The sequence below is a fragment of the Rhineura floridana genome, chromosome 9 (assembly GCF_030035675.1).
Source record: "Rhineura floridana isolate rRhiFlo1 chromosome 9, rRhiFlo1.hap2, whole genome shotgun sequence".
NCBI lineage: Eukaryota > Metazoa > Chordata > Lepidosauria > Squamata > Rhineuridae > Rhineura > Rhineura floridana.
The window spans coordinates 19,033,458-19,105,546 of record NC_084488.1 but is presented as its reverse complement, the minus strand read 5'-3'; positions in this window follow the sequence as shown (position 1 = coordinate 19,105,546).

Sequence of the window (72,089 nt, the reverse complement as noted above, 5' to 3'; positions counted from 1 at the left end):
TTTTGAGTTAAGACCTGTCTGGCAGCTACCATGAAAAGGTTAATAATTCTTTAAACAATAAGTCCTTTAACTCTTCAGTAAACAATGTTAGCCTGGGATCACAAGGAACCATCTGACCTATAATAAGACTTACTTCATCTGTTATTAAGCTCCAGAATGGTTGAACCTTCTCACAGGTCCACCACATGTGAAAGTATCTGGGCATTCTGAAGGTGGGAGAGGGTTGGACTGAGCCAGTCTCAGGATCTATTGGATCCTGAGGCAGACTCAGCGCTGTCAGGCAATGGCTTCAGGCCCAATCACTGCACCAGCCACTTCACTCCCAGCTGCCATGCACAGCAGTGTTGCAGATATGGTGGCAGCTCTGCCACCCTGTACAGACTCACTGGCAGGCAGGTGGGAAGGTTTGAATTGTGCCCTACACTACTTGCACCCTAGGGCTAGAGATGAGTGAGAATTTCAGTTGTTTGCTCTTCAAGCCAAATCTATTCAATTTACACTTTCCAAAACAATATGAGAGCTGAAACGCAGCCAGCCCTCAAAATTCACACTTATTTGAATTTTGTGATGCAAGTTGCCACCCAAACAATGTTTACAAAAATGAATATATTTTGGAAAGTGTGCATAAAAATGAAGATGAGTGAAATCAAAATGGAAAAGTTCAGTGTGTGATGTGAAATGGCTTGCAAAAATGTGTACGTTAGTCAAAATTATCTACAAAAAGATTTATTAGGAGAAATTCGCATTAAAATGCTGGAGAATTTTCATGAGGATTTTTTTTTAAAAAAAATCACAAATAGCTGCAGAATTGTGGAGAATTGAATTTAAGACTAGAAAAATGAGAAACTGACAGAACTGAAATTGACAGATCTTTCCATTCCTACTCAGGACCCTAACTAAATGTTTTGAGACATGTGTGGCCGCTATCAACATGGTTACCTGGTAATGACTCAAGTACTAAAATAAGACATAATGTGACATGTTCAGTGCTTCTCCATCCTCTACATGTAGCAGCCAATGAATTAGTGTAACCCTGGGTAACCTGTTAACCAATCATGTTACATCATATGATTCCTTTTACTAGATGTTTCTGTAGGAGACAAATGGCAACCCATGGTTGTGGGTCAATAGCAGCCACACGCTCCTGGAGTCCCCATGCTTTGACTAATAATCTGCGAAGTGGCGAGTGGTTTAAAGCAGTAGTACATAACTGGAAAATGCTGGATATAATACTTGCATATTATTATGTGTTGGTATTTAAATAAGTTGATTGGCTAACAGGTCACTTGGTAGGGTGTGCGGAAAAGGCAATACAGAGGAGGAATAGGTAAGGACTCTTGGGCACTTTTCAAGGTGAATTGTAACTCCTGAGACTTGTGCTCATTGCTTTGGGACTCATGGGCAGCGTATGAATCACAGTTGGGCTTAACCTGTATTGCCAAGCTGGGCAACCACAGGTCCAGAGGCCAAATGCAGCCCTCCAGGCCTCTCTAACTGCCCCTCAGAACTCTCCCCAAGTCACACCCCACCACAACCACACCCCTTCCCTCCAGGCCACATCCCTCACCAGCCCTCCTTGAGTGTTCTTGTCTGGCTGGAATGTCTCCCTGAAATCTGAAAATGTTTCTTGCTTGCTTGGATGGAAGATAGAGAGGATGTGGGCATAAGCTAGCCTATTGTATAAAAGTAAATTTCACATTAATGACTCTGCAGTTTCGTCTCTGACCACACCCACCACTAGCATGTGGTCCCCAGAGGGTTGCCCAGAATTTAATGTGGCCCTTGGGCTGAAAATGATTCCCCATCTCTGATGTATCACTTTGAGTTATGGGGCACAGAGGGAATATCATATAAATCATGAAGGCCTCCCTCATCAGCTGACCACCGTCCACCCTGCTGCCCAACAGCTTCCCTAACTGAGCTGACAGAGGTAGTCTCGGAGGTACTGTTGAAGTCCCCCAGACTATTGGTACTGGGAGACTTTAACATCCATGCCGAGGCTGCCTTATCTGGGGTGGCTCAGGACTTCATGGCCTCCATGGCAACCATGGGGCTGTCTCAATTTGCCATTGGCCCAACGCATGTGTTGGGGCATACTCTTGATTTGATCTTCACCACCGGACATGGAGATGGTGATCTGGAGGTGGGGAGTTTTTCATCGACTCCATTGTCATGGACAGATCACCGCTTGCTGAAGTTTAGGCTAACAGCGACCCTTTCCCTCCGCAAGGGTGGGGGACCTATTAAGTTGGTCCAACCTCGGAGGCTAATGGATCCGCAAGGTTTTCAAAGGGCTCTGGGGGATTTTCCCGCTGATAAGACTGGCGTTCCTGTCGAAGCCCTGGCCGAAGTGTGGAACACGGAAATGACCCGGGCCGTAGACACGATCGCTCCTGCGCGCCTTCTCCTATGCAGAGCTCATGCAGCTCTGTGGTATACCCCGGAGTTGAGAACGATGAAGCAAGAGAGGAGGAGGCTTGAGTGCAGATGGATGCATACTCCTGATGGATGCAACTATGCCTTGGTAAGTGCCTCTACTAAATTGTATACAGAAGCGGTGAGGGCAGCGAAAAAATGATATTTCGCTGCCACTATTAGATCATCTCTCAACCATCCAGCGGAGCTCTTTAAAATTGTCCGAGGGCTTCTACATTCTAGCCCTCAGGATATTAAAGATTCATCGGTAACCCGCTGTAATGAGTTCGCTGGGCACTTCCAAGAGAAAATTTTATGCATCCGCCGGGACTTAGACTCCAATGTTATGGCAGTTGAACCTAATGAGGTATCCGGAGCACAGTCTTGTCCTCATTTACTGGATGAATTTCAGTTGGTACAGCTTGAGGATGTTGACAAGGTACTTGGACTAGTGTCCACAACCACTTCTGCACTAGATCCTTGCCCCTCTTGGCTTGTGAAAGCTGCCAGGGATGGAACAGCCGGCTGGGCCAGGGAGGTTATAAATGCCTCCTTGAGAGAGAGAGTGGTCCCTAGGTGCTTAAAAGAGGCGGTAGTGAGACCAGTCCTGAAGAAACCCTCCATGGACCCAGATGATTTGAACAACTACAGACCGGTTGCGAACGTTCCATTTTTGGGCAAGGTCTTGGAACGGGTGGTTGCCAGCCAGCTCCAGGTGCTCTTGGATGAAACAGATTATCTTGATCCGTTTCAATCCGGTTTCAGGCCCGGTTTCGGCACCGAAACAGCCTTGGTCGCCCTGTATGATGACCTATGTTGGGAGAGGGACAGGGGGAGTGTAACTCTGTTGATCCTCCTTGATCTCTCAGCTGCTTTTGATACCATCGACCATGGTATTCTTCTGGGAAGACTCGCGGAGTTGGGAGTTGGAGGTACTGCTTGGCAGTGGCTCCGCTCCTACTTGGCGGGTCGTCTCCAGAAGGTAGGCCTTGGGGAGCATTACTCGATACCCTGGACTCTCCATTGTGGAGTCCCACAGGGATCGGTTTTGTCCCCCATGCTTTTTAACATCTATATGAAGCCGCTGGGCACGATCATCAGGAGTTTTGGAGTGCGTTGTCACCAGTATGCTGATGACACGCAACTCTATTTCTCCTTTTCATCTTCTTCAGGTGAGGCTGTTGATGTGCTGAACCATTGCCTGGCCGCGATAATGGACTGGATGAGAGCTAACAAACTTAGGCTCAATCCTGACAAGACTGAGACGCTGTTGGTGAGTACCTTCTCGGCCCAGATGATGGATGTTCAGCCTGTTCTGGATGGGGTTACACTCCCCCTGAAGGAACAGGTCCATAGCTTGGGGGTTCTTTTCGATCCGTTCCTGTCTCTTGAGGCTCAGGTAGCCTTGGTGGCATGGAATGCATTCTACCATCTTCGGTTGGTAGCCCAGCTACGCCCATATCTGGATGGCAACGACCTCGCCTCAGTTGTGCATGCTCTGGTAACCTCTAGACTAGATTACTGCAATGCGCTGTATGTGGGGCTGCCTTTGAAGACAGTCCAGAAACTTCAGCTAGTGCAAAACGCTGCAGCCAGACTGCTGACGAAGACCAGGCGGTCCGCACATATTACACCTGTTCTGGCACGTTTGCACTGGCTGCCTATTTGTTTCCGGGCTAGATTCAAAGTGCTAGTTTTGACTTATAAAGCCTTACATGGTGCGGGACCACAGTACCTGGCGGAACGCCTCTCCCGATACGAACCTACCCGCTCACTACGTTCAACATCAAAGGCCCTCCTCCGAGTTCCGACCCACAGAGAGGATCGGAGGGTTGCAACGAGATCTAGGGCCTTTTCAGTGGTGGTCCCCGAATTATGGAACAGTGTCCCCAACAAGGTGCACCTGGCGCCCACTCTTTTATCTTTCCGGCGCCAGGTCAAAACTTTTTTATTCTCCCAGGCATTTTAATATTCTTAATATTTTTAATACTTGAACTTATTTTAACATATTTCACTTGTAGCTAATAATGTTTTAGGATGTTGAATATTTGAAATGTATGTTTTGATGTTTTTATTGTGATTTTATTGTACTTTATAGTTGTAATAATTTTATGCTGTGCACCGCCCAGAGAGCCTTCGGGCTTTGGGCGGTATAAAAATTGAACAAAATAAATAAAATAAGAGGCGTGGCTTAGGGAAGGTTTGGCAAGTCTACATCATCTTCAACAAACAGACTGACTCACCAATAAGATCAGTCTTAGCAGCCTGTTAGAAGATATTAGATTTTCACACATTCCATGCAGATCTGATTTGTTATTTATAACATGGACCTAGTTTATTCCACTTTCTGTGGTCTGGTCTCTATTTCTCCACCTCCACTTGCAATAGTCAATAAATAAATACCATTTCTCAGTAAACTCACTGTGTTAAATTATTTCTGTGTTTCACTTAGCTCCAGTCCTTAATAATACATTTTTTTAAAAAAAAATAGGGCAATCAACCATTTTTTTCAAAGTGTGCATATGTGATACACAAGTTATAATATTATAGACATGCCCACGATTCTAAAAAATCAATCTGAATGAGAAGCAATACTTTTTTCTCCAATAAGGTGTTATCAAAAATTTTATTTTGACATCTGTTTTATATATATAACAGTTTACAATTGTTTGTTTATTTTGTCATTTGGTGTTAGTTTAGGTTCAACGGCACAATTAGCACTATTTTATCAAGCTATCACAGAGATTAATTAAAACTAGAATTTAAGACCCATGAGAGGACTAAATTCCATTTCTCAGAGCTGCAGGCATAGCATTCAGTGGTCATATACAATGCTTGTATACAGACACTTTCACAATCCTTGACAAGTATTTCTTGTCAGGTGGACCTTGGTTTCTAGAGGGATCTTGATTGCCACAGCAATATTCAGTAATAATATATACTGAGAGAAAGGTCTATAAAATTCAGTGAAATTATTGAAAACAAAGAACCATCTGAAATAGTGTTTTTAACATATATAGTTATTGGTTTTAAGTGTGGAAATGGTAGAAGTCATAAATATACTGGCGTTTATGCACTGGGTGAGTTTTAGTGGCCTCAAATGGAATATAATAAGGAAGCAATAAAAATCTCAGACTGTTCATACATTATGGAATAAATTTTCCTTACTGAGCCTATGTGAGCAATTTCTTTTGTGTACTCAGATCCATGTGGTTAGCATTCCTCTTTGCTCACCTGTTCTATGCTAGGACCTCTTTGCTCAGGTTGCCTTGCCCACCTGTTCTGTGCTAGGACAACAGGAATCCATGACCACAGCATGGCACCATACATGTTAAAGCTCATCTATGGTGTGCTAGCCAGCTGTGTTGAATGCTGTTAGTATAAGTGGAATCACAGATTGGGAGAACACTTTCCATGGGCATCTAGCTGGCTACTGGGAGAATGGAGTCCTGGAATAGATGGATCCTTGGCCTGAACCAGCAGCGCTCTTCTTATGTCAACATATTTGAATTCTTTCAATAAGTTTCAATTAGTCTTCCAATACTTCAGAAACAATGAGAAGCTTTAAAAAAAGAACAAAGTAATTCCCAGTCATCAATAAGAAGAGACTGAATCATATATACAGTATGTAAGTCAAAATATGTTCAGCATAACAGAATTATGTTCTAAAAGAAATGTAGACATTCTCTTTCTGAAACTAACAGGCATGTATGTGTGTTCATACATTCAATTAAGATGCAATAAAACTACAAAGAGGCAGAGACCACAGATGAAAAACAACCTTTAAATAAAACATGACCTGTTGCATCTGTACTATGATGCTCAACTAGGCCACATTGAAATTTCTGGATGTAGTCTTTCATATGGAATTGGAATGTGCAACTGCATCTGCGGCTAGTAGTTGTTGCAGGCTTCTACACTAGAACTGTAGGCAGGGTCATCTGACAGCAGAGAGCACTGCACTACAGTAATACCTCAGTTAACAAAGTAGATGTGTTCCTGAACATTACTTCTTTAAAGGAAATTTTGGTACCAGATATAGGAATAGGTTCCAGCCCCCACTCATATATGGTGTGGGCAGCTTCAACAGGGGCTTTAAAGGATGCCTACCCAGCACCCACCCCCTCCCCTCAATCATATTGGATCCTTCTCTCCCCAGCCCTGGGATAAAGCAAGAGATCTCTTTAATACAAAGCAAACACATAGGCTTGTCAGTTTCACCCTAGCAAAGCAAAGGCACAGGCTTATGAGTTTATTGAGAGCAAAGCAAAGACAGTAATTGTTCAGTTTCACCTTAAAGTAAAGGCACAGGCTTGAAAGTTTATCTATAGCAAAGCAGACACAGGCTAGACAGTTTCACCTTAAAGCAAAGGCATAGGTTTTTCAGTTTATTCATAGCAAAGCAAAGACACAGGCTGGTCAGTTTCACCTCAAAGCAAAGGCACAGGCTTGAAAGGTTATCCATAACAAAGCAAAGCTTGTCAGTTTTGCCTTTTAAAAAGGCTTGGTTTAAAGGAACTTTGTTCCTGGAGGATTCCTTAACCGAGGTATTACTGTATAATGAAAATGAATTCCCTTTGACACTGGAGCCTGGATTGCTTCCATGCTAACCCATAGAGACCTGACCCTAAAAAGTAAGGATAGAATTTGTGTCTGAAGCTTTACAGCTAGATTCATGTGTGTGTGTTTCCTCTTTGGAAGATGAGCATTATTAGATATCCCCCTTTTTTCTGAATAAAAGCCTTTAATAAGTACACATTTTGAAAGTGTTTGAATGCAGTTCCGGCGAAAAGAACTTCATTGCTCTGACCTAACTCATCAATATTTCCTCCATTCTCCAAAGGGCTCTGACCTCTGGATGATGGCACCCAGATGACCTCCTCTCCCATAGGTCACAGCACAGCCTCACAAAGTTTACTGAGCAGTTTGCCAACTCTGTGTTCCTAGAAAAATCCCCTGTGATTATTTTACTTGTCTACTGGGGATTCTGTGGTGTTAATTAGCCTCCAGTTCAATTTTTCTAGCCACTCCATGAAGGGGAAGAATCATTTGCTACCACTGAGACAAGATGATTAATCCATATTCATAATTAGATATTTTTGTGCTTCAGTGAATATCTGAATTCATATTATATGTCCACTCTTGTCATGTTATATGAAATCTGTTGTTTTTCAAACTGGAGAATCCAGGGATTCCTCAAGAGAGAAGATTGGTAACGGAAGTAAAGCTTTCCTTACACTGTAAGGCCTCTCACCACAACTAACAACCTTCTCCTGCAATGAGCAAGGATGTGTATGTCGAAAGGGTATGCATTCATCTTGCAATAACAAACAAAAGTCTGCCGACAAAATACTCCAAATCTCTAGATGACCCCACTCAGTGTTTTCATGTAGATGTTAAATAGCATGGGGGATAAAATCAAACCATGTGGAACCCCACACTGAAGGCTCCACAGGGCCAAACAATGCTGATGACACACAACTTTATCTCTCCTTTTCACCTCCAGGTGTGACAGTGGAAGTGCTAGACCAATATCTTACCTCAGTAATGGACTGGATGAGAGCCAATAAACTAAAGCTCAATCCAGACAAGACCGAGGCACTGTTAGTGGGTGGTTCCCTAGATCAGATGGAGGGGATGTGGCCTGCTCTTGATGGGGTTATGCTCCTTCTGAAGGAGAAAGTGCATAGCTTGGGGGTACTTCTGGATCCATTACTGTTGCTTGAGGCTCAAGCAAATCATACTAATTAATGACTTTTTTACATTGTTTTGACATTTCCTTTACATTGAAATGAATGAAAGTTACATAAGTTACATAGATAGTTAATTAACTTATGTTAAATAGTGGACAGTAAGATGAATGATATAGTGTTTTGCAGAAACCAAACTAGAGTGGAATTGGAAACAGCACTGATTGTAATGAATTGGAATGAAAATCACTGCCTTCCTATATCTCTAATTGGAACATATGGGACCACCAGAATGTGTGAATCAGGTCAGTTCATCAAATCGGAATTCACGAAGATTAAATTTCTTAAATATCCCTACATCAAACGAGATTGCACCACCGTATACCACCAGTAAACATGCTTAGAAGAAGCATAATTCTGACTTGTGTTTGGTAAAGAACCAAGAAAATGCTATATGTAAAATGTGGAAACAGAGAATACTGTTGCACGCCTCCCCAGTCTCCGAGCGGTGAGATTTCCGGGGTCTCTGCGCTCATCCAGGGTTTGGTTTCCTTTGGGAAGAAGGTCAGCGGAGACTACAGTGTCTTTATGAAATATGGTTTATTTATTTACACACATTCTAACCTGAGCTTAGGATGGAGGGGGTTCAAGGCATCAGCAGTCCAATATCCAGCTTTTCCGTCTGTATTACAGGAGGCACCCGAAATGCCATGGTGCAGAGAGCCAATCTCTCTGCCTGCCTCCAGTCACCAACCTTTCTTTGGACACAACTAAAAACACAAACCTCTTCTAGGCTCCAGGAGGGGGGGAAGGCTCTCCTGAGGAGTTTCAATGACAAAAGGATCTTCCTGGCTCATTCATCAGTTGCTGGGCACCTAATAGGCCCATTAACTACCTGGCCACTCTATTTGTTAACAAAATAAATTCATCTGGTTAGCAGAGCCAGCCCCAAGACACACGATTCCAAATCAGAGGCTGGAAAGGGAACTCACAGGGATCATCCATTCCAACCCCCCTCCCAAAGTCAGAACAATACTATCTTGTATTGGGCAGTTTGATTCCAGTTTAATGGAAAATATTCTTTATAGCTCAGCCATGTGACACACACATAAGGAGTATTTACACATTACTCTGCACCCCAATACAAGCCCTCAGTACCTGGGTTCAGCTGCCCTTGAGAAAGAGTCTCCATGTGACAATTTGAGAAATCACCACATGTACCGGTGCCCTGAAGAAAGAGGTATTTCGTTCACGTGTTGACTCTCCCTGCATGCTATCCATGTGCAATTAGTTTTCCTCCCTGGGAAGAGCTTGAAGTTTTGTTCTAGCAACAGTAGCCGTTGCCAATCAGAAATGAGCTCAAAAAACATAAACTGCTGGAGCCACAGAGTGGGAAAGAAGAATAAGGCTAAAATGGAGGCAAGGACAAGAAAGAGGGAAAGGAGATCAGCTGAAGCAGAGCTTCTGTTTGCTGGCAATGAATCTTATTTATTATTATTTATTTATTAATTGCATTTTTAAACCGCCCTATAGCAACAAGCTCTCAGGGCGGTGTACATAAGATAAAACCAAAATTAAAATATGAACAAGTGTGGATTATAGAACATATTTAAGAACAAAATTAAATATAAATTAAAATAAAAATTGCAATACAATTAAGTTTAAAATTAAAATTAAATTAAGCTTAAAATGCCTGGGCAAAGAGGTATGTTTTTACCTGGCACCGAAAAGATAACAAAGAAGGCGCTAGGCGTATCTCATCTGGGAGGGCATTCCATAATTCGGGGGCCACCACTGAAAATGCCCTAGATCTAGTTGCTGTTCTCTGGGCCTCCCTATGAGTTGGGACCCAGAGAAGGGCCTTAGACATCGAGCGCAGTGAACGGGTAGGTACATAGCGAGAGAGGCGTTCCAACAGATATTGCGGTCTGATGCCGTTAAGGGCTTTATAGGTAAGAACCAACACTTTGAATCTGGCCCGGAAACATATCGGTAGCCAGTGCAGTTGGGCCAGAATAGGTGTTATATGGTCGAACTTCTTCGTCCCAGTAAGAACTCTGGCCGCAGCATTCTGCACTAGCTGAAGTTTCCGAATCGTCTTCAAAGGTAACCCTATGTAGAGTGCATTACAGTAATCCAGTCTGGAGGTTACCAGAGCGTGAATAACTGAGGCGAGGTTTTCTCTGTCCAGATAGGGTCGTAGTTGGGCTACCACCCGAAGCTGGTAGAACGCATTCCGTGCCACCGAGGCTACCTGAGCCTAAAGTGACAGGAGCGGATCTAATAAGACCCCCAAACTACGGACCTGCTCCTTTAGGGGGAGTGTAACCCCATCCAGGGCAGGTCTGACATCAACCATCTGGGCAGAGTGCCCCCCCCCACCAACAGCATCTCAGTCTTGTCAGGATTGAGTTTCAGTTTATTAGCTCTCATCCAGTCCATTATCACGGCCAGGCAGCGGTTCAGTACAGTGACAGCCTCACCTGAGGAAGATGAAAAGGAGAAATAGAGTTGCATATCATCAGCATATTGCTGAAAACGCACTCCAAAACTCCTGATGACCTCACCCAGCGGCTTCATATAGATATTAAAGAGCATGGGGGACAGAACTGAACCCTGCGGGACCCCATATTGGAGTACTCAGGGACTCGAGTAGTGCTCCCCAACCATCACCTTCTGGAGACGACTCCCGAGATAGGACCACAGCCACTGCCAAGCAGTGCCTCCAATTCCTAAATCCGTGAGTTGCTCCAGAAGGATACCATGGTCGATGGTATCAAAAGCCGCCGAGAGATCAAGGAGAACCAACAGAGTTACACTCCCTCTGTCTTTCTCCCGACAGAGGTCCTCATACAGGGCGACCAAGGCTGTTTCTGTACCAAACCCTGGCCGAAAGCCCGATTGAAATGGATCCAGATAATCAGTTTCATCCAAGAGGGCCTGGAGTTGGTGAGCGACCACGCGCTCTAGAACCTTGCCCAGAAATGGAACATTTGCTACCGGTCTATAGTTGTTGAAATTATCGGGGTCCAAGGATGGTTTTTTTAGGAGTGGTCTCACCACCGCCTGTTTCAGGCAGAGTGGGACCATTCCCTCTCGTAAAGAGGCATTAATCACCTCCTTGGCCCAACCGGCTGTTCCATTCCTGCTAGCTTTTATTAGCCATGAGGGGCAAGGATCCAGAGCAGAAGTGGTTGCCCGCACCTGTCCAAGTACCTTGTCCACATCCTCGAGCTGTACCAACTGAAACTCATCCAATAAAACCGGACACTGTGTTCTGGACACCTCATTAGGTTCATCTGCTACAATATTGGAGTCAAGGTCCCGGTGGATGTTAGTGATCTTATCTTGGAAGTGCCTCGCGAACTCATTACAGCGGGCTATTGATGGTTGTATTGCATCCGGAGGACCAGAGTGTAAAAGTCCCCAGACAACTTGAGGGAATCTTGAGGGAAGAAGGCAAAAAATGTGGACAGGGAGCTTTGGAGCACTCACACTACAATTTTTAAAAAGTCTGCTCAGATGTAAGTCCCACTGAGTGGAGTTTAGGAGTACCTAAAATGTGAGAGATTCTGTCAGGGAAGCTAGAGCAAGAAATGGACTGTCTAAATGGTTAATTCTAAAAAATTAAGTTTGTTTTACCAACTTAAATGGAGATCAAGCCTCTTGTGGTCTCAGACATGGGAAATTTGCTGTTCTGAGAGAAGGCAAAAGGAGGCAAGGAAGCACAAACCTGGAGGAGGGGGGACTTCTTCTGAGGGCTCACATTGTAATTGTAAAAATGTCTACTCAGAAGTAAGTCCCCCTTCCTTCAATGGGAAAGGTAAGTGAAGTTAAGATTGCCTAAAAAAAGAGTGATCCCTATCAGGGAAGTTAGAGTTACACATGGATTGTCTAAAATGTTTGTTGTTGTTTTAATTTTTTTTTGTTTACATTCACAATGCAACCCTAACCATGCCTACTCTAAAGTAAATCCCATTCTGTTCAATGGGACTTACTCTCAGGTTAGGACAGCCCCACAGAAGAAACAGTTTGGGAGGGCAGAGAAAGAGAGGGGAGTTTGTCTAGGTGTCTGCTCACAGTACAATCCTAGCCATGTTTACTCAGAAGTAAGTTCCACTGAGCTCAATGTGACTTACTCCCAGGCAAGTGGGATTGGGATAGGATTGCAGCATCACTTTGAGGTGAATGTAGGAAGAGGTGAATGGACAGCAGAGAGGTAATGAAGAGAGAAAAGCCGGGAGGAGGGACCCTAAGACTCTGAAGCAGACCTTATGTGGTCATTGCGGGATCAGACAAGTGGAAATGGTTATCCTGAGAGAAGGTGGATGTACCAGTAATCTAGTAAAGGGAATGGGGAGAAAGACTAGGAATCTGAAGTCATAGTGTATTCCTAACCATGTCTACTAAGAAGCAAGTTTCACTGAGTTTAATGGGGCATACTCCTGAAGTGAAAGTGAACATAGAATTACAGCCTTTAACATCTAAATTCATTTTTTCCCTTTAAATACTAGATGATTTATCAATAAATATTAGAATATTTATATAATGTCTGTTCAATGTTCATTGTGTTATCATGTGAGTCTTGTGTGTTACAGAGTAGCACAGCTACTCTTCAGGATTGTGCCACAAATAGATTTCAAAAAGTCTACTTTAAACTTGATCCAAACCCCTGTGGCATGTGATAAATAATAGCTGCAGTCACAACTGCCATAATAAAATAACAATGTCTACATTGCTCAGAAATGATAATTATCAATAAATAAGAGAAACTTGGGTAATAGTTATCCCTTGAGTCTTAACAACATAATTCCAAGCAGGTTTACTTAAAAGTAACTTTCACTGTTCAGTGATGCTTATTCTCAAGTAAATGTGCATAGGATTGCAGCCTTAATTTTATTTAATGCCTTATTTCCTTTATATCTCAACTTTCTGCAAAGAGCTCAATGTGGCATACATGGTCCTGCACCTCCCCAATATATCCTCAGAATAATCCTATGAAGTAGTTCAGGCTGAGAAGGTGACTAGCCCAAAAGTCACCCAGTGAGTTTCATGGCTGAATGAGGATTTGAACCCAGGTCTCCCAGGCCTTAGCACAACAGTTATCACTGCACCACACTGGCTTTTGCAGAACCTGCACACTAAAGTACATCTATAAATCACAATATAAATTACCCCACTATAGTTTTCTTCTGGGTCTTTTAAAACCTATTGAAAACAATAGTAATGTAAGTTCTGTTGTGTGCTTTATATTTCCTCCTAAAGGTCAAGAGAGAATATAGCTAGTACTCTTCCAATAATTTGATGGCATAGGTCAGCAGTGACACATGGGGGGGCAGAATGGCAGTGGCACCAAGATGGTAAGGTTGGGAGTACTTTGGTGGAAAGGCAGCAGCAGCCTGCAGGCATGTGGCCATGTGCTGAAGGATGGTGGTGCCACCAACCCTGAACTTGCAGGCACCCTGTCCCATCCCCTTTCAGTGACAGGCAGTGCTGACATCACTGGGAGAGCACTGCTGTTGCAGAGTCTTGAATCTACCCTGTTTTCTGCTAGCACCCCAAGAGCCACCAACTACAGGCTGCTGCAAAAGACATACGTCTAATATCAAAGAACATGGTGTCTCTGAGACGCTGCTGAGCACAGGGTTATCAGAGCTCACAGTCTTTCCACACATAGATCTTTCATAGTTTCCACAAGCACTCTTAACTTCAGTTGTCAAGTTGCCATATAGATATATGTTCTTTTGGTGCTCTTGTTAAACAACTGGAAGCCAGAAGCTCTTGCCAATTGACTACAAATCTCCCAGGAATCTACCAATAGATTACAATCTACCTTCTAGCAACCTCTGCACTAAATTATTTGTATGGACACAGGCCTACCTTACAGGGCTGTTGTAGCATATTTCAAAGGAGTGCTTGCAAGAATATAACTACATTGGCAGAGGTAAGAATCTTCAAAACATTGCCAAAGAAGCCATACTCAAAAAACAAAACAAAAAAACAATGTCACCTTTCTACTGTGTACCCAGACATTGAGAAGAAAACAATTGTGGATTTGTTAATCTCTGTGCAGCTCTTGCCTTCTGCATCAAGTGTCGTGCATCAAAATTAAACACACCTGATGGTCAAACACATGATAATGGCTGCCCCCATTAGAAACTGCTACTAGAAGCAGCTGCATCATATGGTTTTATGGTAACACAAACCTGCCTTGTAGGGTTGTAATACTCTGGAACAGGATGGTTAGACTTCAGATTTTTGGTATTATTATTATTATTATTATTATTATTATTATTATTATTATTATTATTATTACAAAAACCCAAGATCAACCAACCAGAGCAAGCCACAAAATATATACACTTAGAATTAAATAATTCTTAGCCCAGGGATTTGTTTTGAGTTCCAGAATTTATATGAGCTCACAATATTTCCACACAAAAATCCACTCCTGAATACCAACCAGCTTCCTTCTTTTCAGCAGTATAATTGGGGGGGGGGGTCATTTTCTTGTTTTCATTGTGAAAGAGTAGGAGTCTGAAATACTCACTAATCTTCTGCAAGTCACCCTGAAATAAGCCAATACATTTCAATCTACTTTCTGCTCACTCTGCATTTAAAGCAGCTGGTGCAAAATGTGGCAGCGAAACTGCTCTCTGGGGCATGGTATTGCTAACATTTCACCCCGCTGCTGAAATAATTGCACTGGCTATCTATTAGCTACCAGGCTAAGTTCAAGGTTCTGGTTTTGGTGTACAAAGCCCTATACAGCTCGGGACCAGGATACCTGAAAGACAGTCTTATCCCTTATATACCCAGTTAAACACTGTGCTCAGCAGGTGAGGGTCTCCTGCAGATACCATCTTATCAGGAGGATTGTTCCACACAGTTTAGAAAACAGACCTTTAGTGCAGTGGCACCTACCCTTTGGAATTCCCTCCCCTTAAAGATTAGACAGGCGCCATCCCTGTTATCTTTTCGGCGCCTATTGAAGACCTTCCTCTTTCAACAAGCCTTTTAAATTGAGACCTTATCCCATTCTGCGCCTGTGTTGGAATTGCTTTTTAATATATTTTAACTTTTCTTTCTTTCTTTTTAAAAGATGTTTTAAAATCTTTTTTAAAAAATGTCTTTTTAAAGATGTTTTCTTTTAATATATATTAAAGTCTGTTTTTATGATGTTTTAAAGTGTTTTTAGTGCTTTTGTTTGACGCCCTAGGCTTCTCCTGGGAAGAAGGGTGGGATATAAATCAAAATAATAAACAAACAAACAGACAAATAAATAAATAAAGTGCTATCCGAAAGCTAAACATTATACGATCATAAAAAGAGATAGATGATCATTTTTTGATAATGAGCGGCAAACATTTCCACTGAAAAACCATAAAACCACAGCCCAGAGCTTTCCTATTTCCCAAATACCAGGAAAGGCTTTCCAGGGGACAGAGTATGTTACAGTGGGAGCAGCAGGGTGGAAAGACCAATTGATAAATAAATAATCTTCCCCACATTTATAATTTGAGTGTAGTTCTGTGTCGTATGATAGCCTCAAGAAAAAATGTGTACTATGTTGGTTGGAAGAATCATTTCAGTTCATACTCTTAAGCACCTTGTTTTTGTTGCATGCTCCACCTCCTCAAAATAATTTCCTATACAAACATTCACTATAATTAGGTCTGCACTTACAGATATTTATCTATGAGTAAGTCCTATTGAACTGTATAGGACTTACATCTCAGTAGACATGTATAGGATTGTTCTATGAATGCCTGCATTAAAGAAAACAATACATACTTTAAGAATAACAGGCAATGAAAAATGCACTGTTTTAATAGGTATAATTCTGATAGTTTCAGAAGTTGGTATGTTCTTTTTAAAAGCTGGTGTTTTAATTTTAAAACTGAAGAATCTGCAGGAAAAATGAAATTAGTAAAACTACATTCCTCTTTCTGCCAAAACTCTTTCTATTGAATGTATGCCTTGACAGGAAACAGTTTCAGGAAACCCAGCATGCCTTGCCTTGTTGCCAGTAAAAGGGAATTACTTCAATGGCACATTTAATAATTATCGTTGAAGCCATTTTCTTTTCCTGGCAGTAAATGTGTATATAATGGAGACTGTACACTCATTGAATGTTACATGTGAATAACTGTATGAGTGTACAGTAGGGCCCCACTCATACAGCGGGTTATGTTCTGGACCCCCGCTGTAAAGCGAAAACCGCTGTAAAGCGGATCCCATTGACTTACATTGACCCAAAATGGCGCCCGGTGGCAAAAAACCACCGTAAAAGCGGAACAAGCGCTGTAAAGCAGGGCCTTTCTACAATTCACAACTGCTGTATTAACGGAACGCTGTAAAGCGAAGTGCTGTAAAGCGGGGCCCTACTGTACAGCTCAACTAATTGTGCACCCAGGTACACAGACTGTAGACTTGTTAAATGTAACATGTGAACAGGCCATAGTTTCAGGATAATGCATTTTGTTAAAATTGTTGTTTTCTAAATGTAAGGTGATCTGTATAGTTTGACTCTATACGGTAATATTACTGCTTGATGCAGTTACTATAAAAATCTTACAAAGCAATAATCTTCCATAATCTTGCCACCACTGAGTATTTCCCTTACAAGGTTAATAGAATTTCATTATGATATGACATTGAACTCACCATGTCCTACAGATGTATCTTTCCACCCCAAATAGCTGAGGCTCCAAAACAGCAGGGTGTTTATTGAAATATGGGACATGCTGTCTCCCTGTTCTGTGAATAACCATTAAAATCAGTTAGTGCCTTTATTTCCATAGAGTCTCCTGTAATCATTTGCTCAAAGAGCTTCTCTAAGATTAATAATGCAGGTTTTTCAAGTCACTCACAACTAATCATTATTATTACTTAACAAATAATCACTAATATTTTCATCATATTACATTAAATACTTTATCATCCATCAACAGGTTGAAAATGCAAGCAGCTCTATAACATCACACATCATTACGGCCATAAGATTTCATTCCTCTACTACATTGGAGGCACCTTGTGAAGAAAGCCTTACAATTGACACAAGCAATTTCCTGTACAGAGTGCATTTTTCATATTCTCCATTACCAGAATTATGTGCCTTAGTTGCAATGAAGTCAAGGGAAGTGCTGAACATTGCTTGACAGATTTTGGCCTCCTTAATATATATGTTTTTGTTAAAATCCACAAATTTCCTCAAAATCCACAAATTTCACCCAAAAAAGTGAATGTCAACACAACAGGTCCTTTCAGTTATATAGTTTTTGTACCAAACCTTTTTGGAGAGAAATTGTAGCAGACCATCCACATCACCAATCATGTGTTGCTATTTTTTGGAGGGTGATTGCCTTTTTTCCTGTCCATACCAATGCTGGGATATGTTCAGCTTTAGTTCTGTGGCTAAAGTCACTCACCCTCCATTGCCATTTTCCTCCAACCAGTATATGTTGGAGTTATGAGAATGCACATTTATACCCCACCACTCAACTATTCAGTGCCATGTCATATAGAAGCATATATAAAACAAAAATGTATAATAAAACCCATACTTTCCTGGAACTTCAGACAATTATATTTTCCCTCAGATTTAAAAAAGAAATAAGATTTGCTAAGCAACCCTATGGTCCTTCTACATTGATTGGAGAGCCTAAAGATCATGGCTAGGGCTGCAGTCCTACCCACATCTTCTCAGAAGTAGGTATGGAAGAATCTGTCAATTTCAGTTCTCTTAGTTTCTCATTTTACCAATTGTAAATTCAGTTCTCCACACTTTTGGAGCAATTTGCATTTTTTTAAAATTGTCATGAAAATTCTTCAACATTTTAGTGCAAATTTATCCTAATAAACACATTTCTGTAGAGTTTTGACCAATGTACACATTTTTTCAAGCAATTTCTTCTAATATATTTGTGTATGCTATTTTCACTAATATATTCATGCACACTTCCCTTAATACATGCATTTTTCTAAATACTCATTGGTTGGAGAGTTGTATCATGTGACAGGCATCCTAGCATGCAATGTATTCCTGCCTTTCAGGTGTGTGCCAATTTTTTTGCCTAATGAAAATTGTACCGGTATTCCAGCATAGGCATGGGCAGCAACATTCCCTTCCTCCTTTTCCTACACACACACACCAGTGCCCAGACACTGACTCAAGCAGTGTATTATGGGGGAACTATGGAGTGCATGTGTGTAATAAGTGAGGGATCAAAACAAGGCACTATTTGTTGCAGCAGTGTCAAAGACAGTTGCGCAAATGACGGTATATCAGCCAAAAAGTCATGGTTCCTTAATGCAACAGGTACTGCAGTGTGAAAGGAATTTTAGAAATTGCTACCATTTTAATCTGTTAAACTAACACAATAATAGTGCAGCCTAAGTCCTCTTCACCAGTTGATCTACAAGATGTGCCTCCTGGAGCTTTTATTTAAAAGATTTACATACCACCCTTTAGTGAAGCTTCCAGGGCAGTTTACTAATGCAAGATAACATACCCAAATGAGATATAACCAGAAAAACCTCCAAAGATGACCTCAATACATGGGCAGGGTGATGTGTATTTTCCTCATTTCCAGTGCTATGCAGATCAGAAGTGAAGCCTACAACATGGCCTCCTATAACAGCAATGACCACCCTGTGTACAGCTGTTTCCCATTGTGCCAAGAGTTATGCAGAGGCGCTGCTATGGCCAACATGGGGATGGAGCAGCAGGGAATGTCACACACACAATTCTGTTCTCTCTCACTGGTGGAGCCAATCCAGAGCTCCTGCCATAAGTTTGTACTGCACGGACCTCCCCATTGGCTCAGCCCTCATGGTAAGCAACAGCAGCACACCTTCCAGGAAGCTAGAGTAGCTGCTCCTCTCCAACTTGGCTACTTTCAAAAGCACAGGAGCCCTGCTATAACTGGAACAGTGGCAACCTCATTACTGATGCTGTTCTGTAAAAAGTCTTTCCATTTTCAGCCAAGCCCCCATGTGATTATATGGGCTAACAAAAATAGGGTTTGCCCCCACACAAGGAAGACTCGTGACACCAGACTGGTATAATGTTATATTTATTAAAATATAACATCGTAAATCAAATGCAATACAGCCAATTATTCAAATATCCAACTCTTCGGGCAGGTGAGGCTAAACCTAACAACGAGGGATTACACCCTCACCTTCTAAAGGCATCCATTCACGTCATTATGTAACCCAAGAGTCAAGGACGTGTGTGAATTCCTCCCTCCTTGCTCTTGGAGCCAGCTGTGTGGTTCCCACCTCCACACCATGGCCCCGCCGTACAGGCGTTCACCCTGATGCGCAAGCAGGTCCCACAAGGACACAACCCAGATCGCCACCAGACACCAAGCCCTGATGGTTCCCTGTGGAGTGCCCCTTTTTCATGATGCCTTAACCGCCTAATTTTAACCCCCATATACCTCACCTGCCCGAATTCTATGCCACAAGAGGGGATCAGCTTAAGCTTGGTCCCCTCCACCCAATGAAGATAACAAACCCCTTAATCCCCCCATAAGATCCTCCAAAAAAATGTCACACCCTTGCTCAGAAAGATGACCACCGTCATCACAAAACAGATGTGGGGCATGGAACTTAATCCTTTCATGAGGAATAACTGCCCCACCCAAAAACAAAACTACCTCCCTTACCTTCCTATTAACCCATTTCCTAGATCTATCTATCTTATTGGGGTGTAATGCACCCCTCCAGATCCTTCTAACAACCATTTTGGACCATACAATTATAAGATTGGGATATACACGGATAAGCCACGTGAGATCACGCGTAACTTTCAGCAGCAAATCCAACGCAGGACACTGCACCAAATCATTTTCTCCCAAATGAATCAACACGATGTGTGGCCTATTAGCAGAGGACATGATTCGACACATGACAGGCAACAACGCATCTCATAACATGCCCCTCCGTGCATCCCACTGAACCGTAGCTGAGGCCGACAGCTGCAGCTGTGTGCCCGGAACAGAGGAGGATGCCCTCCGGTGAGCCCAAAACAAAATTGAGTGGCCACACAAGACGATCCTCACAGGAATTGGGATGTTTGTCAAACCTGTGGGAAACAAAAACAAATTCCTCTGTTAAAACCTGACATAAGACTTGAATGCATCGGAATGCCACCTGCCAATCGCCTGTATATCGCTTATACTCATGCCCACGAGGGCCGCGGCAATAGTTGCACCAATCCGGAATGAATGCAGCCCATAGACTCCAACAGCGCAACCACTGGCCAACAAGGCCCGCCGAACAACGCCCCAAAATTGAAACTGAGTCAGGGCAGTTACATCTGCATGTAGAAACAAATAACGCTGGCCCGCTGGCCAAATGGATAAGAATTGCCGCATTGCAGACACAGGGCACAATACTGGGACCTGGCATCGTTGTAAACCATGATACTGCCACGGCCCTTTTGATCGGTCTTAGAGACACGCAGGGAGAACCTCACTATATCCGCACCTAATGTGCAATCGCCAAATCATAAGGCTCGATTAGTCACATCACGCTTAGAAGGGGCCAGTATTTCACTGGGGCGAAAAGCACCATAAAACATCGTCAGAGTTACTGCGGCGAACAGGTGCGACTCATACTGAGATGAGCATAAAGAATTAAATAGTGCCAGGATCTGGAGGAGGACATTGGGCGTGATTGGCCTCCTCCGGCCAGTGGACCTGGCAGCGGAATGCGACCAACCCTCAAGGACCTTTCTGACCCTAAAATCTACAGAATGATCCGGCAGCCCCCTTGCCTTGGAGTTAAAGGCTAGCGCCGAGAGGTGGCCGGCAATAGTAGAAACAGAATTATTGTGCCCTTTTAAATGTATCATAAACTGCAATAGATGCTCCACAGGAATAGGCCACTCCAACGGCAGCTCCGTGCCCATGCGAAAAGTCGAAAGGAATGCAGCCCATAGACTCCAACATCGCAACCACTGGCCAACAAGGCCCGCCAAACAACGGCCCAAAATTGAAGCTGAGTCAGGGCAGAACCATAAAGAGATAACGCTGGCCAGCTGGCCTGAAACACAAACATTGCTGCATAGCGGAAAATGGGCATAAGTCAGGTACCTGGCAACTATAAAGAAGCAAAACTGCCACGGCCCTTTTGATCAGTCTTATAGACTTTTAAGGAGAACCTCACTAAATCTGCACCTAACGTGCAATCGCCAAAGCATAAGGCACGATAGAACACATCGCGCTTTGAGGAAACCAATAATTCACTAGGGCGAAAAGCACCATAGAACATCGTCAGAGGTACTGCGGCGAACAGGTGCAACTCATACAAGATGAGCACATTGACCTAAATAAAGGCAGGATCTGAAGGAGGACATTGGGCGTGATTAGCCTCCTGCGGTCAGAGGCCCTAGGAGCGGAACGCGACCAACCCACAAGGACCTTACTGACCCTAAATCCACAGAATGATCCTGCATTCCTCTTGCCTTGGATTAAAGGCCAGCGCCGAGAAGTGTCAAGCGATAGTTATGACAGAAATAAGTTTTTGCCCTTTGAATACAGCATAAATAGCAGAATACTTCCAGAACACATGCCCACGATGGCAACTGTTGCAGCTGCTCCTGTATGAAAGAAATGTAATCCTTAAACATAATGGCCTTGCGAACAACATAGCAATAATCAAAACTGAATCAATGCGTAGCCATTGATACATGAAAAGATAGTACTGGCCCACTGGCCTGAAAGAGAGAAAGGTCCCTCAGCGAACCAGGGACAGAGAGGGCGATGGGCAGCCCCTCAGCTTCACCACTCAATCACAAGCCCACTGGTCCGACTTAAGCATATGCGCTGACAACAGCACAGCAATATAAGCGCAGGGCTCAAGTATTACAATGACTTGCCCGGAAAACTAATTTTACCAGGGCAAAAGGCGCCTTAAAATTATTGGTAAGGCCACTGCCCAGGATATCTGGCCTGGAAGGGGGGGGCACTAAGAATCATCAAAGGCAGGAACATCAACAGTATAACAGGGGCCACATAGGACCAGGCGGTCTCAGGGTGGAATGCGACTAGCCTCCTTTGGTTTTCATAAAATGGGTTCTTGAATGCATTCGGCCTGAAAATTAAAGAAAGAGGCAAAAAGGAGGCAGGATATATTCCCAACGGTAATGTCCTGCCCTCCTTAGTAGAGCATGGGATGCAACAAGGTGTACATCATTCATACATGGGGAGGGGATGGCCTCATAGGATCAGGCGACATTCGGGTGGAATGCAACTGTACTTTGCGGAATAAACGCATGCACAAGGCGTATAGCTCAAATCACGTTGAGGTTCTGGGGATTTACCACATAACCATAGCCAAGTGCTGCACTGAACGTATCATGTGGATCAGAAGGGCAGAAGGCCACATATATACCGCAAGCACTGTCGGAAAATAGTCAGAAAATAAATTCTATTGTGAACCCCAGGCACCTTAAAAGCAGCCAGCCGTTATTCGGCACACCCAAGATCCTGAATTGACACCAAAATACCAACCACCGACTGCATCAAAGCTTACCTACAGTTCAAGCTACAGGAGCAAGTCCTTTGTTCTTGAAGAAAGAATGGCCGTTGAAGTCACATCTGGCCAGCAGCACTTGCACAACCCAGTAGAAGTGATCAGGATCTAGACGACAGCCTGGCCATAACACAAAAGCCCACACAACCTATGCAGGTTTCCCACAGAAGGTTCTTCTTCATATGATGTAAACAAGAACTGCCATCCCAACGTATGAATGAATGTGAATCGAACAGGTAGCAGCGCCTAGTATGCACAAGACTGCCATGAAATAGATGTGATTGAAGAGGGTACCTGTATCTTGTGAAACAAGCAGTATACTATTCATATTTTAGGAATGAAGTTAAATTGAATTAAAAATACCTTGGAAAAGCTTCATGATATAAATATACCAAATGCTATAGGAGCAGTTTAAGCAAGAACCAATAAGCTATCATTCCTAAAATAGGCATATTTTATATTTCATTTAGCTATTTCAGGGATAAAACAAAGCATTTAAAACTACAGGCAATATAATGCCTTAAGCAACCAACATATTAAAACATTCCTGCTACACTCCTGCTATAGAAAAACTATTGTTATAAGCTTATTAACTACTAAAGATCCATAAAGAAAATTACAGTTAAGACTTAATCACTCAAAAAGCAAACAAATACTGATTTAGCAAACTTATATATATACTTATTTATTTATTTATTTTTCCATTAACCTTAACGTATTGGCTCTCCGAAAGCCACAACAATGACTTCACCTGGCTGTAGAGCATTTCCTCTATGCTTGCATAGCATAAATTACCTTTCTCTGAATCACACTTATACATATTTTGAAGCCAAATAAGAAGTCAGAGATGTGGAATTCCAATGAACTCACCTTAAAATAAATGATCTATTGCCCTTTAGATGATATTACATAAGCATCTATACTTTTTCTCCATGCACAATACATGCAACAAAATTATGAAGCTAAATGATCAAGAACAGCATTTTAAAAACCAAAACATGAATGTAGGAGTACAAACAGAACTAAATATAAAATAAATTGATATGGGGAAAAGCAATAAACAAAAGGAACGGGTGTGTGTGTTAAATTTACATATATATCTATAAATATATTAAAATGAATTCATGTATTTATCTATTTCTTTATTTAATAATAAAAAATATATATCTATAATTATCCTAAAATTAAATTATGCTATTATCAATTGATTTAATAATCATAAAATTGTATGATATATAATAAATTAATAAGACAAAACAGACACCCCACCACCCTTTGAAGCAACTCACACCTCCCCCATGAAAGCGGCAAAAGGAACAAGAGGGGGTGCAAGGGGAGGTGGTAAACGACCCAACTTCCCACAACACCCAATAAGGGGTGGGAGAATTACAGCGCAGGCTGAATGGAATGGGGGGGCTTGACAGAGGATACCAACAAGTGGGGGGTGCTCGTGCAAAACGCCTCGACAAATCCCAGTCCAGCAAGGCCCCAGTAGGGCGCAATGAAAGGCCCTTAAAACAAATGGGGGGGGAGGAATGGTGCTGGAAAGCACTATCAAAAGGCCCTCTCCAACAGACCAGCACAAAACATGCCACTCAAAAGGCCCCTAAAAAAAAAAAAAAAAAAATTGGGGTGGGGGAATCACTATAACTCACAAACTATCGCAGAGCAAGCAGCAAGATTTTAAAAACAAAACAAAAAAGAAACGCTTGCCCGCAGTTTTTTGAAACTGCCCGCTATCTACCCGCTGACCAGCTGACGGGCGGGGATAAAAGGGGAAGGAAACGACACCCCAGGCTCTAAATAACGCCGGAGCAGGCAGGGAGCAAAACAGGCAAAGAAAAACAGACAACAACAACAACAAAAGCCAAGCAAGCAACGCCTGCCTGCTATTACACAGGGAATTTATTCACCCGCAGCACAGCTGAAGCAGGAATGAGGAGAAAGAAAACACACACACACACACTCCCTAACACACTGGGGTGGCATCTATGAGGGAGCAAGTGAAGGGGAACACGCAGCTAGGAAGGCGGGAAAACCGCCACAAACCAGCACCGACTCTGTAACAGCCCAGCTGCGTCGCTGCAACGGGAGGAAGGAAACACAGGAACGAAGAAATCCAACGAGGGAAGCTGAAGCCATCCAACAAAAGAGCTAAGTGCAAGCGTGCCGCAAGGTGAAAAAGGCAAGCGCGGGAAGGACGGAGCAGACTTATATCTGCTGCTCCGCGGCTTCATCTATTGGTTGATTGATCTCACGTGGCTCCTAACTGTTGATTCTAGAATGTTCACAAGCCTTCCCTGTAATTATGGTGAGGGCAAATACGCCCCTTAAAAGGAACGCCATTCTGAACAATTTTCATAAGCAGATCCACTTTATATTAACAGCAAGAAATGTTAAACCTTTTGTATGTGTAAGAATTTCCAGTTAACGTACGTGATAAAAAAAAGTGTCTTCATACAACAGTGGTCTCTTTGTCCAAGCTAAAAGATTCAGTGATCAGTTAGCTTAATTCTCACATCTCAGTAGGAGTAGTGTTTTCCTTTGAACACTCAAATGAATTATTAAATCTTATATATTTAACAGGTAATGAATTGCACATATTCCTTTCCCCCCCTTTTTTGAAGGAAACCATCATCTTGATGTAAGACAATTTTACTTTGCTGCAATTTGATTCATGATGCAAAGCACTTTAGATAATTTCCTTTGAATGTCAGTGTAGTGCTGTGTAATGTTGCATTATGCAGAAGTGAGAAGGTTCCCAGTTGGGGATAAATTTAGATGTCAGATATTGAGGATTTTTTTTAAGAAGAAAAATAGAAGTATGCACAGTTCATTATTGGGATACACACAAATGCAACTATTCAAAGAGAATATCGCTCCCCTGTTCCGGCTCTAAAAGAAGTCTGGATGGGAGTGCATTTAAGGGAAGGGCAGGAAGTGGGGTAAGAAGCTACTTCTGAACAATCCCTGTGCTTGTGCCAGGGTTGAGGAGGAGCGTGCAGAGGTTATATAATGCCTCAGCATGTGCCCTACTCCCTCTTCTTTGCAGGGTGGGACACAAGAGGAGAAGTCGACAGCTCACAGGTACACCACAGTGTGCAGTTTGGATTCCTCCAGCAGAGGGAGAGTGACGCAGCAACTGGCCACAGCAACCGTGGTCGGAGAAGCACAGTGGGAACAGAACATGCAGATACAGGGCTTAGATGACCGAGTGGTTTGGAGTCTTGGGGCAAGGCAGATAGCAGGCAGTAGCCCAGCAGACTCCCCTCCCCCCATCAGTTGGTAGAGTGAATGGGGCATGAGGGAAAGAGGGATTGAGAGTGTGGCCTAGAGGGGCTGGATGCGCAGCATCAGATTACCATAGCCTGGTGGTTGCTGCGGACCCATCCGGGGTAGTCAGAGGGCCAGGGACCCACCCATCATAGGAATTGGGTCCTTTGTTGCCCAAGGGCCTGGCTAGGTAGAGAATAAATTTCAGGTGTGGGGGCGAAACACTTGAGCAGGAAGGGCCCACAGGCAGTGGTAGTTGGTTGGAGCAGAATAGGTCTCCATATAGTTGATTAGGGAGGCCTGGGTACTAGGCCATAAATTGGGCTTAGTAGGCCAATAGGCTGTGGTAGCACGTCCTATGAGCAATCAGGTTTCATCCTTCCCATCCAATGTGATAAGCCCTATTTGGATTGGGGGGGGGGAGTCTTGAGTGAACGAATCATCTGGGAGATTGTTATGTATTTTTTTATTTAGGTGGGTATTGTCATTAGGTAGAATGGTAAACAGATTGGAAAGGGGGATTAAGCCACAATTGCCTTACAGCTGCTTGTCTAACAGGACACAGAGATGGCACCTAAGAAGGGACAGGATGGCTGAAAAGGCAACAGCAAGGCTCAAAAACTACCCACAAAGAAGCCAGAGGAGAATTGTCTGGTTCAGGATTCCTTTTCTGAGGAGGATGGTTTGGATATCAGGGCTATAGTGGTGAGGTTGGAAGCCATGGAGAGGGCAGCAGGTAAAAAGCCTGTGAAGCCTAAGAAAACTGGTACTAAGCAATCTTGGCTTGATATTGCAGTGTGTATGAATGCTTTGGAGGCTTCAACCTGTAGAGCTCCTTCTCCTGTGGTGGAGGTGATCATTCCATCAGAACAACTTAGGGATGCTGGGGAACCTCAGAAGCAGAAGCGGACTGAGCTTTGCACCTCCTCATATGAGGCTGCATTATTTCATGTAGCAGCCATGACAGCCTTTTTCACTGCCTTTTGGGTAGGGGAATTGATAGCTAGGGCAAAATCAGATTCCTTCAAGAGTGCCTTTGCAGTTAAAGTGGAATAATAGTGGAATAAATGTCTGGTGTGAATGTGGCCATAGAGTGATGATCTCCAGGCTGGGAACACAGTCGGGCCTTAGTTAGATGGCTCTAGTTCTATGATTGGGCAGACGGGGTTTGACTTGAGAAAGGTTGTTGCCCACCACCTTCCAGCAGGGCACGGTCAGACAGCAGCAAAAAAGCAAGGGGAGAAGCACCCAAAAATGCTCCAGCCAGAAAGAGGGGGACCCTCAATGTGCCAATCCAGCAAACAGCAGAGTAAAAAATGAGATTTTTTTTATTGCAGCTCAACACATTTTGGGTGTTAGGATAACTCTTTTCCAAGGGCAATGTGCAAAAGTATACACACACACACCATTAAAATCCATTACAAAGTGAATTCTAAAATATGAAAAGAATCACATACATATATCTGCTCAAAGTAAACACAACAACACTCTGAATGATGCTGGCCAAATACTGAAATTAAAAAGGGAAAGACAACCAAAATGAAATGTGATGAAAAATGAACACTAAAAAACTTTCAAAAACTTAAATTGGTTATGCTCAAACTCATCAAAGAAAAATTAAACAAAGCTATTAAACAAAGTAGGATAAACCATAACAAAGAACAGAAAAGAGGATTAAAATAGATGACTCTGAATACCTTGTGCAACTAACAAGCAGGTATCAATGTAACAAACTGAATTCTTAGAAACAGCTAGCTCTTAAAAGAAGAAAAATAAAGAGCACACCCACTCATGTAGGTGTAAGCCACTTAGTGAAAGCAGGGTGGTTTCTGGATTCTAAAAGGTATATGATACTGATTTCAAGATTTAGTGAGAGTAGCTACTTCTTAAAGGTAGATACAAACATCCACATAGGTGGCACTAGATGAAATGTATGGTAAAAAATGCAACAAGGCAATGATCTGAAATCTTCCTCAGCCTAGATGTTGAAAAACCCAAGCCGGGGTGGCAGAGAGAAACTAGTTAAGCCATCCATGTCTGCCTATTGTAAGTTTTACAATGTAATCAAATATCAACAATGTTTGTCTTTGTTAAATTTCTTATTAAAACTAATAATAATGAAAAAGTAGTCTGAGAGGAGCTTGCAGACATTCAAATAAGGCACTTTCAGTGTCTGGGAGGAAGAAACACAGAATTTGTATTGGCTGAGCCCTAAACAAGCAGAAATAACATAGACTGGAAACTGGAAGATTAAATTATCCCTACTGTGAACTGGCCCTGAGCTATCACATTAGTCCTCAAGGAAAGAGCTTTCACATCACCTGAAGCCGCCATACCACAATGTTTTTTTCTAAAGAGACAGTTCTCACATTCAGTGGCTCAAGCAAGCAATGAAAGATCAAACATTGTGTATGCATGTGTGAGCCCACCATAAGATTCTTGCGAATATGGCATTGTTGATTTTTAATGAACATCAAATTTTAACTTATATTTTGTAAACCTTTCCATTTTCAAATTTAAAAAGGCCTGGGGATTAAACAGTGCATTTAGACTTGCAGAAGAGAGCACAATTAAGCACTTGGGGAAATGCACAAATGAGCCTTGGCAGTTTCATGGTGGTATTGTACATATTGCCAAATCAATCCAGCCTTGAAGGGGTTTGGATTGGGATCAAATATTTTAATCCTGTCCATTTCCTTACAACAACTGATTTTTGACATGCTAACCAAATGGGGCATAAGATTCAAGCCATCATTTCCCATTGTGGATTTCCTATTGTGGTTGATAGTCATATGAATTATTTATTTTGCTCCAAAACTGAGGAAACCAGTGTGTTCACACATATCTAACAAAGTTTATTGAATTTATTTCAGTTTATTAAACACGAAGGATACTGAGCCATCCCAGTTTCAATGGAAATCTTGGAGAGGAATCATGACCCCTTACAAAGAAAAATAACCTTGAATGAGGTTAAACATTAATAGTTATACATCTCAGGGATTTGTCACTATTGATTTTCACTGTAATTAATAAACACATTATCAGCTCAAAGTCTTCATTTGCGACAGAATCCTTTGAGTACCACAATGTACAATTTTTGGACTTAATTATTCCCAATGTCTGTTTTCAAAAAGTTTAATCATAATACATTACCCAAATAAATGGATGGAAGAATGTATCAAATTCCAGCAATATGTGCACATTTCCCAAGGCCTATTAGAGATTAAGTCTACTGACCAGAAAATGGGCATAATTCCCTTTATGGAAAGCAAATGTGCATATTCTCCATGAGGCTTGCTGAATGTGCACATTGGCCAGTTAATATGCACATTAATCACTCAGCTTACATTCCTTTTAACATATATATTATTAAAATATAGAGTGAATAATGATACCAACTATTTAATTAACCTCTTCTAGAAAGCATATTTCTATTAGTAATTGAAACATATATTCTCAATAATTATTATCATACCAAGCAAGAACATCCCCTAGTGCATGGGTGGCCAACGTGATGCTCTCCAGATGTTGGTGGACTCCAACTCCCATCAGCCCCAGCCAACATGGCCAGTATTCAGGGATGATCAGAGTTGTAATCCAACAACATCTGGAAGGCACCATGCTAGCTACCTATGATGTAGCAGATTGGGGAAAAGAAGCTGTTTTTATTAAAAGATTAGGTGTCAAAGTTCAGATTGAGGCTGCAGTCCTAAACACACTTACTAGGGCAGCGGTTCCCAAGCTCAGTTTCCCCTGGACCATCTGACAATTGCTGATAGTGTTGGCGGACCACTCAATATTTTTCTGTCTGTTGTAGCAATTTCAATGCACTTTGCTAGATGCTGCATGATTTTAAATTGTATTTTTATTGATTCTTTTATTTCTTATTTCTTCATTTTTATTGTACTGCAATTTGTATTCCATAAAGTTCAGATTGTGATACCACAGAATACAATATAAGCAATAAAAAGGAGCAGAAATGCAATTGAAAATCACAGTGAATATTTAAAGTGGACATGACGTGGACCACCTGAATGAAGCTCACAGACCACTGGTAGCCCACAAACCACAATTTGGGAAGCCCTGTACTAGGGAGTAAGCCCCATTTGACACAGTGACACTTTTGAATAAATATGCAAATGATTGCGCTGTTAGTTTATATTTATACTAAACAAATACATTAGTTGCTATAGGTGGTATTTGCATTATCTCCTTCCCCCTCTTCTTATGCCATATCCACTCTAAGGTAGGGGTGTGTTTGCCATCCACTGCCCCCAAAAGAAGTTCTGGGAGATCTTCTTCCAAAAGGAGAGGAGGAGTGGGGGATCACTTGGGCTGCATAGCCCAATAGGATTGGGGCTTAAATAGCCAGCTCCACCCCCAACTTGGACTTCTTTTTCTTCATTGCAGTGCCTGCCCACTCTCGTTCCCTCAGGCTACGTGCACCTTTTATGAGGCTGCGTAGAATTTTTTTTCAGGGAATCCTCAATCGGCCTCATTTTTACCTACTCCACACTGCTGGGATTTCTCATTGGAATATTAATTAATTAAGCGATACTGTATTGCTTTTGTTATTTGCTTTGCATTTAGTGAAGGCAGGTGAGGGAATTATAAGAAACTGAAGGCTGAGCACCCTGAAGCATTATTGGGCTAAGGACACTCTTTAGGTACTTTCCATTTCCTTTGGCTTGGCAGGTCCTTGTGTAAGACATTTAGGCCTGCCATGCACACTTTGGTGAATTCTAGAGAGCGCGGCCCGAGTGCACATGTTAGTTTTACATGCCCAAGGCTCACTTAGCAAGGAGGGAACAATTTGCTTCCAATCCTTGGCTTTGGAGTCAGGCTATGGCTGTAAACATGCATGCCTTGGGGCCTGGAGGAATATGTCTTTACCAAATTTCTCCAGACCAAAACCTCACCTGCCAGTACTTTCTGAATTGGGCTAATCAGGCTGCAGATCTTCCATTTGTTACATTTAATAAATTTAACCTTTCTACCATTTCATTGCTGCTCGAGTCTTCTTTATGGATGTGGGGGCAGTGGGTGGTAATCAATGCTAGTCCTAGTCAGAGTAGACCCACTGAAGTTAATAGACATGAGTCGCATGACTAACTTAGGTTAATTAATTCAGTGGCTCTACTTTGAGTAGGCCTTAGTTGAATAAGACCTAATGATACTATAGCAAACTACCATAATCAAGTTTTCCTTGTTCTGCTAATGGAGGTTAGGAGCATGGCCCTAGGTTTCTTCTTCTTCTTTCCTAAATTTGCTCTAATCTTAAAAGGAAGTTTTGTTCAAAGTGACATTCAAACCATTTTCCAAATTAAGAACTGACTTTTGGGTTTGTTCCAAATATGTGAAGTCTTCCTTTTCTGTTCCTTTGTTTATGGAAAAGCTTTGTTTACGGAAAAGCAGCTTCAAATCAGGGAATTTAGAGGGGAGAAGTGTGTGTGTGGGGAAACATAACAGGAGTGGGGAATGTGTGGGCCTCCAGATATTGTGTGGGACACCAACTCCCATCACCCTTGCCAGCATGGCCAATTATCAGTGATGACCATTGATGAAGTCCAACAGCAGGAGGACAACGGGCTTCCAACCCAGGGGATATAACATCTAGAACCTTGCAATTGGAGGGGGCAATTTGAAGTAGAAAAAAATAGAAGGCATAGACTTTTGGAAAAGATTAATTATCCCTAATCAGTACTTCTCCACTAATAAATGCTTATTTTAAAATATGCTTTTCTATCAGAAAAGCTCTTGGGTTTCTTCCTCTATATTTTTCTTAGGCTGCCATCACACATTGCGACAACAGCCATCCATGGCAGCAGGTGGGCAAACAAAGTGGGGGGCAAGCGGGGAGGTGGCGGTGGAAGGTTGGTGAGTGATGTGGCAACAATGGGGGAAAGCGAAACAGTGGGGGGAAAGAGCAAGGCAGGGCAATGCTGCAGGCCTATGATGTGTGGCAGGCAAGAGAGGTGGCAGTGGCTGAGCAAGCCATGGAGGAACAGTTAGGACAGGACAGGCAGTTGTTCCTGTGTGGCCTGCCTCGGCTGGGCACTTCCCTCCTTTGCTTCCCTCAGGAGGTGGTCTAAAGGGGGAAGCTTAGCCACCTGCATGGGGGGGGAGGAAGGAGACTTGGCCAGGTCTAAGGGAAGGGGGAGTTTGGCAAGCTCTGGGGGCACTGGGGGGGTTGGCGGGGGGTGGTAGTGCTGGGGTTTGGTACTGGGATTGCCACACAAAGTGCAGAGTGGCAGGAGACCCTAGTATTTTTTTAAAAAAATAATCAAATTGTGTCATGTTGGAATACAACTCCCATCAGCCCCAGCCTACTTGGTCAATGGTCTGGGACGAAGGGAGTGGTAATCCAGAAACACACGCAGGGTCACAGGTTCCACATTCCTGGTGCAATGTCTAGATTCCTAACTCTCCCCGCTCCCAAAATAACTACAGTTCCAACATTCTCTGTGGAAGAACAATAGCTGTTAAACCTGTTTAAATATGTAAATATGCAGTATTGACATTTCCCATATACTCAAAAATATGCAAAGCAACAGTATAGATGGAATCAGAGATTCATTTTAGGGGTTTTGATAGAGCATCATTTAAATTCAGTCCCAGTTGCAATATATTGGCACATTAGTAATTGTTTCACACAGTTCAGTAACTGCAACCAAACCACCACCACCCCAAGTTATTGCCATTGGCATATATGATGCTACATGTAAGCAAAGATGCAATATAAAAGACATATGGCATTAATAAATGGTGTGGAGACTGAAATATTTAACTCAAATATTATTTTAAGCATGGCTCATAAAGCTCAATAGTTGGGTCGTAACTTGTATTTTTCAGTATGGTCTTGACCCTGAGTACTTTATCAGTTGACTGTGCAAACAGGAGGTCAGCAAAATAACATAACTGAATCTTCCCTGAGATTTATGATAGCACAAAATTAGCCAAATGTTTTACCCAGGATAACAGCAAGCCATCAGTGTGCTAGAAATCCTGAAAAATAAAGTCAACAGTTGATTCATGTTTAGAGTACACTAAAAGAAGATTATAAACAAAAAAACACCCCTCAGCTTGCCTTGGGGACCTTCTACTCAGGATGGAGCCTGAAGTGGGCACTCAGCTGCTTAGCTTTGGCAGCTTGGCTAATCGGGTCCAGGTATGGCCACACTTTTTAAGGCAGCCATACCTCCCACAGACTGCAGTTGCTACTTACAGGTAGCAACCCTGTCCATCCACCTGACTTCTGGCAGTGCAGGATTAGCTGATTGTTAGTGAGACTGAGTTTGCTGCTTCCCATCCTGAATTAACTTCAAAAAGAGATTATTTATTTACTTATGCCTAGTCACACTGGTGGACTTATGTAAAAAGTATAAGTCTTTTCAATAGGGCTGTGAAAAGGAGGTGGGGAAAATCTTTTTTTATTATTATTTTACTATTGTTTTCAAAAGTTATATTGGTTAATCACAAAACATACACAAAGCAGAAATGACATATAAATTGTCAAATGACACTGTTGAGTATGATTCTCCCGTAGATGCAAAATAGTCTACCATCCATTACAACAGGTATAGGGGGAACCTTTGGCCCTCCGTATGTTGCTGAACTACAACTTCCATCAGCCCTGGCAAGCATGGTCCAATGGCTAGGGATGATGAAAATTTTAGTTCAGCAACATCTGGAGGGCCAAAGGTTCTCCACTCCTGCATTACAAGGTCAATCCTAAAACCAGAACACCATTATTTACTCTCTAATCCCTTCAAGGTTGGTTACTCCAAAAACAAGAATTATCCATCCAGATAATCCCAGAATTTTACTCTCATTCAACTTGACATCCAGATTTATCTATGTATTACAGAAGGAGCATGGTAGTGTTCAACACAATGAGAAAGTATAATAAACCTGTGCTATATTGCATGCAATATTGCATATTGTTGGGCACTTCCTTGTTTTTGAAAACCCTTAGGTGGTGTGTTAATTTCTCGGCAACAGCTGTGTTCCAAAAATTATAATACCACAAGGATAAATCCAAGGGTCGGAGGATTATGATAGCTTTAGGATGGGAGTAAGTGAATATCATTTCCTCTTGGACAGGGATCACTTCTGACAGCCTACCAGCCTTTGGAAACCCAAAGTACAGAGCCCCCCTCCAGAACTTGAGGCTCAGATGATGGCACGGGTACCTCCCTCTTCACATCTTTCAGGTGTATGGGCAAGCAAGATTTCTTTCTTATTGCTTTATTTCAGACTTAGTTATCCATTAGGAACATAGGAAGCTGCCTTATACTGAGTCAGACCATTGGCCCATCTAACTCATTATTTGTCTACGTTGACTGGCAGTGACTCTTCAGGGTTTCAGTCAGGGTACACTCCCAGCCCTACCTGGAGCTGCCAGAGATTGAATGTGGGACCTTTTGCATGCAAAGCCACTGAGCTATGGTCCATTCTTGTATCATACATCCCTCTATCCCTTTATCCCTCCTCCTACTTGCTCTGACTTTTAGTATATATATAAAAACTGCAACTCCTGCTGGACTTCAAATGGAGCAGAGCATAAGGAATGCTGGAACATCAATGGAGTGGACCTGAAGGTTGTTCATCCCTAATCAATCCCCCAAGCTCCTTTTTGTGATGCCCACCACCTATTACACTTCCTGCAGAATTTCTCAGAGAGGAAATACTACAAGGACAGAGTAGAAAGAGAGTGTAGCATAGTGGATGCCTGTCTCTTTCTCTCTCACACACACATAATGAGTTGCATCTGACACTGTATTAGAAGAGTTCTGCTCATGCAGTGAGACTTTCTTTTTCTCCTCCCCCTGTGCACCCCCAAAATCTTCTACCAAGGAATCCCCAATCCTTTGGAATAGAGTTTGAGGGTGTACAGGAGGCTGCAGAAGAAAAGACAAGACTTGGAAGTTCTGTTGCCCAAGCAGAAGTCTGTTGTGTGAATGAAATAGCAGCACTGAATGCAACCCAATGCTATTTAAATGGCAAGCTGGGCCATTTCAATGGTTCTACTATTTTTAGCTTTTCATTTTTCTAGTTTATTCAACTGAGTGTAGTCTAGTAGGGTGTCACAAACAGTATAAGGGACTCCAAGAGGGCCAGATAAGCTCCCAGGGCTTGTGACGGACACCCATGGAGACAGAAAAGCAAGTGCATTGCCACTTTTCCTGGCAGCATTCTAAGATTTGAAGTGGAAAACAATGACATCAGAAAACAGAAAGCATCAACACAACCAGCTTGATTCTGTGCATTTGCAAACACTTTCAGCACTTTTGTTCATTGTTTCTCAGATCCAAAGCTGCAATACAAAACAAGATATACAAACAAGGATTCAAGACACTGTAATCAGAAAAGTACAACATTTACGAAGCCTTGCTTCTGGGGATGGGGGAGAAATTTGGTTCAATTCACATTTTAAGGCACATTTTAGTGCATTTTTGCACTTCCTGAAACAATGTGTGAATGGAAACAGCTATCCTGTTGAAATTTGCTCTTGTCCAAACGTTGTGATGTGGTTCTCCAACCAGTGTGGGAAGTGGTTCGAGTGCTGGACTATGACCTAGGAGACTAGGGTTCAAATCTCCACTCAGCTATGAAGATCACTGGGTGACCTTGGGCCAGTAGCTGGTCCTCAGCCTAAGCTATCTAACAAAGTTGTTGTGTGGATCATTGGAGAGGAGGAGTAACATGTACACCACCTCAAGCTCTTTGGAGGAAAGGTGGGATATAAATGAAATAACTAAATAAACCACAAAACTGTGTACAAAAATGTGTATAAGAGAAAACTGTATAAAATGCATACGTGTGAAAATGACATACAAAATGCATGCTATTAGGGAAAACTGCATGCAGAAATGGGTACATTAGGCAAAGGTTTGGTTGGCTGAACATTTTAATTTTTTTTATAATTGTATATAAACTGTTTCATTTCTTTTACTTGTTTCTACTTGTATGATTATATTGCTGTAATGCTGTAATCTGCCCTGGAACCTTACAGTGAAGGATGGATAAAAAAATCTTATAACTAAACAAAGTGTCAGTACTTTGGGATAGAACACATTAAAAAGGTGTGTTACATCCTTCTAAGTCTCCTTGAAAATGTGTGCAAGGACTGGTCTGGTATTCAAACAGCAAGTGTGGAATTATGCCCTGACGTTTATCCAAAATGTGTCAGTTTTTCAGCACTGGTACCAAGGAACAAAACAGTGAGCTAAGCCTAAGGTATCACTTCACTCAGAAGATGTGCAGGACATCACATTTTAGCAAGGAACAGATACGTTTCTTCTGCAAGTATCAATGTAAGCAATGCACACACACACATGCAAATGTATTAATGCTCCATTTATTCCTTGAATAGCAACCTTGCTATGTATATGCATGCCCACACCTTCCAAACTGGTCTTTGGAACAGCTGTGTATGTGAAATAGTCACATCACAAACACTTTCCCCCTCACTCGCTATGACTACTGAGGGAAAAGCCTCATCCATTCAGAGACGTCGCATCCAATCCATTAAATCCTTCCCCTTTGGTGTTTTAATTAAATAAAGGATGTTAATTGCTGAGGGAAATGGCTTGTCAGGGCACAGTCAGCACAACTATCCAAAAAGTTTGGTGTATTTGATCTGAATAATTAGCGCAGCACAATTCTTCCTCCAACCTGAACTTGTTTAAACACTAGAATCTAGTGGGACTCCATTCCTGTGTGCTTGTTTGTTTTGGAAATTTCCATTCCCTTCTTTTCAGAGAGCAGAGTCTACATTTTTTCCCCCGGTTCTCTAGGCCTGGTTAACAGACCAGCCAGTGAACAAGTTCTGCATAATCGGGTCAGCCCTCTGCCTGCCTCCATAATTTTCACCCCTCTCCTAGCATTGTCTAAGACACCTTGGGTGGCTTGGCCAGCCTGTTGTTGCTGCTGCCACCACACAACCATTTTATACTAAGGGACAGAAACTGGAATAATGGCCAGCACATTAGTGGCCTTAATCTAGATTTCTGGTCCTGAGTTAGGGAGCAATGCAAAAACAAGATCTACTGTTTGGATTTCTGGCGGAGCTGATTCAGCCTGGGTTCAGCTGGAGTGCCAGCTGAAGTCCCTCATCCCAGCTCAGCTAGTAATAAGCCCTTCACCCCTGCTGAGAAAGTGAGAGAAACCAAAAGTGGCATAATTGTCCACCCCTACTGCCAGGGTATTTCTAAAAGTGGGTGGGAGAAACCCCTAATGTATATTTCCACATAGTACCAGCCCAGTTAGTGGAAAAGTCAGCTTAAAATAAAAAAGGTAGGCTTAGGCTCAGCATAAACGTCAGTTTTTAAATTTAACAGGGAGGATTATACGTTAAAGCGAAAACACCACTTATGGCAGCTTACAACAGATTTAACATTACAATGCCATAAAACAATGTCGATCAATTACAAAAAATTAAAACAAACCAGCAGGAGATACAATAAAACAAAGCCAGAAATCAAAGAACACAATTATGAATTAACAAAATTATTGTGTTCAGTATTACTTACTGGGGATGGGGTTTGCTATCTGATTCCATTCCATTTTTCACTTTGTCAGTTGGGCTGCCAGTTCCTATTCGCTATAAATTGTGTACTGCTAGTTATTCCTGTTCTCCCTTTTTCCCCTTACGTTTTTTTGGAAAAATTGCATCATTTTCTCTGTTATTCCTTATGCTGCTGTATATTTGTATAATATAGCAGCAGCAGATTACATAAATAATTACATAAATAATTTCATAATACTTGCCATTTAAAAAAAAATTATGGTATTGCTAACAGCCGCGAACACACGCAGAGTGGAAGCCTGTTCGACAATCAGAGCTTGGAAAAGTTACTTTTTTGAACTACAACTCCCATCAGCCCAATCCAGTGGCCATGCTGGCTGGGACTGATGGGAGATGTAGTTCAAAAAAGTAACTTTTCTAAGCTCTGTCGACAATGAGACTAACTTGTAGATTATCCTAGAATTTGATGCCAAATCTGATTTTGCAAATATTCTACAACATCCCTACTACTTGCAAAATTTCTCATAATAGAATTTTCTCTGCTCCTCACAACTATTCAAAAAAAAAATGGAGCAAAACTTGCAAGGCAGATGAGAAAACATCCAGGGACAACTAGAAGCTTTTTCTGAGTCAGATTCTGGCCAAAGACTTCCAGATACTAATTCTACAGGCTATGTTGCCTGAAGGAATCTTGTGGAATGGACTGTAGCTATCTGTTATGTTGAAAAAACAACAACAAATCAAAGTAGTTCCTCAGGTGCCCATAAAAAGCTGGATAGATTTGAGGTGCCTGCAGGGCCGGTTCTAAAGGGCGGTCAGTTGGGGCACTGGCCGAGAGCCCCTGGGGCATGCGTGCCATCAACCAAGATGGCGGCAGAGGCTTCAGCCCCTTAGGGAAACCTCGGCCACCATCTTGATTGATGGCAAACCTGTGCATGCAGTGCGTGCCACTGAAAATCAGCACAGAGAAAGGTAAGAAGAGCGGGGGAATGGCAGGCAGCTTGGGATCTCCCGCCCTGCGATCCACGATACCAATCCTGCCGCGAATCACAGAAGGGGAGTGCCAGGGCCCAGGGCAGGCCCTGGGTGCATGTCCTGTTTTTTACCATTAGAATGGCACATAATCTAAATTATTTCTGTATCCTGATACAGCTAGTATTGTAACTGTACTTCATTCAACTTCCTTTTTTATGTCCTTTAAAAGGTGCCGCTATTGGAGAATGCAAACACAGGCTGCATTCTTCAAGTCTAGGTATCCCACAAATCCACATTCCCACCAACCTGGGGTTGCTAAAGTTTGCAAAGAGGAAGACCCAGAATCACCATGGTGCCACATTTCTGGCTTTCCCTCTCCCAGTCCTAGAAGAGAGATAGTGCCAAGGGGGAAATTTTACAGACTTGCACTGTCTCACATGTGCAAGTTAGCTTGCTGTGAAGAGTGTTGGTTGGTGTTTTGAGGTAGATTTTGTAGTACGTGCCTCAAGGGTTAGATATAAAATTGACCCTTTTCTGTCTTTTCTAGTAGTTAAAAGTGTCCTGGCTTGCAAATCTATCAAATTTCTTCTTTCTGGCTGTAGTGGAACTATCCCAACAATTTTCATTCCCAAAGTCAGCTTTAGATGTTACTGAATGCAGAAGAAACAGAGAGTGTGTTATCTTTGGACTATATTTAATGCAGGAAGAACAGGAAGTTCAAGTAACTTGAACTCCCAGTTCCTATTTCATTACTAAGTTATTCATTCATTCCTTTTAACATGTAGCTGCTTTTAGAAACAGTATTTCTTCAGTTGCTGTTCCTGTTTATTTCTAGGGTTGTTGTTTTTTGCACTGTAGGTTTTTCTTTTTGCTGCGGTTGTTATGCTATTATCTGATTTATATTCTCCCTTGCTTTGCAATAACAGCAATGGTATTGTAAACAAAAAACAAACCTTGCTTGCTCTTGACTACTGCAGACTTGCAATGTATTTCTTTTCACAAATATAACTAATAATGATTATTTATTAAAAAATGGATGTCTTCCTGTATTATTGATTGCTTGCATCTTGTCTGTGTGAAAAATGAACTGCTCATTCTGGAACGGCAGCACCACTGTGGATACTTTTATTGCTGAGCGATGCAGGGAAACAACTTGCTCAAACAGTAACTGGCTCAAAATGTTCCAGCTCCTTGAATTTACACTTATTATATACTTGAATGCCCTCATTCAGCAGGGAACTCTGCATAATGATGTTGACAAGTGCAACAGAGACAAAACAAATGCCATCCCTCTGGCATGTACTAAAATTGCATAATCACTCCTTTCTCATGGCCACAACAAGATGATCATGTCTTTTAAAGGTAATCATTCCTTTTATTACGTCTGATGTTTTCACTATCACTACACTTTCTGGGGAGTGATCATCCATTTATGAGAAGAGTATGAACCAGACCATTCTTCAGGCTGCCTCATGAATCAAAAACAAGCACAGACTCCGATGTACTTCCACTAACCCCCAAGGGCCATCGTACAGTCATAACAGTATCCCAAGAACAACATTTCCCAGTGTCCATCAGGAGTCTTTTGTGCTGGCCTGCTGAGCTAGAAAGGGAGGGAGAGAACTTCCTTTCCCCCCTGGCTTCAGCAGTTCTGCTGCTACCTGTTACTGTTACTTACATTTAAAGGGAAGGAAGAAGGGTTCTCTAAGCCAGAGAAGTCAGAGAACCCTGATGCATGCCTCTCCTTAGAGTCTTTTCAACTGAGTCCTGGAAGAACATGTCTCAGCAGCATCTCTCAGAAGGGCAGGGCTAAACTGCAAACATAAGCAATCTGACCAGAACTGATGTAAGCAATTTCTCAACTCTTCAGTCAGTTGTTGGAGCTGGGGCTTAAGCTGAGGCCTGTAGCACACAGTGGGCAAATGGCCCTGCTCCTGTTCAAAAGGTTAAGCGAGAAGCCTAGGCTCCTGGTAGTTATACTGGGCTTATCCAATGCAAGGTTTCATACTGCTTGCCAACCATAGGGGCTGACAGTGGAGTGTGAGCACACACACTCCTGGTAATTTCCCTAGCCTCAGGCTATAATTTTCTGGGTCCAAACTCACATGTCCTCATGACAAACATTTTCTTTTGTACTAACCAGTTGGTCCAATGAAAGCTGTTTGTCAGAGTTGAAACACTTGGTTGGCAAGGCTGGATCTGCAGGCAGTAGTAGATCATATATCTCTGAATGGTTCCTTGCATGTACCAAACTGCTGCATCAGGGGAAAGGCTAGACTACAACTCTTTCCTCTAAAATGCCTGTTTTGCACATGTAAAGACCTTTTTCTATAGTAAAAAAACCCACCAACACCAAAACATATAGTTCCCATGTCTACTCTGGTAATACAAGTACACGACTTAACAATGGCATCTACAACATCAGGGGTTTGCTCACGTTTTCAGTATCTACAGCAGTATATGCCATTATCTGACAGCAATGCCCTTTTGCATTCTAGATAGGGCAAACAGACTGGTCTCTGCGCAAAATACACAAATCTGACATCAGAAATGGGCAATATCCAAAAAACAGTGTTTATATATACACTCCAAAAAAACTCTAACACAGAGAAGGACAACCAAAAATGATCAAGGGGATGGAGTGACTCCCTTATGAGGAAAGGTTGCAGCCTTTTAGTTTAACGAAAAGGCGACATGATAGAAGTAATGATGCATGACATGCAGAATGTAGATAGCGAAAAGTTTTCCTCCCTCTCTCGTAACACTAGAACTCATGGGCATCCAATGAAGCTAACTGTTGAAAGATTTAGGACAGACAAAAGAAAGTACTTCTTCATGCAGCACATATAGAATTTGATCCCACAGGAGGCGGTGATGGCCACCAGCTTGGATGGCTTTAAAAGGGGATTAGACAAATACATGGAGGATAAGGCTATCAATGGCTACTAGCCATGATGGCTATGCTCTTCCTCCATGGTTGGAGGCAGCATGTTTCTGAATACTAGTTGCTGAAATCTTCAGGAGAGGGGAGTGCTCTTGTGCTCAAGTCCTGCTTGCAGGCTTCCCATAGGCATATGATTGGTCACTGTGATAACAGGAGACTGGACTAGATTGGATTTTGGCCTGCCCCAGCAGGGCTCTTCTCAAAACAGCCCCCAAAGATTATAATAATCTGTGAGGCCTTAGGGAATTCTGACATAGTTTCCATGTTTCCATTTGGGCATTCCTTTTAGCTTCAAGAAATATGTTTGAAATGACAGCAAAGTGTTTTTATAGCAGAAACAAAAACTGAAACCCCTGGCTGACTTTTCAGGAGTGATAAACCACTCCTCCTCAAAATCTCCCCCACCCCAAAGTTACTTTTGTGGGGGACAAATGGCCAGCAAAAGGAGAGATATTTTGCACTGCACTAGTATTTAGTAAGGCAACATTTATTTGAAACAAAGAGTTTGGCTGCATCATTAAGAGTCATAGAAATGATTTTGTTGAATGAGCATGAGATTTTGTAGGCAGTGACCTAATTCAATAGCTTCTAGAATCTACCATCTGATGGAGAGGCAATTTATCTGTAGCTACCATAGACCATTGTAAAATCCTTAAAAGGAAAGGGCAGCATAAAATTGCTGAGTGTTACATAAAGGATAACTGAAATATTAACCAAATTCCCCAATGTTAGATCTTTATGGAAAAGATGATTTACTCAGAAGTAAGTTCCACTGAGCTCAATGGAATCTACTCCCAAGTAAGTATGAATAGGATTGTAGCCTTAGACACTTTGGATGTTTAAAATAAAGTCTCAAAACCATGTTGTTCCACTGCTCAAATAAAAGTTGATCTTCACCTGTATGCTCCTAATTTTTATTTTCTCCAATCTCCTGCGTGCCTAGGATTTGATTGGGATGATAAGCCACAATTTGCTGCTATATGCATATGTGAATTCATCTGCCTAGAAACAGGTGCACACTGTGAGGACTGGGCCTTCAAGATAAATCTTCTAATTAACTGCAAGCTGAGTGAGCCACCACAGTGATAGTACCAGAGTTAAGACCACCATTTCAAAAATCACATGTTACAGACTGGAGTGTATTCATCCTTCAAATGCCAACACTACTGTCTCATCTCATTAGGAATTTAGAAAAACTGTGCTAGTACTTTATCAATAAGCACAGGGGGATTTGCATGAAATGGTGTTGTCATCGTATTCAAGAGGCTGCGGTGTGGGGGGGGAAGGGTTGAAAAAAAAATCCTAACATGCTATGTGGCTTAATTTGGTTGTTTTCTTGGATGGACCCTAAAATATGTCAAATATATGAGAAATACATCTGTTTCGAGCAGTAAAATTGTGAGGGTCTCTCTCTTCACCTAACCAGGGGTGGTAAACTCTGCAGGCTGCAGTGGAGTGTGTGTCTGTCTATCTTTTGCTTTGCCCTCTAAATGCCATGAAACTAAATATCATTAAGGCTGCAATTGTGTACACAGTTACCTGGAAGTAAGTCCCACTTACTTGTGAATATACATACACAGTAGTATTGCTAGAGTGCTACTTTAAAGCCGTCTCTGGCAATCTGTTCTTTTGCCGTATTAGGAATATCATTCAGAGCAAACCTAGACAACTTGTAGGATTGCCACTTGCCCGGTATTTCTCTGGACTATTCATTCAGAAGCTCAGCATCTAATAAGCAGAAAACAAATTATGGGCAAAGGTTGTGAATGGAAAACTGTCCAAACAAACCTCAATCAGTCCTTCAGTTTCACAAATACAAGGTTTAGAAAAATATTTTTTAAATTCTGTTTAAGACAGATAGGTCATTTTATAGGAACATAACACATAATGTTACTTTGTCATCATCACTTTGCAGACAGAATGTAATGTGTAGGAAAATGAGGTCTTACAGTGGTGGCCAATATACTGCCCTCCAGATGTTGTTGGAATACAACTCTCACCAGCCCCAGCCAGGTCAGGGATATAGTTCAACAACCATTGGAGGGCATCACATTGGCTATCCCTGGTTGTAAGGGTGATCTCATATTAGTGACCAGTTTTCCAGCTCTGCCTTCAATAACAAAAATAATCAAAAGTTGGAACAAGATATTAATGATTATGGATGCTGAATGTCCCCTGGTAGAAGAACTTCATTAATCCACCCATTCTGTCTTCTGTGATTTACAATAACCCCTCTGGTGTTTTTCTCATTCTGCCTCACCACTCAGTTTAACAGGTTACAAAGCAACAGCCTTAACAGCTTGTGAATCCCAGACCATTCAAAGTTATTGAAGCAATCCAGGAGCAGCCAGTCGGATGGGTCAGAGCTGCTCTACTCACTTTCTGGCAGGTGAATGGCTGTTGTTTAGCAAGACGTAAGGGGTGAGGCAGTGGTGCAAACATACTGATCAAGCCAAGCTTACGCTGCTACTGGTGCATTTACACCATGCTAACCTCCCTGCTGCTTCTCCCCTCCCCTTCCCAGTAAGCAACAGTGACACACCTGCTGAGGAGCAAGCATAGCAGACCCATCCCAACTGGCAAGCTGCTTCTGGTTATGACCAGTCCTTTGAATTATGCTCAGAAACATAAAGGTAGCCAGTGAAAACTGAACAATACCTGAAAAATATGTGGCACAATGCAAATACCAGACAGCATTCTGACCACTACATTTTGCAGGGGAAGTTCCAAACTTTTGTCCAAAGCTGCCCTTTGGAGGTGGAGGTGGGCTTGTCTAGCTCTGGAAATTTCTGAACATACTTCTGCACAAGTGCAGAATCCATACAAGGGACTGCAAAGAGACCATTTAGAAAAAGAAACATTTCCTATGACATCATCACATTCGGCATACCTTCACATCACTCCATTATCTGCTTCTTCTATCACAATAGTGGGGAACCTGTGGCTATGTCATTGGCCTCCATCTCCCATCAGCCCCAATCATAGATCAGCAACCTCTGGAGGGTCACAGATTCCCCACCCCTTTTGTAAAGGTAACACAACACAATGACATAATCTCAGGGTTTTCTTTTATCTCCTATCTACCTTGTCCATCTCCTTGCCAATTATGACCTACCTACCAGGAAGCTAGCATAGTGGCACTCTCCACCCAGCAAGCTGCTTCTGACAGGCTGTTGCATTCATGACTTGTTCATGAACTTCCAAAGGTATACACGACTTGGGACCACAATACCTGATGCAATGCCTCTCCCGACACGAACCCACCCGTACACTATGCTCAACATCAAATGCCCTCCTCCGGGTGCCTACTCCGAGGGAAGCTCGGAGGATGGCAACAAGTGGTGGCCCCCAAATTATGGAATGATTTCCATGATGAGGTGCGCCTGGTGTCAACACTGTTATCTTGTCGGCGCCAGGTCAAGACTTTCCTTTTCTCCCAGGCATTTTAGCCTGTGTTTTCAAATTGTTTTTTAAAAATGTGTTTTTAAATTTGTATATTTGTTTTTAATGTTTTTAATTGTTGTAATCCGCCCAGAGAGCTTCGGCTATGGGGCGGTATACAAATAATAATAACAATAATAACAATAACAACAATAACAACAACAACAACAACAACAACCACAACAACCACAACAACAACAACAACAACAATAATAACAATAATAATAATAATATGGCTGGACAATATTGGAAATGATGGACTAGAGCGATCCTTCATATTATTCAGCAAGGCAGTTCCAAAATTCTTATGTTTAGTGCCTCCAAATATTGCATAAAGCACTAGTGCAATCTGTCAAGGGGAATCCCATTTTGTTCCCAACACCTCATACATAGAAATAATATAGGTGAAGTATTACCTTGAACAAACAAGTGACAAGCTCACCTGCCACTTAAGCCAATCCACAGGATCAGCCCACAACCTGGACAGCTGCTCACTTGTTTACTCTCAAAGTACCAGTGCAAACATTTTGTATTATTTACTTTTGTTGCTTTCCATTCAGTTTCTTTCATTTTTCTGGATCCCACCCATAATTGTGTAGAGCATTACCATTTGTTAAATCCTATTCTGGCTAAATCTGCAGCTCCCTATTGATTTTATTCATAGTTCTTGCATGCAACAGCAACTCTGCTTCAAAAAGATATAAAATTTTAATGGAAATTCAAAGACAACCTACAGCTCCAATGTTTTAAATCTCTCTTTCAAAAGACTTTTGCTTATCTTTTAATATTTAAAGGTTAAGGGAGAGGTGTACAGCCTGTATCTCTGCAGTGTGAGATTTTCATTACATCGACACTGCAAAGGGCATGATAATAATAATAATAATAATAATAGGAAAGTAATTAAATAAAAGTGAGATGAGTCAGTAGAGAGTATTGATGAGTCCAAGGAGCTCTAACGTCAAAGCAGAACAAGCTATTCAATGGAGAAGTGCTTAGTGAACAATTGCTGTGAAGGCAGGTGCAAGAATCTATTGGAAATGGCAAGCTGTTTAGTATCATTTCCCCAAATTAGGTCTTCACAACTTGTGACCTAATTTGGGGAAATGCAGCCCTGCACTGGAGCCTACCAAATGCCCTGGTGTTTGCTGCTTATCTGGGAATGTATAAGCAGGCAGATTGCCAAACAGGTAGGCTGCAATATGTGACTGATAGGCTGAATGCAGCCTGTAGGCTTTTGGCTGAGTTAAGTTTTGTCCCATTGTACAGTGAGTTTATTGTATGGTTTGAATTATTGTAAGCTGCCTTGATGTGTAGGGGTGTGTGGCTGAAAGGTGGGTGTGCACATACATAAAACACTTCCGTGGATATCACTTCCATAGATGCATTAACAGTGGTGGCTGGTGCCCATTGGGACTTGTAGGGCAAAAGGCAAGGCGGCCTATTGTAGGTGGACCCAGAGCCAATGACAGGCAGAACTAACCTGCATTCAGACAGCAGTTTATTCCATTTTCCTGATGTTGCTTTACCTCATCATTTCTGAACTTTATTTGATCTTTCACACAACATAAAAGCCACTTCTGGAAATCTAGTGGACTGTAGTAGAAGTTTAGGGCTCATCTCCATGTTAATTGCTTTCAGAAAAAAATCTGGTTGTAACCTTATTAACCCAGAAAATTATGGGAGTAAAGTGACTTTAAAAAGAGGACATCCCTTCCAAAGCTATACATCCTTCTCCCCACACCCACCCCGTCTTTCTTCACTTAGTAAAAAAGTACAACTGGGGAAAGAGGCTTTCAGTCAGGAGAATTACAAACTAAAAGAGGAGAAAGGCTTTCAGTCAGGAAAACTGAAAATGTCCACCAGCACATGCACACAAGATGCAAATGGAAGGAAGTGGAGAAAGCATGTCACATTGCCCAATTTTTTGGGTGCTTTCTTGTTGTATCTTTGTAGAGGAAGCTGCTGCAAGTTTTGACAGAAGTTAAAGAGAATATAGCAACCATTTATTTGATGCTTCCCCTGCCTCCCTTGGTGCCACAAGAAGCCAAAGAAACTCACAGCATGCAGGATCAGTTTGCAAAGTTAGCAAATATGCAAGTTAGAAGGAAGTTCAGTACCATGTCCAATTTTTTTGTGGAATTCTCACCCATCTCACCATGCCCGCTGGTGTGAACGAAATTTAGCGTGGCATGCAGTATATCAATCAAAAAGTCACAGTGCCATAATTCAACAGGTATTGCTGTGTGAAAGGAATGCTAAACATCAGGACAGAAGAGCTACCATTATAAATTAATGCCATAAATCCCATGTCTGAATGCAGCCTAATTCTAGTTTTGTTCCCAGCCTCCTCCCTGCTGAGTCTTATTAGGAAAAAACTGAGTCTAAGTAGGAGGAAACAGACAGACAAGGCCACCCCCTAGACTCTTTGTAGGTAAGAAGTCAGGTGGGTGTGGTTGAAGGAATCAAGACTGAGGTTGGTGGGGCAGTGCCCCATTGCCCTAATAGACCAGTTTCCACTGGGCATAGCTGTGTATGAAAGAGACCACACACAATATTGTCATTTGGTGTTAGCCACACATGCTGTTCTGCCTTTCAGGGAGACTTGTCAAGGCCCTTTGTGGGATTTTTCAAGTCTATGGGGCCTGCAGATAGAGGAAAGGGAGTGGAAGCAGCCTTGTATTTCTTTGGATCCTGTTTCTTCTTCTTCAAACTTCTAGTATTTCTCTTTATCTCCTGATAACAAGGTGAAAAACCTCCTCTTTTCCTTTTCTTTTTGCATAAAATATAATCTCTTTGATAGCATTCAGTATGAAAGGAATTTTACTCCCGATGTTTGTTTTGCTAAAGTAAGACCATCTTAGCAGCAGCGGAGCAGCTGTTTTTGAAAGTCACATATCTGTAATTCACAGCTTGCAACGACACTGCTCATGCCGTGATACTTCTTTAATGGCAATAATCCTTAAGCGCCACATATCCTAATTATAGGAGCAGCAGTGGTTCTTAATTCATGATTGCAATTTCTGAGAGAGAGAGAGAGAGAGAGAGAGAGAGAGAGAGAGAGAGAGAGAATGAATGGTAACTAGGCATAACATGTCTAGGGGAGTGGGCACTACCTTTAAGTCCCAATGATGAACATCAGTTCTAGAAGGAATGTTCCCTTAGAGCTTATAATTACCCCAGCAAGAGACCTGGCAATCACCTCTCCCTTTACTACTGAAGCATAGTCATGCATACTCTAATTATCAAATAGTCTCAGGCAGCAAGACAATATAAACCCACTGAACTCAGTGAGATTGGCTACTGATCAAACACCCTCATGATCCTGCTCTCAAATCATCTGATCACAGTTTCATTTTGCCAAATGTTAGCTCTCTCATAGCATGCACACACGTGCACACACACACATACACATATTCTAACACATGTAGGAACAGGATCACCACTAAAATGCTGTTCAACCCCTCTTCCCAGCGGACACATGTTGTTTTGGGTGCACTATAACACTCTGGGCCATACTGTAAACACAAGGATTTCCTAGGCCTCACATAAAATCATCTAATGGGCAGTTCCTCTTCAGTACTTCCATGCTCAGGAATTTTCCTCAGAATCATGCTTTAGACCAGCCTTTCCCAACCAGTGTGCCTCCAGATGTTGTTGGAGCACAACTCCCATCAGCCTCAGCCAGCATTGCCAATGGTCAGGAAAGATGGGAGTTGTGGTCCAACAACATCTGGAGGCACACTGGTTGGGAAAGGCTGCTTTAGACAAAACTCTCTACCAATAAAATGTGTATACACATCCAGTGGCACCCGGTACCTTCAAAAATGGGAAGTGTTACATCTCTCATGCTAAATGTTGGGGATGATCAACAGAGGAAGACTCTTGTTGACATGGTCCACTTGCACCCATTCCAATCACGGAGACAAATGACTTGCTCAAGGCCACAAACTAAAGATAAGTGAGCTATGGGGTCTGAACCTGAAAACAATCAAATCACCCCTTTGACATCCCTCTCCCCACCATTTGCTGCTGCAAAAAAAATTCTCAGAAGCCAAACCAGTTAATTTCAGACTTAAATCACATCCAGAATGATTCCTCTTCAACTAATTTACCTCAGTTTGTTACCCACCCAAATGATCATTAAATCAATTTTCCTTGAATTAATTCCCTCCCCACACACACACACCCATTACTCATCGCGATCCCTCAAATCAATTCCTCTTCAATTAACCACAGAGCACTTATTTTCCTTCTGCTTTCCAACATGAAAGAAAGGAGGGCAGGATTTTTATCTTACTTCCTGCCCACCCAATGCAGCCCTGTCTTTGTGCTGCCTGCAGTGGAGACTCAAAACAGTAGGTGTGTTGTTGTTTTCTAAAGTGCACCCATTCAAAAAATGGTGAGCGTTGATGAGTTGTATAGACTACAATGGTGGGCATATGTGTGCAGATCTCCCAGTGAGACAGCAAAACTCTTCCCTTCACTCAAAAGTTCCTCAAACAGTTCTCCTGAGCAAGAATCTTGAGATTTTCCATTGACCATCACCAAATTTCCACAAGAAATGCATTTCTTCCTTGGAAGTCATCTTATCCAAACCCACACTCAGTACAGGAACCAGCTGTCAAATAATTCTTACTGTTAAGACGTTTATCGTAATTTTTAGCTGAAGTGTGCTTCCCTGCAATTTTCAGGCATTGGTTCCACTCCTGCCTTTTGGAGCTATAGAAAAGGCATCTGCTGCATCTTCTACATGACAGCACTTCAAATATCTGAAGACCATTATCAAGTTAAGGTTTAGAGCTTCCTGCATTAAAGCCTGTTTTCCCATTTCTCAAGCAAACCTGAAACAGTTCCCCAGATAAATTTGCTTTACCCCAAAGCAGATATAATTATCCACTCTATTTCCAATGTTCTGGTGAGTGCTGTTGCTTACGTAGCCAAAATGGCACCACCTGCACACAAGAGAGAGGTATCAACAGTCACAGGGAAATCCCAAAGTTTGCAAAGAACAAAGAAACAAAAAATCTTTAGGGGAGGAAAAAAACAGCCCAATGAGTATGGAACGTCCTCAGCGGTCACAAAATACTGACTCACTGGGGGCAGGTATGGAAAACAAGGTGTGAAAGGGGGTGTAATAGAGACCAACTGACTGGACCGGTGAATAGGAGCATTGCATGCTGCAACCTTTTGTTGCAAATCCAACTTATCAACTGGAGTTCTAATTTTTGGCATGAAGGGAAACAAGCAGCTGTTCCAGCTAGAGATGGGTGAATCTGTCAGTTTCAGCTTCTCTCAGTTTCTCATTTTAAGTTTAATTCTATGAATATCCACATCAGGTTGTTGTTTTTTAAAGACCACTTGAAAATTCATCACCTTTCCAGTGTGAATTTCGCCTGATATACACCTTTGTATATAATTTTGCTTAATATACACATTTTCCAAGACAAATTTCCTTAATATATTTTATGTCATTTTACTAATATATGCATTTTTCTGCACACCTTACCCAAGTATATGCATTTTTGAATACTATTTGACTGGAGAAGTGTGAATTTTGAAGAATGGCTATGTTTTGGTTCATATATTGTTTCAGAAAGTGAAAACTACGTAGGTTCATCTTTAACTATGAAATGAATTCCGTTTCTCCCCCATCCCTAGCCTCAGCCCCATTTGGCTTTTTGCACAATCGTTTTAAAATTATTATTTCTTGGTAAGTTTTCAGACTGTGTCTGTGTATTCTGTTATTATTTCCCCTGCTTTGGCATTTACCCAATGCAATATTTATTTGTCCAGTCATGTCAACATTTTGTACTTCACAGTTGTTCCCCGTTCATTTGCTCTTCTCCAAAACAGTTTTATCCAGTATAAAATCTTTCCTCTCCTTCTGCTCCTTAAGATTAATACTCCCCCTCCTCACACCACTTGCAAATATAGACTCCCCCTCTGCGTTGAAGCTGCTGACTCTTAGATGCTGCAACAGTTTGATTGTCTATGATTTCTGGCTATTCTCAGTTGCTTGAAACTATGGGCTTGACAAACAGAACAATATGCATTTTTAAAAAGCTGAGTAAAAGAAAAGGAGAGGCTATTTTGTTTTCACAGAGTTGCAAAGCTTGAAGGACTGAAGGAACCCAAAGGCTCTCTGTCCCAGCGCCACCAGCTGCCCCTGTCACCTACACAGCTTCTCAGGAAACCTTGCACTTGCACTAGGGATGGGGGAGAAATTTGATTCAGTTTGCATTTAAAGCTGAATCTATCAAATCCGCACCTTCTTAAACAATATGAGAACTGAAACACAGCCATCCTTTGAAATTTGCACTTATTTGAATTTTTCAATACAGTTCGCCAACCAATGTTTACAAAAACACTTACGTTGGGGAAAGTGTGCACAAAATGAATATACTGGTAAAAATAACATGCATGTATTATATTAAGATAAAATGCTTGCAAAAATGTGTACATTAGCCAAAATTGCATTCAAAATGTATTTATTAGAAGAAATTCACACTAAAATGCTGAAGAATTTTCATGAGGATTTTTTTTAAAAAAATCACGCATTGCTGAAGAAATGTGGAAAACCAAATTTAAGATTTAAAAAGTGAGAAACAGAGAACCAAAATTGACAATTATTTCATCTCTAACTTACACTCAGAATTTCTGTCTATATCTTCCATTGCATATTTCTCAGATGGGAAGTAGTACTGAAATTAATTTCCAGCTCTTCCCTACTATGTTTGCTTTCGCACCCCATGTAAGGAAGTTCCCACAAACCTTTCCATGCACTGAAAGAATGTGCATACAGAGAATTGCAGGGATGCACAGGCTAGCCCTGCTAACCACTACCAGTGCGTGCCAGCATCATGTTCACCAAGATTCACTCATTCAACAGACGCCGGAAGGAGTTTTATGTTCATGCAGATCTATGTGGCAGTGGTGATTGGTGCTGTTCTGTCACAGGGTGCTACCCCTGTTCCAGGGTGACCACCAATTAATTGGTCAGAGTTCGTGAATCCCAGTTAGGCTATTAAGAGCAGTCTAGTCGCATTTATTTCTGAGTATAAGTAAGCATAGAATATCTCACATTCTGTTACGGTAGTGTTTATCACCTGAGGGCAACTGGTTGCCAACCTATCATTCACAGCCTGAATAGATCTTTAGCTAGGAAGGGTGATGTTTCTCCCCCACTCTCTGGTCAGTTCTGGGGGCCTCTGCCATTATGCTTCTCTGATGTTCTGATCCCTGCTGTCTCTCCTTGTCTGTGTAACAGGCTGACAGATGTATTCTTCCTGACCCCTCCCTTATAAAGTCAGCAGAAATGCGAGTCTAGCCTCATGCACATTAGCCCTGTGCATAGTGATCTAATACAGATGGAATGTTTCCCTGAGAGAACTCATGGCTATCATGAGCCTCAAAGGAGATAGCTAGTGCATGTCCACGATTTTCCTCTCTATATGCAATGATCTAATGATTAACTCCATCCATTGGCCAGTGGATGGGCTTCAATATTAACCTTATATAGGATCCCACACAGCGTTTGAGAGGTAATCTGTGAATGCCATCTACACATCCTTGTCTACACAACATTCTTTGACAATAAAGGTGCCCATTGGGACTGGTAGGTCAGATGGCATGGAAGCCAACAGTAAAGCCAACAGATTCTAGTTTTGTCCCCATCCTTCTGAGACTGGTTGTAAGTAAGAAGGCAGGAAGGTGGGGACTGGCTGAGTGCAGAATGAGGTTGCTGGGACAGTGACCCATTCACCATAAAGAACCAGCCTCCACTCCATGTAAAGATGTGATGAGATACTCTGATTGGGCATGGCTCTTCTTCACTTGGATGAGCTGTACATGCATAGGACTCCTTCCAACATCTGTTGAACATGTGGATGTTGGGGAATAGTGGCAACAATGGTGGATCAGGCTAGACTGTGCATATGCAGTGGTGTGCATAGAGTGTGTGGACCACAACATCCCCACGTGTTCTTTCAATCTGTGGAAGAATCCATATCACCCACCCATTGTCTTTGGAGCTGGAGGGATGGGATCATGTTGGGAAGTGGTAGATTAAGTTTTGGAAATTGTAACATTTGAAAGCATAGGCAGTGCTGGGGGATGGCTGAGGGAACCAAGCACATACAACCAAGGTGAGGAGGTTGCCTTCACCACTGCAGGATCTTGGTGGTTGGAAAGTCACTTTTCATGTACACATTATAACTGAATAATAAATTAGAAATTAAAAATAATCATCCTTACTTGAAAGTTAACTCCATCAAACTCAGTGGGACAGGTCTGTACAACTAGGCCAAAGGCAACCCACTTGTCATGTACTACAACTCATCAGGTGTTCAATAAAGCTCCTGTTTTAGCTGCCAGCTGCCTGGGACTCTCCACTGCTTGATAACTACAACATCAGGGGGTGAGAGCCCATGAGAGATCAAACACCACAGATAGAAGGTTCACACCTCTACACAAAATCTCAGATATAATGCTTCTCAGTGAAGGCAGTTCACCTATTCAGCTGTCAGATGTCAAGCATACCACAAACCAAGTATACAAAGAAATCAAGTGATGTGAGTGCATATGTGAACCTGTCCCAGTCTATCAATTACACTGCATTTTTTATTAATCTAAAAAGTAACCAAAGGTCACAACTCACAATGCTCTCTCCAACATGAAGTGGCTTTTATATTTTCATTAAAGGATTGCAGATTCGGGCTCAGTTGCGATTGGTTTGCTTTAACTGAGGAAACCCATGTTGACAAATTCATGTAAGCTTTTACAATTTATGGTTTACTGAACCAAACTCTCTAAGGAATAATTAATATCGCAGCCTAGATTGTCTCTGGCAGCTGAAAGACTGTTTCTCACATGGCGTCTTATGCTATTATCTTGCACAGGTGTTGGAGGAGCAAAAGGTCCACTCGTTCCGGTGTCTGGCACACATGACTGACACCCCAGGGACTCGGAAAACATCATTTGAAAAATTTGCTCTCTGTCACCTGATACACACTTCCAAATTGTTAATGGTCTCATTAGGCGTATCATAGAGAATGGTCTCGTTATTAATTGCGGCTTCTCCTATGTGTGGTTGCCTTCTGGGAATCTCCTCTCAGATTCAAAACCTTTAATAAGATGTTTTGGGGCCTTTTGTCTATTGCTAAGGTATTTTAATACCAGTTGCATAATATTGTCTCATATTTGCTTACCACCCACTCCTCATGGTACACATATATGCATATGTTCATACATTTTTCTCCATATTCTTGGGGGAAAAAATCCCACAGTGACATTTCAATGTTAAGTCACCAAAACAGTTTCTCAGATAACATTCCATTTGCCTGATATGGCAAACCCTATCTAAGGCTGCTTTCACCCATGGAGCTGGTTGTGTTAGTTTAACAGATTAAAAAAAGTAGCGCTTCTGTCCCGATTGCTAAAATCCCTTTCATACTGCAGTACCTGTTGTGTTAAGGAACAGCAGCTTTTCCAGCTGATATACCGGCATTTCGTGCAACTGTCTTTCACACCGCTTGTTTTCATCCCTCACCCATGCACACTGTTCTCCACTGTGTAGGAGGTCTAAGATCTTGTCCCGTCGCCATGCAAGCCCTCTCCCTTTAGGATCTGACTTTTTACATTGTTTTAGTTGTATCAAGACAGGGGTGTGTGTGGGAAATGCTGCTGCTATCTGTGACGATGCCGGAATACCAGTACAATGTTCGTCAGGCAACATGCACCCCTGCGCGACTAAAGGATGGGAGTGCACTGCGTGTTGGGATGCCTGCCAGGTGAGCGGCTGCAGCTACAGAAAATTGTAAAAAACAAGCTATCGTATTTGGGGGGCAGGGAGTTGGAATATTTGATGTTTGAAGTGTGAATTCTAGTCTTGTACATCAGCATAACAGCCTCAGTTGCCCATGAGTGGGGAAAGGCAGGAAAATAACGTAGCTCCTTGTATGCTTTTATTCTGTACGTCTCTCAGAGTGGCTGGACAACCAGCCAGATGGGCGACTAATAAATCTAATAAATAAATAAATAAATCAAGGCAGGGGTGTGTGTGGGAAATGCTGCTGCTATCTAAGCCGATGCTGGAATACTGATACTATGTTGGTCAGGCAAAAAAACAACAACACCTGCGCAACTAAAGGGCAGGTATGCATTGCATGCTTGGATGCCTGTCATGTGAGCAGCTGCAGCTACAGAAAAACTCCTGCAATCTTCCGGGTTCCCAGCCTTGCTAATGGATTATTTCTGGTATCATTTATCATGGAAATTTGTGCTAAACTTCCACTACATTCCACTAGAATTCTGGAGCTAGCTTGTGAAAGATCAAATATAATGCGCACATTACCAGGTAAGAAATCGTCAAAGTGCAGTGTGAAAACAGCCTAAAGTTTAATACAAGAAGAAAATCCATTGAGTTCTTATGATCTTTGAGAACACATATGGTACGTGGGTAGAATATTGGACCAAGACCTGAGTAATCTACATTCCTTCGTCAGCCAAGTAACTTTGATCCAGTCACCATGTTTTTAGGATAAAATGGACAATTCCACAATTAGCATAACATATCAATCAATCAAATGCCAGAAATAAGAGAGCGTTTTAAAAATGATTTGATAAATAATATATTGAATATTTTATTACTGCCTTTTCTTTTTTACTTTTAGGCCTTCAGAATGGATTAGAGAGCACATCTGGAGCTCTTTCTTTGTAGGATAATGCCTAAAGAAAAGGACAGCAAATAATGAAATTGTGGAAATGTTATTATTAATATTTTAAATACATCTTCAGCATGTTCCCAGATATGTTACCATTGAATTCAGAAATGTGAATAGAACTGGAGGCACCCAAGAAAATCTAGAAAGTGCCACCCTAGGCTCCTACTGGGAAGAAGGGCAGGATATAAATCTAATAAGTAAGTAAGTAAGTAAGTAAGTAAGTAAGTAAGTAAGTAAGTAAGTAAGTAAGTAAGTGTTGAAATGCTTCCTGACTTTGAGCATTTCTTCAGACCGGGAAAACATCTTTGTTTTTCAAGTATAACTGAATATAATTTCCTTCCCTAAATTATGTCCATATATCTCCTTTATCACTGGACAGCTGCTGAATATTTTCCAAACTATCTTTATGAATTTGATATTCTGAGGGGTTTTTTTCAATATATTTGATATTTTGCAGCTGATATTTTACTTAGGATTTATATAGCATCTTAGAAAATGGGCAAACAAGACATTTCTGACTGGCATTCCCAACATCCCCAGCCCCCAATACTAAGTAGTTGTGAAAGGGTCACAATGGATTGGGCCCATGACCTGCTCCATGTTAGAGTCGGGGCCATAGATAAAGATGAGCAGAAATCCAGATAGAAGAATGGGATCACTCTGTGTTCACTATGTAGATAGGGAGAGTTTGGTTAATTACAAGGCACCTAACAGCTATGACAATTGTCCTAGCAATGATTTGGAGCTAACTGAGGGTTTGCTCAGATTTGTGTTTTCGGATCTTCCCCCTCTGATAAAACACCTGGGGTTTCAAGAGGCAGTGATATATTCTGTAATCTTTGGCTCCAGTAGAGCTCCGAGCCTCCTGGTATCCCTCAGGATTGTGTAATCACAAAGAGGTTTCATCCTGAACTGCTGAGAGTTCTGAAGAAGAATCCTCAGTGTCAGAGGAGGAGTGGAGGACTATTTCATGAGGCAATGCAAATGAAGGCAGCACTTCTTCCTGGATTTTCATTATCATGGGAGTTTCTGATAGGGCTCTTCCTGGGGTTGGTTCCTCTTCTCAATCTTCCCAATTTCATTTTTTTAAAAAAAATAATAATCCAGATAATTGTTATCTAAGAAATTTTGGTTCAGCTATAGGATATTTACAAATATTTGTTTAATTTCACTTTCTGAAATTCAACAGGTTAATTTATGATGCCCCTAATGGGACAATTTGCAAAATGCCCAGTAAAATGTACAAGTTATATGTCTCAGACATGCTTATTTATGTCCTGACAAATCATAGGAGCAACCCAAACTCTGGGCAAAAGCAGGATGGTCACTCTTACGGTTTGTCAGGGTTCAAACAAGCATGCTCAAGAATTTTTGAACAGTTCACCTACTGCTTTCTCTTACTGTGTATTTCCAGGTGCTTTCATTCTGATCAAATGAAATCCCAACATTTGATGGATTTCATCTCACACTTATGAAAAATGAGAACTGTATGTATGTCTTTTCACCTTAGCATTTGGATTAGAGATTTGTACAAATGTGTCAGATCCTCTTGCACAAATTCTGTGAACTGAAATCGGCAAAGGGTGAGACAGTTTTATTAAAGGTGTGAGGCATTTATTTATCATAATCATTTCTATCCCAACTTTAACAATAACATTTTCCAAGGCTGCTTACAATAGCAAAACCAACCCAACAATAACAAAATATCAATTAAAATAATACAATTATCAAACAAATCCAAACATCAGCATAAAATCATGTATAAGAGCTAACACAAGAACAGTAAAATCTGTCATAAAAGGCCTTGCAGGAAAAAAAGCTTTTCAAAGTCCTTCTAAAAATGGGAAAAGTTGACCCATGAGGGTAGAGGAATTAGGGATCTGGCCTACTAGCGGAATCCAGTTGCCCATTCCTGGAGTACGGGAAGAATGGTAGCTCAGTGTTAGAGCATTTGCTTGCATACAGAAGGGTCCCAGGTTCAATCCCCATCATTTCCAGGTAGAGTTAAGAGTATTCTCTGCCTGAAACCCTGGAGAGCTGCTGCCAGTTAATGTAGACAGTACTGAGTTAGATGGACCAGTGTTCTAACTCAATATAATGCAGCTTCCTATGCTCTTCCTATGATGATGCTATCAGTGGCTATGAGTCAATAATGACTGCACACTACCTTCAGGATCTCAAGCAGCATGCCTCTGTATACCAGTGTCGTCGGAACAATGGGAGAAGAAATGCATTGCCCTCATGCCCTAGTTGTGGGCTTCCCAGAGGCTTCTGGTGGGCACTTTAAGAAACTGGGTGCTGGCCTAGACTGGCCTCTGCTTGGATCAAACAAGGCTCTTCTTATGTTCTTATTTTTTAATAGAAAAAATAAGAGAGAACAAATACACAACAATGATGAGTCCTTGTCATGAAACTTTCTGTATTGTCAGGAAAGGTGTAAATGGACTGAACAGTCTGCTGGCAACACAACAGAGTTTTTTTTTTAAAGCACTTTTACTGTTTTATCTATGAAAAACATCATTGCTTCCTAGTAAAGAAAACATATTAAATGATTCCTAAGCAATTTCAGTGTAAACCAGGGTAATATAGCATCATCAGTGAATTTTTCAAAAGTACATGTCTACTAGTCAACTGGTGTACTGATTACTTAAAATGAATTATTATGCTGCAAATGCCGTTGATCTTTAAGAGTAAGCAATGCAGTTTGGCACAAAGCCAGGCACCAGGACTGCTGCCAAAATAAGGAAGCGATGGTGCCAAGGCAGCCATAGAAAAAGCCAGACACTATGACCTTCTCCAGCCCTCAGGTGGCCATCCCCATTGTGCCTACAGCAAAATACAAAACAAATGACTCTTTATTAGAAAGAAAACTGTATATAATTCAACATTATCTTAACAATCATCCATATATTATGATATCTGAGGCCAATTTTGTGTCGCCATGTAGGTTGGGCCCATGCCCCATGGCAGATGTCCCTTTTACCCAACCCCATCTTATAATTTTCACTAACCTTGGGGTTTAAGAATGTACTTATAGCCCACAGATATTTATATCAAACTTTAAAAAGCTGGGAAATTGGGCAGCTATAGTGAATGCACCAGGGGAGCAGGAGACCTGAACTCCTGTTTGAGATATTGTACTGCCCTACAAATTTGTCAAAATGCAAACACAATTTGGGTTTGTCTTTCACAGTCCAATCCACTTCCTATGTAGCTTGGAAGAATTTGGTAACATGTGCCTCTGAGCATATGGTGACTGATGGCAACACCTGCAAACAGCCCAAATAACAGAAACAAGACATGTGCTGTGTTGATCTTGTTTTTGCAGGGAGGAAGCAACGATATTAAGATAGTTGATGCAGTTCAAATATTCACTTTAAATATGTTTGACATTTTAGTGAAGTTTCCTGTAGTAAATTATTTTCTTTTGCTTTTGTTTCTGTGAATATGTGAAGTACAGCAACACTTTGCATAACTTACACTAAAAAAAACCTCCAAAAACAATTGTGCAATAATGGCACTGACTATTTTGCAGAATTGGAGGAAAGCTTTGTGCATACCATGGACTGCAAAAAAGACAAATAATTGGGTGTTAGAACACATTAAACCAGAACTATAACTACAAGCTAAAATGATGAAGCTGAGGTTATCATACTTTGGACACATCATGAGAAGACATGATTCACTAGAAAAGACAATAACACTGGGAAAAACACTGGGAGTAATAATAATAATAATAATAATAATAATAAAATTTTATTTGTGAGTCGCCTATCTGGCCGAATTAACGGCCACTCTAGGTGACTTACATGTACAATAAAATCCAGTATAAAACCAATACAACATACTAATATTTAAAAAACTAAACACCTCTTTCAGGTAATTAAAAACTAACATACCCCAGATTTCCCATAGGCCTGCCTGAATAGCCAGGTCTTTAAAGCTTGGCGGAAGCCTATCAAGGAGGGGGCATGGCGAAGATCAAAAGCAAGGGAGTTCCAGAGGGTGGGGGCCACAATCGAAAATGCCCTCTCTCTGGTTTGCACCAGCCTAGCTGTTTCAACTGGCGGAATCGAGAGAAGGTCTTGTGTGGCTGATCTTGTTAGGCGGCCTAATTGGTGATGCTGGAGGCGCTCCTTCAGATAAACTGGGCCAACACCATATAGAGCTTTAAAGGTCAGTACCAGCACCTTGAATTGGGTCCGGTAAACAACTGGTAACCAGTGTAGATCTATTAACACTGGCGTGATGTGATCACGGCGATGGCAGTTACTAATTAAACGTGCCGCCGCATTTTGTATCAGCTGTAGTTTCCGGATCGTTTTCAAGGGCAGCCCCAGATAGAGCGCATTACAGTAGTCTAAGCGAGAGGAGACAAAAGAGAGTAGAAAAAGAGGAAGGCCAAACAAGAGATGGATTGATTCCATAAAGGAAGCCACAGACCTGAACTTACAAGTTCTAAACAGGGTGGTTCATGACAGATGCTATTGGAGGTCACTGATTCATAGGGTCGCCATAAGTCGTAATTGACTTGAAGGCACATAACAACAACAAAATTCTGCAGAATAGTCTCCAGTGGACATGAGGAGTGTCTCAGTTTTCACAACATAAAACAGTAGGAGGTGAAATATACTCTAGCAAATTTCTATGTGTGCTCTGTGTTTTTAATTGACCATGCCCACCGTTCCCTAAGGGGAGTGGTGTAAGCATAGCAGTCTGACAACATGTATCTTAGGCAGGGCAAGTTTGTTTTATCCAAAAGCTAGATTCATTGCTTAAGTAGCAACATACTGTAATCAGTCTGATTTTACATCAAGCTGCAGATTCAGATTCAACTGGTAATGCACCCAAAATAGAAATAGAGTATAACCTCCAGTTTGAACCGCAAGAGACTGTTTTCACCATCATATGACATTGACCAATAAAAAGGTTTTGAAATAAAAATAAAATTAAAATAAATAAATTTGACAAAAATTGCTAAGATGATTAATGAGTGAAATATAATTTTCTAGGTTAAATTCTCTGTGGAAGAGTAGCAACACAGCAAAGAAGCAAAGTAAGAACAACATCAACAAACATACAAAAAAAAGTAATTCTCCAGTGTAGTCCTGATTGCAGGTGTTGCCATCACTCACCATGTGCTCAGAGACACATGTCACCAAATTCATCCAAACTACACAGGAAGTGGATTGGACTATGAAAGACCAGCCCAGTTGTGTTTGCATTTTTACAAATTTGTAGGGTAGTACAATATCTCAGAGATGAGGTCAGGTGCCCTGCTCCCCTGGTGCATTCACTATAGCTGCCCAATTTCCCTGCTTTTTAAAGTTTGATAGGAGAAATGAGGGGAGGGGATGAGAAAGGAGAGAGAGGATAGGAGGGACAAGAAGGAGTGGTGGATGGGTTTGATAGATGGGTTTGCATGCTTATTGAGTTCAATGGGACTTATGCCTGTACAATCATTCTTAAAAGGGAGAGGGAGGAGGAAGGGAGAGGGGAGGGAAAGAAGATGGAGAGGAAGATGGAGGAGGGAGAGACAGGAGTAGGGGAGGAGATTTGGTGGGTGGGCACTGAGCAGAGGGAAAGCTCCTTTCCTTTCCAAAAGGAAAACATTAACAGTATTATTATTTTGGGGAGTTTCCCCCACCTTTTTATTCTACAGCAGACACCTGTACTCTCCCACCCAAATGTAAACCAGAGCTGACCATGATTAGCCAAGCCAAACAGCTGTTATGTCTGTTTTTCAGAACACTGACAGTTGGTTCTTACTGAGCATGCCTGTGCTATCATAGACTCTGATGTTAATTTTCTTAAATTAATTAAAAATCAACCATATACTTTTTAAACTGCTGAAGATAAAGTTCAGAGTATGGGGCAAGATCAGTAATAGGATTACAAGTACTCTCTGAACATGACTGAATTTTAATTAATTTCAACAAATTATGAGTCCAGTGACAGAAAAAGTCCAAAAACAGGGGTCTGGATTTTTTTTACTCTTGTTTTAGAGTTTGAACTCTCAATTTTCTCTGAGTGTTTTGTATATAGCCACGAAAACTTAGAGAGTTTATTAAGCAAGTGTTTCTATGTTCAGGACTATAAGTTTTATAAGATTTTGTTTAGAAATGAGCTTATGGAAAGCAACAGGATGGCATGGGGTATGTTCGATTTAACATGGTGGAATATGAAAACTCCATGCTGGCTATAGTATACAGTGACTCATGTGGCTGTATAATTGTGGTCATACAAGATGTGGGGAAGAAGCTGCTGGACCAGCTGTTTGCTTACAAATGACCCAGGCATGAGTAATCAGCTTTGATGGGTAGCTGTTGGTTCATTCTGCATGTGGGAATGATGAGAAGCTGCAAACTTCTAGAGCAGGAGTAGGAAAACTTTTTCAGACCAAGCAACACATTTTGGGGAAGGGGGCATACAGAGGCCACATGCCAGTGGTGGGTAGGGCCAGAGTCAAAAGTGGGCAGAGCAACAAATGTGAATTTTACCAGGATATTCTCCACTGCACTAGCAAGGGACATTCAAGAACACACTCTGGTGTGACCTATAGAGAGGGGGGTGTAACATTGGGAAAGTTCCAAGGGCCAGATACAGAAATCTTGAGGGTATTTGGCCTCTGGAACTGAAGTTTGCCACCCCTGCTCTAGACTCCTCCTAGTGGCTTAGGTGTCTCAGATGGAGTTTTGGAAGGGGAAAGAAAAATCCTGAAGACCACAGAAACTGTCTCATCAGGAAAGATAGAGAAACTGGCGGGAGTATGGTAGACTTGTTTATCTGCTTCCCTCCACGATGAGCAGGGCTTCTCTGGTCTGATGAGAAGACAGAGAAAGGGCTGCAACCTGTGCTCCTGAAGAAAACATGGAGAAGCTACCTTAAGGTCTGAAAGGTGTATGACATTAGAAGCAGTAAAATCCTGGTGTTTGGTAGTTATAACCAAATGCACATCATCTGGTGATGTGCTCTCCAGCACAAAGACTGTAACACCAGCTGTGGCTAGAGTCTGAAGTGCAGGAGTCCAAATGTACTGTTCTGTTGATTTATTTATTTATTTATTTTATTTAATTTATATACCGCCATAAGCCAAAAAGGCTCTCTGGGCGGTGTACATAGAGGATAAACAAGAAAATATATGAATAGAACAAATATAAGAAAATCAAAAAGCAAAACAAACAAAGAACAAAAACCAAACAACATCAGAATATACCAGTAATGAAATACTGTTTTAAAATACACTATAAAACAATGTTTTTTTAAAATAGAATATTTAAATTTTTTAAAAATGCCTGGGAGTATAGAAAGGTTTTCACCTGGCGCCGAAAAGATAGCAGCGTCGGTGCCAGGTTCAGGGCCTGAGACTGATCCTGTATCTTTGGAAGAAGAGAAAGTCAGCCAAGTGCAGGTATTCTTGCAACACTGCAATGGGAAAAACCACAAGGTGGAATTCTCCCTTCCCCCTGCACAACTTTTAAAGGTACAGAAGACCTCTTGGAGGCCGGGCCTCGCAGGGGGTTGCCAACCCTACTTGGATATATATATATTTGCAGAGGATCCCTAGTCGGGCTTTACCAACAACACAATCCAAGCCATATCTACTGAGAAGTAAGTCCCATTGAGTTCTATAGGGCTTAGTCCCTTAGTAAGTGTGTTTAGAATTGCAGCTCTTCAGGGGCATTCATCTTTATTCCTCAGTGCTCCCATCTAACATCTCCACAACACTAGGCTCCTTTCTTCCTACAATGGCCTTTGGGTGACTGGCCTAGCCTGGCCTGAGGGCACTTGAACCCTTTTTGCCAGAAGCGAATTGTCTAGATTAAATGTTCCCTACCCAGGCTCCATCTTTTAGCTAAGATTTGTATCTTAATTTCCAATCAGAGAAATGTTTTTGTATGAATTGTATGCACCACGCTACTGTGGTTGATGCTTAATGTATGAGTTGGACCCGCCCCATTATGTCACTTGGACCCACCCCCAAAATCTTAGGGTTTGGGATGCTTCTGACCTGGCAACCCTATTCCCAGGTCAAACGAAATAACCCCTGACAAGAACTACTATTGACTGTAATACAATTCATAGATTAGCCAAGTGATAAATGGAAAGCAGCATCCAACATTTAAAAATAGAGTGTGACGCCAGTTGGTTTGAAAGATTAACTCCTTTGTAACTGGATAAAGAAATAAACTGCTCTTTGCTTGGGACATTGAAAATTGAAGGAGTTTTGTTCCTTTGGCTTTAAGAATAACAATTAAGAAGATCATGGATGTACAAGAAGGGACTTTATCTTTAGACATGTTTCAGAAAATAATGAATGGGATTAAGTCAATAAAACAAGAACTGAGAAATAATAGTCAAGCGTGGAGAATTGAATTTCACGAAATGAGACAGGAGCTGAAAGAAATTCAGGATTCTATGAGAAAGGATAATAAAGATAGATCTGGAAAACCAAAAAAGGATGAAAGAGAAATTAAAGGCAAGGTTCAAACTATGGAGATTGGATTAAATATGGACATGGAAAAAGATTTGGATTTCCTGGCTGTGATGGATCCTGGAGACAAATATTATGGTTTGGAACTCAGCGCTGTCTCTGAAGGAATTGAAGAGATTGGAGATAAAGATATTATCGGTTCAAAAAAATTCCTGGACTGGAAGGATTTCATGGAACTTGAAATGGAGAAAGTTAACAGAATTAATCCCTGTTTTGTGTCAATGGAAAAATCTTCAAGAGATGTGCTAGTGTATCATGTAAAAAAGAGGAACAGAGATGCGGCTTTGCAACAATACTTCAGTGATACGTTTGGAATTGATGGCAAGAAAATATCTGTGACAAAGGAAATTCCTATCAGACTCTTATTATATGACTATGACAGCAAGATTATTGGGTGCGTAAAGATGGAAGATGGAACCAATACGAATAATGGAAGAAGAGCGATTTGAAATTACTGGACTTAATAGACTTGATGAGTTGGATTAATTGGCATGTTTATCTAGAAAAAAAATTGATGGACATATATTTCAAGGACTGGAAACTTCTCTTTGACTTTTTGTGGAAGAATAAAATGATATGATGCTAATGAGATTTAAAACCAATAAAGATAACCGCTGGAGGAAGGTGACTTTATAATCTACTTAGAGACAGGCTTGTTATATATTATAGATTTATAGCTGAACTGTGACAAATCGGAAGTCAATATTTTTATATATTTTTCTTTTTTTATTGTATTAGTTATTGATTTGTGTTTTTTCTGTTTGTATTGTTTTGGTTTTGAAAATTTGAATAAAAATTAATTGGAAAAAAATAGTACAATGCAGATTCCCAAGCATTTCTTGTCCTAATGTAATTCAGGGCCTGCTCTTGGAAGCTAAATGTTCTCTGATAAGCTCCTCTGCTAGGTCTGTGCATACACATCCTCTCCAGCAGGCTTACCAGATAGCAATGGCAGGCAGCAGAGTTCTGATTAGGCCAAGGCATTGAGCTGCCATGTTAATTTCCCACAATGCCTCAGAGTAAAGCTATGAAGGGGACATGGTAGGAAATAAAAATGAGCTGAGCTGAGCAGAGGGCCCAAGCCAGGCCTCAGTGACGGGCCCTGCCAAGACAGAAACTGCCTGTGGATGTTGCCTGCTAGCACTAGGCCTGATGAAGTTACTCTCTCATCACTCTGCTGTTGAGAAAGGTCAGGCCGTATCATAGTGCTGAGCCCTTGGACTTCTGTCTCCAGGCTGCAAGTTACCAGACACAACAGCAAGTGTTGCTGAATTAATAAAAATAAAATGAAAGCTGCCTTTTTTGGCTGCAGGTGCAAATCTGCCATGTGAAAGTATATTTATCTTCTACAGATATGAATGGAAAATGACGAGGATGCTTTTGTGTGAATAGTTTTGAAGCTGGTCCCCTCCCTCACCCCCCCCCCACACATTCTGGGCTTTGAGGTACAAAGGTATCTGGTATAGGGTGGTAGAGAAACAAAAGCAAGAAGAAACCCATCCTGACTGAAAATGTAAAGCTTTTGAGATTTCATCAATTCATTTCTTTCACTGTAATTGCATCCCTAATCAGATTATATATTTTCAAGCCTCCACATATTCTTATGTCCTCAGGCTAGTTACTTTCTCATTTTTTTCCTAAACCACCCTCCACCTTTTCAGGAGAGGGAATATAGTTTCCTGCTATTCCTTAAGTGCACGTTTTTTGCATGCTTCAGCATTCAGAGATGAATAATCAAGTTGGAAACTTCACTTTGCGGCAAGGCTCTCCAGCAAAGCAAGGTGACTTTCTGTCAGTTTCCATTAAAATTTTCAATCTCAGTACGTCTCACACAACTAAATATAAATGTTAACTCTTATTTAAAGTGGAGGGTAGTATTATAATTCTACTGTTGTCTAATTCACCTGTGTCCTGTGACACTCATGCAAAGAGAATATGCTGGGTCCAGAGGACAGAGGGTTGGACTTGAATTTAGGAGAAGTGGGTCCAAATGGCACTTTTGCCACATCTTTGTCATCCCAAGCCTCAGCCCCCCCAAGTGTTCTACTTTTTTTCCCCGAGGATGAAAAACAATAGAAAAAAATTCTGAAAGTATTTTGCAAACTAAAAGTGCAGTAGAACTAATAAAGTGGTGCAAAAATTCCTATGAAAATGTGCGGAGCGGGAGGGAGAACATTACAAAATCATAGAGAGCACCAAGGAAAGAATCAACTCAATATTAAAAGGCATAAGTTTTGTAATAAACTAGCAACATGTATGATAAATGTATCCAAACAGGATGTGTCACTTTCTCCTTCCACTCAACATGTTGGCAAAGCAACATTTCTAAGGACAACTGAAGGTTTCAAGAAAACCAATACCTTGTTTTCCCGTGGTACATATCCTTATCACATTCTACATCAGGGGTGGTTTCTTCTCCCATGACACAGGCTTCTGTTTTTCTGCCTTATTCACAAAGGACTTTAGGATTTCTTTAGAATTTCTTTATCTTTTTGATGACTGCAGAATAGAGCTTAATTTATTTTTGCAGGGTGGCCAATGTTGATGTGTTTTTCTTTTTCCATGAAAGATTTTACAAGCATTTTGCAACCTCCTTAACTGCTCGCACTTTCTGAACTGAAAAAGCTCTATGAAAGAGTTGCCTCAGAATGGCTTCATCAGGGCTTTAATTGTAGTGCAGGAAGTCAAGGAGGCTGCCTATATGAGATGAGTGCCTTTTTAGTTTTTCCTTTTAAGTACCTTGTTTTACCTTTTAAAAATTATTTTTGCACTGATTTCTTTTTTAGAAAAGTCTTCCCTTAAAAAAATAATGATGAACATGTATCAGGAGTGTGGTCCCCCAGCTTTCTGCATTTACAGGAAAGCTCAGTCAAGGACATCATGAGGTTTTCAGGAAGCATTGCTGCTAAATGCAGACCACTGGAGAGATGATTTGTCAAATGAGAGGGAAAAAGATACTCACAAAATTCTGAATTCTAGCTTGAAAATAAGATAAATACAACCACAATAAAAACCCTGCACTCCACCAATGAGAATTTCACTGAAACATTTTAAATGCAGTTTCTTTTCTCATTGAGAAGTAGTACCTGTTTCACTTTCTGAATCATTTTTACTTGCACTCTTAGCATACAGAGCTTTATAATAAACACTAAGCACCTATACTTCCTCTTCTCCCCCTGAGCATCCCCAAAATCTGTTCCAGGGTCCCCCAACCATCTGGATGCAATTTTGATGATGCATGGGGGGGGGCTGGAGGGAACAGCAAAGGAAGAGAAAGTTCCAGTGTGTGCATGGAAGTTTGTTGTGCCAATGAAACGGCAGTGTTGGATATAGACCCACGGTTTCCCTCCATGTACACCTGATACTTTGGCAGTGGGTCCAAGTGTCCTTCTGCATTATTATGGCAACTTCCTTATTCTTTGCTGCATTGCAGTGATGCCGGTGCAAATAGGAGAGATCAGGTGACATTAGGAACCAATAGATACCAATTCTAGCCTGACAGTGGGCTTATTCACATGAGAACATTTCTTCATAGTAAACACGCTCCTAGATGCTGTATGGGTTTTTTCTAATTTTATTTTTATTGCAAAAGCTACTTCATTTTCCCAACCATCTGGGAGGAGGGGCTAGTCTCCTGAAGCCTCAACAAGAAACTCATCTTTCTTTGGAAATGGACTGCCTTCAAGTCGATTCCAACTTATGGCGACCCTATGAATAGGGTTTTCCTAGTAATCGGTATTCAGAGGTGGTTTACCATTGCCTTTCTTTAGAATATCTTTAGAAATCTTTCTTTAGAATATGTTAAATTGGGTACTGAGCAGGGTAATTAAGGTTGCAAAGAAACTCACTGGACAAAACCTGATAAAAGTCCCTCCCATATCTACAAACTGACAACAGATTTTCCCTTTAGAGAAATACCAATGAAGGTGTTGAGGTTTTGCCATGAATCCTGAAAAGCCTTTTATACATATTTCACTTTGATATATAGCTGTACAAAATTACAGATTTACACTGAAGTGCAAAACTTATAAAACGGGCATATACTTTCCTTTGATCAGGGGAATATGGACTTGCAGAATTAAATGGCTAGGTGAAGAAATAACACTTATGCCACCCCTCCCTTTACACCCATTGGCAGAAGAGGAAATAAAAAATGTACTGAACACACTTGGGCAGTAGTTCCAAAACTTCCCCCCACTCACCACTTTAAAATTGCCAGTGGTCTGGATGAACCAATAGGCTGCAATCCAGTACACACTTACCTAGGAATAAGTCCCACTGAACCTCATGGAGCTTAGTTCTGAGTAGATGTGTATTAGATTGCACTGTTAATGATAGTTCTGCCTGTTTTGGGAATTGTAATATGCTGTATGATTTTTAATTGATTTTATTGCTGCTTTTATTTCTTATATATTGTATGCTTTTGGATCAAGGGGCTTAATCTACCCTGCTCAAGTGGGCAAGATCATAGAATCATAGAATAGTAGAGTTGGAAGGGGCCTAGGTAATTGGTTCCATTGCCGTATAGCTCTAACAGTTAGGAAGTTTTTCCTGGTGTTCAGTCGAAATCTGGCTTCCTCTTAACTTGAGCTCATTATTCTATGTCCTGCATTCTGGGATGACTGAGAAGAGTTCCTGGCCCTCCTCTATGCGACAACCTTTCATGTACCTGAAGAGTGCTATCATATCTCCCCTTGTCTTCTCTTCTCCAGGCTAAATAAACAGCTTATACAGACTTGAGAACCGACTTTTAATTAGCTCTTGTTTTAGCATGAACATGCTTGCACTGTAATAATGTTTTTATGCTGCTTTTATGATATTTTGCAACTGTATTTGTACGCTGGTCACTTGACCATAATAAACCTATCTATCTATCTTCTCCAGGCTAAACATGCCCAGTTCTTCCAGTCTCTTTTCATAGGGCTTTGTTTCTAGTCCCCTGATCATCCTTGTTACCCTCCTCTGAACCTGTTCTCTTACAACTGCTTCCCTCAGCTATTCCAAAAGTTCATGCTCTTTTAACCAAGTGGCTTTTGGAAAAGATGTTCTTGGTTGGGTACAAGGGGGTTACATATGCAAAAACAACAACAACCACCCTTCCAAACAAAGATAATTACAAGTACCTGCAACCTGCAAGACCCACTGCTGTCTGGGCTGGTTCACATGGGAGCTGAACTTTGGATTAAAGACATAGCTTTTTCCAATCGCAACAGGTTTGCAAGATTCAGACACTTCCTACCTTCCTACCTTCCAATCTGCTGATTTACATTCACACTAGTTTGCATTCATCTGAAGAGGGTTAGTATCACTGTTTCCTTGTTGCCCCGCCCCCCAAATGTACATGTTTACTCCCTCCGGAGTATCCATATTGCTAATCAAGAAGGGGAGGTATTTTTTTGTCAATTGCACACTGAAGCCAGGAGAGTGTTAGGGGTGCAATTGACATGTAAAACTATTTTCTGTCAGTTTCTTTTCCTCCTAACATATTTATAGTAACCCCCCTTTTTATATGTACATACAAGATGCAATTTTTATAGTGGGAGACAGTGTGTGTGTGTGTTTGTGTGTGTCTGCCTTTTATCACATCGCCGGTAATTGGCAGATAAAATAATCTTGCTTTGCAAGAGTTGTAGGATCGCCTGCATGAATTGCAGGATGGCTGGCTCCTGCCGGGAGGAAGGGCGGGATATAAATAAATGTGAGCAAGGGGGGGCACCCTTAAGGAATGGTCCAGGGCTAGGGAACATTGTGGTTTTGGAGAGATGTGGAGGTGGCTCAGGCCATTCTGGTGCTGCTTCTTTCCCACTCCGCTGAGGTGGCATGTTGCAAACTAGAAGGGAAGCACCTCATGGTCTGAAGAAATGCTTGCACAGTGGGTAGGATTATTTTCTAAGGTAGAGTCACTCCACGTGGAGCTAGAACTTGCCTTTCTCTTTCATTGTGTAAGGCCAGTGATTCCCCCCCTCCTGTTCTGCCTGCTGTCTCTCCCCAACTCTGGGAAAAGAACAGGTGATGGGGGGGGGAGAGAGAGAGATCTGCATGGGTTATGCATGCGTGTACGCTTGTGTGCAACTGCCGAAGTTGTTAGCCTGGGTCATAAAAGTGATTTCAGCGGAACTCGTTATGCACTCTGGGCTGTTCCCCATTTATATCATGCCAGGGCACTGCCGCCACCACACACTTCGCAGCCCAACATTCCCTTCCTTCTTGCAGATCAGCGGTGCTGCTTCACTTTTGTAAAGCCCAAGGGAGTTTGGGTGGAAAGAGTTCAACCGTGCCAAAGTTTTAAAAAAGAAAGAAAGAGCAGGTGTGAGGAAAGGCAGTTTACTGGGGGAGAAAGCAGCTGAGCTTCAGTTTGAGCACCTATCAAATCTTGCTTTCCTCAAGTGCTGTTATAATGCAAATTTTAAAAGGAACGTGTTCACACACATCTACTAGATATATCATTGCAATACTGACCCCTTGTTTTTAAGCTGTTTTACCTTTCTCTCATACACACACACACACACACACACACACTGGTATACTGTATGGCATTGTATTAACTTTTGGGATTTATTGTGTAGTTTTACATTGTTGCAATCCATCCTGACTAGTGTGTTGGGATATAAATTTGCTTAAAGAAAGCAATAAAGAAGTCACAAGTATAAAGGGTTTTTTTTGTACTTGTCATTGTTGAAAAGATAACAGTGGTATTCTGATGAAATAGGAGCTAATCATCTGAACAGCCAATTATTGGATATGTTTTGTTTTAAATATCTTAGAACCACTACAAAAAGCTGAAATTGTTTCTTTTTACTAACAGTCTTTTGATTAAGCATTGTATCTGCATAATTACCGTATTGTTTAAGAAATATTTCAATCTTTACCATTTTTACAGAATTTATCATTATACTTTTAGGCTCTGACCTCCTGCTTTGTAATACAGTATGAGGCTCACATACAGATACACAATAACTGACATGTGAAATCGCATCCCAAGGGAATTTTTGAATGCAAGAGAAACACATTCAGTTGAAGGTAGTCTAAATGGTCTGCATGGTCAACCATTTTATTTCTAAAACAAGTGTGCATTCATGCATGAATGTTCATGCAATGTTCATGCAACACTGTGGTGAGTTGCTTGTGTGACTCCTATTATACTTTCCCATTATTTTGTCAAACAGAAATTTCACATCTCCTCAGAGCAATACTTTTCAATGGAGTCAGTTCATACATTCATTTGGACCTGATTCAAACATGGATTTAACAACACATTTGGTGACTTGCAAGTAAACATATAAACAGACTTCACAATATAATATTTATGTCTGTATGCTGTTTCTGAGATGGACAATTCACAGATTATTAGTATTAGTATTAGTATTATTAGATTTATATCCCACCCTCCCAGCAGGAGCCCAGGGCAGCAAACAAAAGCACTAAAAACATTGAAACATCATAAAAGCAAACTTTAAAACAAATTAAAACAAAACATCTTCAAAAATGTTGCTTAAAAAAAGGTATGAAAACATCTTCTAAGATTAAAAACATTTTATTAAAAAAAAGTTTAAGAACATATTAAAAAACAATTCCAACACAGACACAGACTGTGATAGGTCTCCACTTAAAAGGCTTGTTGAAAAAGGAAAGTCTTCACTAGGTGCAGAAAAGATAACAGAGATGGTGCCTGTCTAATATTTAAGGGGAGGGAATTCCACAGGGTAGGTGCCGCCACACTAAAGGTCTGTTTCTTATGTGTGCGGAACAGACCTCCTGATAAGATTGTATCTGCAGGAGGCCCTCACCTGCAGAGTGCAGTGACCGATGCAAGTCATCAGTTGATGTTGCTGTCATGATGAATATGCATGTGTGAATCAAGCCCGCACTGGTCATGTATAGATAAATCTAAATGATGTGTCTGCCTGTTTGAATGTGTTCACAGCAAATCATGGTTAATTAGATCTTAGATAGGTAACTATTATTGTATGCTTTTTAATATACATCTAGCCAGTAAACTGGAATAGTCTTGTGTGTTATTATTACTCATGTCTATTTTAATGCAGATTGCATGTCACAC